The following is a 65,508-nucleotide window of genomic DNA, read 5'->3' on the forward strand; positions in this document are numbered from 1 at the left end:
CACAGCGCCAAGTTTGGATGTTGCGACTATGGTAAATACCATCTCAGGAGAGTTGGTAGCAAAAACTGCGACGACATCTCCATTGGAAACTCCCTGACGATGGAAAATCGCTGCCAATCTGCTTGCCTCTGCAGCGAATCATGTCAGCTATCGCAGACGGCCAATTGATCGCGACCAGACTCACCAGCGAGAACCTCCCCGTACGTCCAGGTGCGGCCCTCAAACCAAAGAGCCTCTGCCCGTGGGTCTGCTAGCTCGAACATGTGGAAAACAGTCATATCATTGCCCAACGCACCGACGCGTTCCTGGAACCGCTTTCGGAACGACTGTTCGGCGAGCAATTGGTTTATGTCGTAGGAAACCCCATATCGCCTATTGGCGTACAGGGCGCCGACCACAGTCGCTGCCGCGGCAGAGGCCGCAATCGCGACTTTCTCCGTGGGAACTCGTAATGAAGGAGGCATTCTGCTGATGTTGATAATTTGATTGAAGGATTAGTGGGTGTGAGATGTTGCGGAGGCCGTGTTCGAGATGCATATTTGTTGGTCCATTGGCCAATTGAAATACAATGTGCTAAGATCCCCAGATCTGACAAGCTCGGCAAATCGAAGATGCCGAAGTTCGGTCTCTTGTGTGGGGCCTACCGAGCCCGGACCGTCGGGATGCTGTATGGCAAAGTCGGCAAATTACGACGGCAGCCACAACCTTATTTATCGGCTTCTTGTCCCTGAGGAATCAGTTGATTCGCAACACTGAGAATCATCGTCATAACCACAATGTCTACAGCAGCTCAACGAATTCAAGGCCTGGCAGCGCAGCTCCCAGGAGGTGCCGACCAGGCGGCACTGGCACGACTGCAGGCCAAAGATCCGAAGGATGTGGTCAGTGTATCCGAGATCTGACGATTACAACTCATTCTCACTACATCAGGTCATCACGCTCGCAGTCCGAACGCCCTTGACAAAAGCTAAGAAAGGGAAGCTCAAGGATACTCCGCTGGAGGGTCTCTTGGTATCCGTCCTGCAGGTATGTATCGGGTTCTGAGTGTTCGGGCGCTACTGACAATTGCAGAGCACGGTTAAAAAATCCGGCATCGACCCGAAACTGGTCGAGGAGATTGTACTGGGTAATGTTCTTCACAAGGACGCGCCATACACGTTGCGCGCATCAGGTTTCGCCGCTGGATTCCCCGCTACGACTGCTGTTTCCCACGTCAGTCGCTGGTGTTCATCCGGCCTCCTTGCGGTTGAGTCCGTCGCTCAAAAGGTTGCGCTGGGCAGCATTGACATTGGAATCGCTGTCGGTGCCGAGAGCATGAGTAACAATCCCGATAATGGCGCTCCCAAGTTTCCTGATGGATTCATGGCCAATCCCCTCGTTGAGGACGCGACCCGCTTGATGCCTTGGACGTCAGAGAACGTTGCACGAGACTTCAACATCAGCAGAGAAAGACAAGATGAGTATGCAGCGGCTTCGTTTCAGAAGGCTGAGGCCGCCCAGAACGCTGGATTTATGGGAGATGAGATTGTGCCCGTCACAACAACCTGGAAGGACCCCAAGACGGGTGAAATCCAGCAAGTGACTGTAGACAAGGATGACGGCATCCGCGCGGGCACCACGAAGGAGGGTCTTTCCAAGATTCGATCGGCCTTCCCTCAGTGGCCTCCCGCGACGACCACGGGCGGCAACGCCTCGCAGATTACCGACGGAGCTGCCGCGGTCTTGATCATGCGCCGCGAAGTTGCTGAGAGACTCCAACAGCCAATTCTCGGCAAGTTCGTTTTGTCCACGGTGGTCGGGGTCGAGCCACGCGTCATGGGTGTGGGGCCCGCGTACGCGATTCCCAAGCTCCTGAGCAAGGTTGGGCTTTCAAAGGAAGCCGTTGATATCTTCGAAATCAACGAGGCATTCGCGTCTATGGTAGGTTCATCGCACATATCATTGTGATTAAATCATTTCTAATGGTGTTGCCATGCACAGTTGGTCTACTGCACCGAGGCACTTCAGCTTGATCCCGCTCGACTCAACCCCCGCGGCGGAGCGATGTAAGTCGTATTTTCCAATCTCAAGGGCGGCTAATTAATATGGCTATAGCGCCTTTGGCCATCCACTTGGCTGCACTGGTGCCCGTCAGATAGTGACAGCACTGTCGGAGCTCAAGCGCACTGGTGGTAAGATCGCCGTGACGTCCATGTGCGTTGGGACTGTGAGTGTTACCCCAGATCTCCTACCAGAAGGGTTTAGACTAATTGAGGTCCCAGGGATTGGGAATGGCCAGCCTGTTAGTGTCAGAGCAATGAAATCAGGGGCGATGAAATGTGGGGAGATGGAATACGTGTGTATCGTAGGTACCTAGGTAGTCAGCACAATCGAGCAGCGAATCAGTACATCAGTGTTGACTTGCGTCATGCGACGGGGAAGCCGTAGCCGCTGCCAATTGCCGATACATGGAATCAGTAATCCCGCTAAGGGTGAGAGGCGTGTTTCCCCGGGTGTTCCAGGCACTGAAATGGCACGCCTGCTCCACGATCCCCAGTATTGCTAGCCCTCCGCACCCTCCTTTGTCTACCCCAGACCTGGTGAGTGGGGTTGCGAAGCCCATCTGAGCATGAATGTACGCTAGCCTAGCTTGCCTAGCCTCTGCCCATGCATTTTAGGCCCACACAGGACTGCCGGCCGGCCGGATAGGTCTGGGGCTTCGCCCCAATAATGCCCGCATGTGGGGAGCGGCCCCCTCTTACCCCCTAGAGTCCCCATGTTGTCCCATTTAATGACCACAGGCGCGCCAGCGTCGCCAGCGTCCCCAGTGGAGGCTCAATCAATCAAACCCTTCTCCCCAGCTTTCCGTTTGTTGACATCAGCAATGTCTTCTGCACAACCCACCGAAGCCGACAATCGTCCCAAGAAAACACGCACCCGGGCTTCCAAGGCCTGCTTGGTCTGTCGTCAGCGCAAAGTCAGGTGCAATGTCGCCCTGACTGGCAGCCCATGCTCTAATTGTCGGCTCGACCACGAGACCTGCGTGGTTCCGGAGCGGTCGAACCGAAGGTGAGCAGACGCCCTGCCATTGAGCACTGCATCAATTAACCAACATGCTTCGCAGATGGTCGCGCGAGTCGAACTACTCGTCATCCACGGCAGCTCTTCTTGAGCAACACCGTTCCAATTTGCGAAAGCCTCGAAGTAGGCGCCCGGACGGGGCTACCAACTTTGACATGCCACGAAGCCCGAGACCCGACATCCACCAGCACACGGGAGCTTCAGAAACACACATCGTCTTGACTCGACCTCCCTCGCCGGCAACAGAAAATGCACCTCGAGATGACGGACCACCTCCAAGAGACCGAGATGAGCCCTCGCCATGGCACGAGTTTCGGCACAGCGAACGGGCATTCACCACGACGGTGCCCATATCCGCATATCCGTTCCTTACAGTGTCCAACCTGCATCGGCTTCCCCCGGAGGATATTAATTTTCTGGAGCTCAAGAAATGTCTTAGAGTGCCATCTCGTGTTTATCTTGATGAAATCCTCCAGCAGTACTTCCGCTATGTGCATCCGTTCTTCCCCTTGGTCAACGAAGCAACCTTTTGGGACATGTATCACGGCGTCGACCCGGGGAAATCCCCAAACCGGTTCTCGTTGCTCGTGCTCCAAGCGATGCTCTTTACTGCCTGCAGCTTCGTTTCCGCCAACACGCTTGAGCAGCTGGGCTATAGTTCTGTTCGTGCTGCCCGCAGGATCATGTATGGACGAGCTAAGATGCTTTACGACTTCGAGACGGAGAAATCTCAACTTCACATGGCCCAGGCTGCACTGCTGTTGTCATACTGGACACCGCCATTCGAAGAAGCGGCAATCAAACCCAATACCGGCTGGCTCCGTGCGGCCATCGAGAACGCAAGATCAGTCAGGGCTCATCAGTGGAACTTCAACCCGGCTAAACCTGGTTCGTCAAGCGAGGTTCAGATGTCTCTGCGGAAGCTTTGGGTCTGTTGTATCATTCGAGGTGGAACCTTGGCAATCTCGTCACGGCGGTCCTGTCAGAGTCTCGGTCTCGACTCCAACACGACCTTTTCGTTGACATTCGATGACTTCAAAGACGAGATTCACGATTCGAGGGTATATGATCCCCGGACGAAGAAGCAACTTATTGTGGCTTTCCTTGGCCTGGCCGAGATGTGCGCCCAGGTTGTGGCTATGTCTGCACTGCTATTCCCTTTCGACAACAGCGACGCCGGTGCTAAAAGACAGATTGGACTGGTTGAAGAGAATAGCAAGATTTTGATGAGCAAGAAAACGCTGGATCGATGGCACGGGAAGACAGTCGAATGTCTCAGTGATCCGTTCAATCAATCCCGCGACCATCCATCCATCGCCTTGTTCACAAACCTGCAGCACATCTATTACTTGTCAGTCCTACCCTCCTACCCCATTGCATCGGTGCGCCAATCTAACATCCTGTAGCTCTGCGAGAATTGCCTTTGCGAATCGATTGATGCTATCGTGCTACGACAATGAAGGCGCAGCCCCGCGCGATGTTGTGCATCTTCGAGAAGAAGTGCAAGAGTCAACTGTCTCCATAGGGAAGTGTTTGGCAACTCTGACCGAGCTCAACCTAGATCGCTACCTCCCTGTCAGCGTGTAAGTGTCATGTACGGACTGCTGCAAATTGCCCGTCACTAACCTTTCAGTGTCCCGTGTATTGCGTTGCCCCTCGCACTGAACAGCAACACGACCCCGACAAGCCCAAAAGCTCGCATCTTCTCCGAAGCCATGAAGACGTATAGCCGCCTCTATGAGGGTGTCGATGGTCTTGCGAGGGCGATTCGTGTCATCGTCAACCAAGAACGAGATTCGCAGTTGGTGGAAACATCCGAGATCTCCACAACTACCACCTTGGTTGACCGTCTGGATGCGTTCCAGTCAGGATGTTACATGAGACTGGCTCTGACGATCGACCTGAGTCTCTCCCGGGGTAACCTTCCCGATGAAGCAGACCTGCCTGTCACGATTCGAAGCTCTTCCAGTCCAGAGAGCCTGGGACATCCTGCTACGGGACGTCCGCTGCCAGACTCGTGCACTGGAGGCTCGCCGAAGTCCGATATGGACTCATCTGTATCTGACGGCAACACGCCCCGGGCTCAACCGACCACGAATGAGTGGCTCGATCCCAACATTTCTCTCCCACCACTCAGCCAAGCGGACGAAGAAGATGGTTTGTGGCATCTTGCCGAACTTTCTCCCGGCAAGACAGACTACGACATGCTAGAGAGCATTATCTGGTCGGGCCTTGATGATTCAATGTTCTCATGATAGTCGCCAGACGGGTGCTAGGATTGGCTCACTGCTGCTCGTCTCGATCCAGTGGGTGCCTAAGGCTGAGTTGAAAAGTACTAGTTCTCGGCCACTGAGATTCGGTCCGGTTCATATGGAATGATTGGTCAATAAATTGCTCATTCCCGTGTACACGATTCAAGGCCCTGCCACGACAATAAGTGGAGCTGTGCTAGGCCTACAGAGTCAAGTGCAAATTCTCGTGACCCAAGTATTGTCCTGTAGGTCGTTTAAGCAGCTTGGACCGCCGAAAGGCCCCTCTCGTGTGGCCATAAAGATCATTTCACACCTCATGAACCTGATATCAAATGCTATTCATGGAGGATACGGGAGTGTGCTAGTCTGCCGTGTACCATTTATGAGCTGTTACCTTCCTCCACAACTGATAGTTACATAATTTACAAGCGGGCCACAGTGGCCCGATCAAGTGTGACAGCACCACCACTGATAGCATTCTTTCCTGTCTCAAGGACAACAACTTGGAAAATCACCTTGCCGTTTTCCAACCACATCTCAGTCTTGAGTGTCTGACCTGGGAGGACAGGGCTGGTGAACTTGCCCTTGAGGTTCTTGAATGATCCGTATTTCTGGAACAAGTGCTTTCCAGCCACGCCAAGCGAGCACAAGCCGTGCAAGATGGGCGTTGGGAAGCCTCCTTTTGCGCTGAAGTCTGGATCAATGTGAAGAGGGTTCAGGTCACCATTGAGTCGGTACAAGGCAGCTTGACCCTCTGACGTCTTTTCTTCCACCACGTAGTCTGGTGCTCTGGGGGGAGGTGCGTTCTTAGCCGTAGCCGGGCCTCGATCACGAAGCTGGGCGTCTCCACCGAAACCACCGCCCTTGCGGACAAGCACTGTCGTTTCGTTGTAGAAAATCTCATTGCCGTTTTCGTCGACAGTTGTGAAGCCCTGAACAACCAGTACATCCTTGCCCTTATCGACTACTTGCACCAGCTTCGGGTACGTTGAGAGGACACCCGAAAGGGGAATCGGGGACCGAATCTCAAGGAATTGATCCACGTGAAGAAGCAATCTCAGGTCGTACTTGGACATGATATCATCCATTTTGTAATGCGCTTCGGCGTTGAAGAACGGGATGAGTCCAAAGACTGGCAAAGGGGTAAAATCCTTGTGTCCTTCAAACACGAGTGGAAGCTCAGTATGCTTAGCACCAACGGAGAGTGCATACAAGACGAGATCGCGTTGTGTGTATGCAAATTTTGAAGCCTTGGAAGCGGTGCTCTGCGCTTTGCGGATATTGGCAAGAACCACGTCGCCAGAGTTCAGCTAATCACATTAGTAAGATTTCACATTGAGGTTGTCACGCAGACTTCGTACCTTTGGTGCTCCATCTTGTTGGTTAAATAAACCAATATTCGCCTCGATGGTTGTGGGGTAGGACTTAGGCGAGTCTGTGAGGCTTGAAATCAGACTCGCTGCCTCATCCAAGCTCTTGACCTCTTTGGATTGCCCCTTGAGGACCTCCCAGCGCGTGTTGCCGAACCATCCGCTTCCCGCTTCAAATACTCCTCCAGAGATGCTCGGCGCAGTGACGTGGCTGGCTAGTGCGGAAACAATTGGTGCCACATGGGCTGGCTGGAAGAGCTTCGATACTTCGTCGCTGAGAATGCTCTTGGTCATGTTAGTGCCTGCATTTGGGGCAATGACATTAACCAGGATGTTGTGCTTTGCACCCTCGAGGGCCAGAGCGCGCGTAAGACCAATGATGGCGGATTTCTGCGGTCTGGGGGTTAAAGAGACTCAATAACAGCTGGAGGGTGTAACTTACTGCAGCAGCATAGTTGGCCTGGCCAAACTGCCCGTAGATACCGGTCACGCTGGTGGTGTTGACGACTCGTCCATAGCCTTGTTTCACGAAGTGAGGCCATGCAGCTCGTATGTTCTTGTAAGTTCCTCCCAGGTGGACCGAGAGTACTGGGTCCCATAACGCTTCTGACATGTTGTGGAAAGCCTTGTCTCTCAGAATGCCAGCGTTGTTTACAACAACGTCTATTCTTCCAAAGGCACGGATGGTGGCGTCCACGTTTTTCTTGCCGTCTTCAGCCGAGCCAATGACTGATGCCGCCTTGCCACCCAAATCTCGAATCTCCTCCAAGACAGCCGATGGATCAGCGATATCGTTGACCATGACAGATGCGCCAAGAGACGCGAAATGGAGGGCATACGCTCGGCCGAGGCTATCGAATGGTTAGGGAAAGGGATGTAGAGGGCACCAGACCACGTACCCAGAACCAGCGCCGGTGATCAAAACGACGCGACCCTTGAAAGAAATTGGATCGGTGCTTTCGTTTGGCGGCAACTGCGCCCCCTTCTTCTGAAGATCCAGAAAGTCCCGTGGGCCAGAAGCATAATCGGGCTTATCAAAGTTGGTCACTTGCTTCCAGTTCTTCAGCAACACTGCAGGCGTCAACGTATCGTCCGCATGGAGCAGCAAGCCACCCGACCGCTGCCAACGAAGTCGAGCCACCTGATTGTCGCTGATCTGGAAGCACGTGCCGCTCTCTTTCTTGTTCTTTTCATGGACCAGGAAAGCTACGATAGATGCTGATTGATCGAAGTTCGGCGCAGCGGAACCGGTTGTGGAAATCGGCATGACCACATTGACGAGAATATTCTTCTTCAAGCCTTCCTTAGCGAGCGTGTAACTGTATCCGACTTGCGAGTGTGCTGCTGCTGTATGACGAATGACTATTAGTGCCAAAGTTTCGTCTGGTCAAGGAAGCATCACAAACCTGCAGTGGCTACCTGGCCTGGTGATCCGTGCAATCCTACTAGGGAGGAGACGTTGATTATCCGACCGAAGCTTTGGTTTCGAAAGTGCTTCCATGCTGCATTCGTGGTCTGATCATGGTCAACCGACGCTCAATGACCTACATTCCGGGGTACTTACCAAGTAGTTCCCTTTGATGTGAAGCTCTGTTTCGGCAGACCACTCGGCGTCGTCCAGATGTTCAAAGCTCTTCGACTGCGCAGCGGAGCCAGCAGCATTTATCAGAATGTGCAGTCCTCCGAAGCTCTGTACAGCGGTCTCAACAATCTTCCCACCGTTAAGGATGCTGTCGGTGTTAACAATGGCTTTGCCGCCGTTTTTCTCTATGGCTTCCGCCACGGCCGCAAGGCTCTGTCAAAAATCAGACATTACCCTGTGCTAATGTGCAATTCCGCATCATCTCACCTTGGCATCGCCAAATTGATCGTTGATCACGACAGAGGCTCCTGTGGAGGGATTGTCAGGAACTGGGTCATCACGTCTTCCAAGGGAAGTTACTCACCTCTGCTGCCCAGCAGCTCTGCACAGGCACGGCCGAGTCTATGAGGCGTCAGTCAATAAGTTCCTGAGGTGCAATGCGTGTGGCAAGCTAACCCTTGACTCGCTCCTGTTACAATGGCGACCCTGCCTTCAAAGTCACGTACTGCCATGATCTTCAGTTCTACCGGTTTTTGCGAGAAAAGGCTGCGTTAGACGAGAAAAGCCGGAGTTCTTCTGTGCTAATTGGCTTCTCTGATTACTACGCGACGTGCCGCCCGACTTTATTGATCTGGAGTTCATCCCACGAGGCCTGGTCAATTGGACCCTAGCCTGGATTCTGACCGAGGTCAATGGCGTGGCAATTGTTTCGGGGACAGATATCGGTATACTTGAGCTTACTGTGACCATGCCACATGGTGAGGTGCAGCGAGTCATGGTAGCCACACCACGCTAAAGCCCCTGTGGTAGGGCAAGGTTGGTGTTTTCGGCAGTTTTGCCGGACGTTCCCTGGCCATCTGCAGTTCGGCAAACATTTTCGGCAGTTCGCGATAACTTTGGCATGCCACATGCGCCTCAATCCGACCCTGAGAAACGGTCGCCCATCGAACTAACTACGTATGCATCGGAATTCATGTTCTATAATCTGCCAGTACTGGAACAGCAATCTCTTGGAAAACGGCATCACTCGCCAATTAATTTGTTGTTTTCATACGTGTTGGCCTGTTTCTCTGTCCCGTAGCGAGGTACCAATGTCACTCAGACATCCCTCTTCAGTCGCCGTACATGTATGCTAACCTCAAGGCTCCACTGAGTCCAGGGCTTGGGCGTCTTCGGACCTCGGGGGTGATTCCCGATGCCGAAGGCAAAGCAACAGTAGCCCCACCTGTCTTGTGAACGTTCGTTCATGACACTTTGACTTACGATGCATTGTGGCAGACCAACCCCGCGTCGCGTGGGGACTACCTCAGGCAATGCTGCCATTGCGGCAGCCGACCCACCTGTCCCACTGGAGTTCTCCGTGATCCCCCAGATAAAGCAATTATATCACTAGGCTGGGGATCTGGTGTTCAAGCAATTGGCCCCAATCGCCAAACAGAACTTTACCTAATCCTTGAAGTCTTTCCGTTCCGTAATCAGAGGATACCATGGCAGACTATCGGAATACACGAGTGTCCATCATCGGGGCCGGTAAGCCAGTCAGCAAATCTAAAGGTTGATGTCTTCTAAATCGAGCAGGAATGGGCGGTCTTACTGCCGCACTCGCTTTTGCCAGAAAGGGATTTAAAAGAATCGATGTTTACGAAAACGCGCCTGCGCTGGGATTCGTTGGAGCTGGTATTCAAATTGCACCAAATTTGATCCGCGTCCTCGATAGGCTCGACATTTGGCAGGATTCCGCCATTGCACGCGAGGCGACAAACGTCAAGGAAGTATTAGTCCTTGACGGTCCAACGAATGACGAGCTAGCTCGGGTACAGATGATAGATGTCAGCCAGAAGTACGGGTACGCACACCATGCCGGCCATCGTGCTTCACTGGCTGGCGGTATCTATGATGCCGCCAAGGCTGAGCCTGCAGTGCACTTTCACTTTGGCCACACGTTCGAAGCCGTTTCGTCATTCGGGCCTGGCCCTGTTCACTTTGTTGTGAAAGACGAAGGCGAGGTTCGCCAGTTTCTCCAGACCGACATTCTGATTGGAGCCGATGGGATTAAATCTGCTGTTCGGGACTCTCTACTCAGCGGGCTTGATCTCTCAGCAGAGTCTGAGGAAACTGGAACCTCAGCCTACCGCATTCTGGTTGATCGCGAACAAATGGTCGCTGACCCAGAACTGCTTTCTCTGATCGATAGCGACGTTGTGCGACGATGGACCGGACCAAGAAGACACCTCATTGCGTATCCCGTTCACAACCACACGATATATAATATCGCCACGACGCAGCCCGATGTGAACTTTGCGGGTCCGACTAATACGGCTTGGTCGACCAAGGGTGACAAGACAGCCATGAAGGCTGTATTTGCAGACTTTTGTCCCCTCGTTCAGAAGCTGCTTGACCTCGCGCCTGAGGGTGACGTTGTCGAATGGCGATTGCGCAGCCATAAGCCATTGGGTACCTGGACCCGTGGAGCGGTTGCGTTGTTAGGAGATGCTTGCCATCCAACGCTACCACATGTAGCTCAAGGGGCTGCCATGGCCATCGAGGATGCGGCCTGCTTGGCAGAGATTGTATCTCTGGGACTGGGTACCGGTTTTGACTCGGAGACAATCCCTCGCTCCTTGAAGGCCTACGAACGCCTCAGGAAGCCTCGAACTTCAAACATTGTGGACCTAGCCGCTGCTTCAGCTCGGTCACTCCATCTGCAAGATGGGGAAGCAAAGAAGGAGAGAGATCGACAATTTGCGGCTGCCAAGACCAAGGGAGCTCCCGTGCCAGATAAGTGGGTAAGCCCAGAAGTTCAACAGATGGTCTACGGCCATGATTGCGTGCAGGATGCTCGAGAGAGGTTTGCTGGACTTTTTCGCGGCCATGACAGCCGTCTGTGAGAGCTGAGTGTTGATTCTACCAAATGTATTGTCAAGGAGCCTGAATTTGTCAATAAAAAGTATTATGAGAAGGCAGCTGCAGAGGAAACTGAAACGAGAGGCTGAGCGAACGCGCCGGGCTAAGGATGCTACAGTGACATGTGCATCACGGCTGTGGTCGATCCTTACAGCTTCTGAGGTTGGGCTTCCACATTTCTTCTTAAACCGTCCCTACATATTGACTGCGGTACCGACGATATGAGAGGCCTTCACTTTCTCCATAAGCATGTTCTGACATCGGGCTGTGTGGACCCCTTCAAGCAATCTGGTCCATCGACATCGCTCAGATTCAATGGGTTGCTTTCATGTTTCCTTTTAGGAAAAGCATGTATTCCTTAAATCCAGGCCAGTGATTTGAACGTAATGGATTGTGCAAACAGGGTGCATGTATGAGACATGGGTATCCTAGTCACGACGAAGACGCCGCTCAAAGTTGCTCAAGATTCCTAATGATGGTTGAATAGGTCCTGAAAATTTACAAGTACTGCGAGATTCTTCTTACAGAAAGCTGGAGTATGAACCCTAACGACAGACCGTTACAGTTTGGCCCCCACGGGTGCCTTGTAAAGATGGATCATCTTTGGGTTGAGGAACGCATGGAGACCTTGTCTTCCACCCTCTCCACCAATGCCCGACTCCTTCTGACCGGCAATATAGGCTTGTGGAAGGGGCTTCTCGAAACTGTTAATCCAGACAGTACCGGCCTCAATGCGAGATGCGAGATGATGAGCGCGCACAAGGTCCTTCGACCATACGGCACCTCCAAGTCCAGTGGTGGTGTCATTGACTCTCGAAATGAGGTCGTCTTCGTCTGACCACTTCATCACTGGAACTATGGGTCCTAAAAGAATGTCAGACATGGCTCTAATAAATGGCTGCCGTAGCTTACCAAACGCCTCCACTTGGACAACGACTGAAGAGTCAGGAGGGCACTCGACGATGGCAGGAGGGATGATCAAGCTGGAGCTGTCCAGCTTCTTCTGCCCTCCCAAGGCAAATTTATAGCCATTGCGGGTAGTGTCGTCTAAAATCGAGTTGACTATTTTGTATTGCATATCGTTTTGTACGGGGCCAAGCATTACCCCTTCGGTGGAAGGAGGTCCAACCTTCCAAGATGCCACTGTTTCGACAAGCTTTTTGAGGAACGAGTCATAGACATCTTCGTGCACGTAGATGCGCTTGCTAGCCACACAGAGCTGGCCCGAGTTGAAAAACGAACCAAGGGCAACCTCTGGTGCTGTAGTATCAACATCGACGTCCGGGCAAATGATGCTTGCACTGTTGCCGCCAAGTTCGAGGGTAATATTCTTCAAAGTCTTGCTAGCCGATTGCATAATCTTTTTACCTGTTGCTGTGGACCCGGTAAAACTGATCTTTTGGATGCCTGGATGGTCGCAGATCATAGGCCCGAGTTCTGGTCCTCCATTCAATGCCTGCAACACTCCAGGTGGAAAGATGTGGGACACGATCTCTGTAAACTTAACAATGCTGTAGGGCGTATACGGCGAGGGTTTAGTGATCACACAATTCCCTGTGACCAGAGCCGGGGTAATTTTCGAGAGGCCCAAGATGAGGGGGAAGTTCCATGGGCATATGGCGCCGACCACGCCGACTGGGGCATAATGCAGTGTTAGACGTAGTTCGGCGTCATCCTGTACTATCTCAGGCATTGGTTCTTCCATATCGGCTACTTTGTTTCAGTCCAGTACAAAAGGTCGGTGAACAGTGCACTTTACCGTAATAATCGATATACCGCAGACCGTGAGCCACCTCTAAATCAGCAAATTGCGGTGGCTTTCCTCCTTCGGATGAAATCAGTTTGGCCATGGATTCCCTGTTCTCCTGCAGCAACGCTCTGGCCTGCCGAAGGCAAGCCTGTCGTTGTTTCCAGGAAGTCTGCGACCATTTGGGGAACGCTGCCTGAGCTGAAGTAACGGCATCATCAAGGTCTTGAGCAGATGCGACGGGAATGTCCCACAGGGGCTTGCGAGTCGAAGGATCAATTCCGTGGCTCACGGTTTTGCCTGTGCGTGGCGCGCCAGCAATAATATTGCGATATGTAGAAAAGTCGACGCTCATCTTGAATGGTGTCGAATACGCGAATCCAGAGCCGTGGACCGCAGATGGAATTCTGTATAAGGTCTTCATTTTCAGCAGTGAAATGCTCATGAGCTATCCCACATGGAATGACCCGGCCTCCGTGGGGAACCCCACATGCACTGCCTCCACGATCCCACCTCACAATCAGTCGCCTGCAGGTCAGCAGTGCTGGTCATTTCGGTTATAGTTTTGACACAGTCGACCCCACATGAACGAACATCTGCCATGATAATGAAGCCATCCACCTCCTCCTCTGCGCTCCCCTGCCGAGGAAGGCAGGCATGACGTTGCTGGAACCTACCGCCAACTACTACAGTAGCTCACTGCCAGCTGCGGGGAATAAATTGTAAAATCGTCGGTGGTCCGCCACGGTACCACGGTGCCACCGCAGTATCTGGGGATTAGTCACGCCACCTTCTCCATGTTCATGTGGGAAGAGCTGGAGTCAGATTTCCCCACAGATCTATACTCTGATTAGTCTTCATGCATTCTGTCGCGGAGAGGCCTCGGGGAGAGATGCAGGGAAAGAATCATCACCTTAACTACCAATGCCACACGAACAAAACACCACTCAACATTTTGTTGAAGTTATGCATGAATGCATGATACTGGTGTTCGAGGGGAAAGTGGAGGCTTTGCGTTATAGAATTGGGGATACATGGACAGGATGCTGTCAACATCATTGCCTGGTCAAATAATTACAATCCGTCATGAGTTCTGCCCGATATCGAGCTTGAAACCACCCAAGCATCCTGTCTGAAAGAGCCCCTCTGGATCATATTTCTTGCTGACATCTTGCAAAACCCGCAAGTTGTTTTTCCCATATCCTTGCAATGGCTTCTGCCACTCGGCCGCATAATTCGAAAATCGATACGGGTGAGCTGTGCCGTTGGCAGCCGCAAATTCCTCGATGCGCGAAATAGTCCGGCGTACGGCACCTGTGACGGCCTCGTCGTCCTCGGCTGTTCCCCAATTGACGGCGAAGCTGATGATGACAAGAGGCTCCTGGCATTCCTCAAGGCCCAGCACATTGGGATCGCCCTTGTTTATCCACCGAGGAAGCACCATCTGCGTGATGTAGATGAACATGCAGTTCTTGACATGCTTGATAGAAGGAGTGGCGTCACTGAAGATCTGTCGCACAGCTAACAGTGTCGCAAGGTCGCTCTTGATTGTTGTGGTTCCAAAAACATTGCGGTCGTCAGTAACAGAGAAGGAGCCCAGCGTCGTGACGGAATCATGGAGTGATTCATTTTTGGACGTATTTTGGAAACGCCACAACGAGCGAAAAGGAGACCTTTTCCAGTACTCAGGCCAATCGTTGCCGTTGTCTGACGGTTTAGTATAGGCCATGTGGCAGAAATGCATCTTAATGCCCAGGTTTGTGATGTAGGATAGCGACAGGATAGGCGTCGAAGCGTGCTCATCGAACAAGCCAGGTTTGCCTGACATGGCGCGCTCCCCATGGTCGTAGAAAGCTCTTATTGTGCGAGTACTAAGAAATCCAGGAGTCGCAAAAGTTCCAGTCCAGATGTTTTTGGGTGCGGGGAAGCTACGCAACGTGAATTGAGAGACGACACCAAAGTTGTTGCCACCGCCCTTGAGTGATCGCCATAGATCGTCATTCTCGTCCGCCGACGCGGTGACGATGCTACCATCGGCGAGCACGACCTGATAGCTAATCACGTTGTTGCATATCATCCCGAATTTGGGTGACCAGAATGATAGACCACCTTTTATACTTATAAGCCACAAGATGCTCGGGACAACGAATATATGGGAAGAACAATCCGCCACTCACCTTGCAATGTTGACCCTCCAACCCCGACGGGTGAAGACCTGCCACCAACGACTCCTAGTCCCCTAGCCTCCAAAACTCGGTACACGTCTCGCCAGTAAGCACCTGCGCCGACGACGACACTGGACCCATCGGCGGAAGGCTTTATATCGCAAAGCAGCGACAGATCAAGAATGACACCATCTTTCACGCCCGAAATGCCTGTAGCAGGGTTGGCTCCGCCCGCTCGTACTGCGAAAAGGCCTTGGCCGACAGTTGTTCCGTCCTTGGCTCTGATGCTATGCTCTCGACGGAGATGGGTCAATGCCAGGCTGATTTCTTGCTCATTCTTTGGCTTGACGATGCATGCTGGGATGATGTCTCGGTTCTGTGAGGAAAACCAAACTTTCAGAGAAGCGTTGAATACAAGCACATCTGTCGGGAGGATGAGGCTATCGGGAAGTGCGATGGCCAGGTCTCGGATATACTTGGCAGGCTCTGGATGAATAATTATCGCTTTCGGCTCATTGATCTCCCCTTTTTTGGCTGATTCTGCAGTTGAAGAGAACCACAGGCGGTACAGAAATGCAACGGGAATCAACACGGCTAGCGTGGTGCTCGCAAAAATGATGAATGTCTTTGAGTCCATGGCGCTGCGGTCGGTCAATTGAAAGTCGCGGAATCGCATGCCGATGATATTCAGCGTGATGAGGTACTTATCCCTGTGGCGGGAGCCCCTTTCGATAGATTTACGTTCGTAGCATCATTTTACTGGATCTGCAGACTGAGATTTGGATCCGACCGAAATGAGTTAGTGCTGACATCTTGATTATCAGGGGCTACGCGGGCCTAGAAATAGCAAGGATCTGGAATCCTTCACGATAAAAATGGCACACAGCCAGCGACCGACACGACAATCAAAAGAATCTGGGCTGCCGGTAAAAAGACTCCGCGCCGGAAACACTTGAGCTTAACACACTCGTATTATCTTCGGCTTCCTGTGTATTCCTCCCCCTGGCGGCGTTTCTTCCCAGTCACTTACTTAGACACCAATTTGAGCCCCTCTGCCGAAAGAGTTCGGATTGGACAAGTTCTTTGTCTTATTCATGGGATGATGACCTTTCTGAGCATAGTATCACTCTCCCCATCCTTTCTCATCCTCGATTTATTCCCGTGCTATTCATCCACAGGGCTAGAGGATGCCGTATGGGACAGCTTTCGAAAACGATATATCCCAGTGGCCTGGCTGACCTATGCAGCATTCCAGGATCCTGCTCATCTTTGCACCTAGCTTGTAAGTCTAAATCTTCTTCTATCCTATCGCGACCTGGGTTGAGATCCACACATCGTTGAACTTTAGCCCTGAGTTCCAGATTCGAGAGGCCTCATTTCTTGAGGAGGTAAGTCACTTACACCAAGTTCCTCATGAATTTATGGAAGGAATTGCGGCCTTCCAGCTCGAATTATGCTCGACATCATGGATGCCATGCTCTTGTGAGGGCTTGTATACATTCCGGCTTACCCGAGGTAAACCTACCAGTCACGATAATTTCGAGCGCCACCTTTACTGCAGTCGATCAAGTGAGCTTGTGGGCATTTTGAAACACCCTATTCATATATTGGTGTCAGATCCCAGACGTAGATTCGACTTCACTAAGCCTCTTGCCAAGTTATCCTGAGCGACTCACTCTCAGCCACAAACGTGACGTACCATCCGCCATTTTCGAGAAGCCTCACCGCTCTGTAGACATTAGGCCTCAGACGAGATATGTATACATCATGAAATAAAAGGTGTCGGCGTCATGATGGAGAGCTATCAACTCACGACGATTCGTTGTGAATCGTGACACAGGCCTTCGTGACATCCCGATTGGCTAGGTGTTACGAACAACGTAAGTATATACTAAAGAGGAATGGTCGCGTGAGTTTGGCAAACCATATGAAGGCATTCCAAATGCGCCTGCTAGGGAAGTTCTCCGATTATAGTGTAAGGAAGGAGTCCATCAAACACCACCCAACGTTCATTGCAATCGAAATCTGCCTTCACCTGCTGGGCCACCAATATGCATGGTCATGTGACTATTCCATGTTGGGGGCCAAGAACTATTTTGATCACCATGCAGTCCAACGAAATGGGTCCCTTGACAAGCCCCGCGCTGAACCACTTTATCACCACACTCCTAGGTACTCAACTCCATACCGATCGCAATCACTGTTCTCTTGTCGTTGTAAAGAAAAAAATGCCTAACTACGTCTACGAACCTTTGGCTGATGGCCACATCAGGCTGATCGAACTGCACTCAGGTCTTCCCACTGATGACATTCAGCTGAGCATCCACCATGTTGCCCTGACGCCGTCCGACCTACCACCGAGACTCAGTTTGCGACACCTCGCGGAAAGGCTACCTGAAGGCTGGGAGGCTCATGAGGATATGTCAGGTAGACTTTTCTTTCTCCATGACGATGGCAGAGGCAAGCCCATACGGCAGTGGGCGCACCCAGATCCCGACTTTGATCTGAGCCCGTACCAAAAAATCCCTCAGTCCCAGCACGATCCAGGCTTTGAAGCACTGTCCTACACATGGGGCTCTGCTGATGATTTGGAATGCGTCAAAGTGATCCCACGAGACCACTGCCCAAGTCAGAGCAGCTTCCGCGCGCTCCATATCCGTCGAAATTTGGCCTCTGCACTGCGCCATTTGCGATATGAGAATAGACCCCGCATGCTCTGGGTCGATGCCATTTGCATCAATCAGCAAGACATCGATGAGGTCAATATACAAGTCAAAGGAGCGGCGTCTGTGTACAAGGAAGCGGTGCGAGTCATGATTTGGCTTGGGCTTTCTTCGCATGACAGTGCACTAGCAATACACGCCCTCAGCAATCTCGGGGCTCAAGTGATAGTGAGGGCTGATTCATGGATTTGCAGCGCACCTGATGCAACAGAAGCAGATTGGCACGACAGAAACGTCCTGCTACCGTACGATAAGGCAACCTGGTTGGCTATTGATTCGTTACTGAAGCGTGCCTGGTTCAGTCGTATTTGGATTGTGCAGGAACTGCACCTCGCAAAAAATGCAGTGTTTCTGTGCGGCAGGGATGAAATGACCCGCGAGGCATTCGGACATTCTGTCATCACTCTGAAGATGAAACATGAACTTGACCCAGCATTGTCACGAGACACGTTGGATCCTGTCTGCGGCCTGGCCATACCCATTCGCTCAAATACCCCCTCGTACCACATCTTGAGACGTACTTCACGCGGCAATTGTACGAACGACAAAGATGTCATATATGGCGCCCTGGGATTATTTCCAGCCCGTCTAAGACAGCAAATCTCTGTCGAATACAAGCCTTCTACGTCAGAGGTGTTTGCTGCCTTTGTCAAGTCTTATATTGAGGTTTATGAGCGGCTCGAACTCTTACGAATGTGCAACTTTCGAGCACGACGGCTCGGTATGCCAAGCTGGGTACCTAACTTTCCTTCCTTAGACTCAACCAGCTCAACTCTAGGAAGCTGGCACTTCTGCTCGGGGTACTCAAGATGCCAAGTTGAAGTTCGGGGTGTTAACCTCCACGTCACGGGGGTACGCGCTGCAGCTATCCAGACTGTCGGTAGGGTTGTCCCCGATTCCGGCGAAGGTAGTTCCGACTCCATTTACGATACTTTAAGTACTGTGAGAGAACTGCAGAAAGATTTTGAAGGCATGAAATCACTTAGTCTCTTGGACTTCTTTTGGATTGTCTTTGGCGATTTTTTGTGTAAAAGGCTTCCCGAAAACATGATTGGCAACCGAGATCAGTTCAAGGATAGCCTTGCCAGGTCGTTTATCTTTTCGGACGCAGAGGTTGATTCGTCGTCTTCGGAAAAAGCGCTCTCTCAGTGGGAGAACTATTTTCTGAAGATGCTGTTGGGAAGAAGGGTGTTGATGACTAGTGACGGGACTTTCGGGATTGGGCCTGCAGAGACAGAGGAAGGTGAGCGTTCGCTCCTAGGTGATATTGTTGAACTCCCAAGCTCACCGGGACTCTCTAGGCGACATTGTAGCATGTTTCCTTGGCTGCGATAGCCCGGTCTTGCTGCGTAGGGTCCCCGACCACAAGTTCGAGGTCATCGGCGAATGCTTAATGCCAGATCTTGCGGACGCTAAATGCTTCCTCGGTTCTGTTCCAACTCCTTGGGTCGTTCGCTTCTCTACAGATAGTACAGAGGGAGCTGGATTTTACCAGTACTTCAATATCTCTACTTGCGAAACAACTGACCAAGATCCACGTCTTCCTCTTTCGCCAGAATTTGAGGTGGTACCAAGGGACCAGTATCTAAGGACGGGCGACGATCCTCTCGTTTTCCAACGCTACAAAAGCCGTTCAACTGGAAACGAGACACAATCGGATCCAAAAATGACTCCTGAATATCTTAAGGCGACTGGTGTGCCACTTGTGCAGTTTTGCTTGGTATGACCCCTGGCAAAGCATAGTGGAGCGAAGGCTTCCAGCTTAGGGAAAGAGTAATTCAACGCTGATAGATATTCTCATCACAACTCTCGACCCCCCTTGCGAATCTTAGATTCCTCTTCTAATGTGACTTGACGTTAAGTAGATATAAAATAGTACCGGATTTATTTCCCAAATGTCAGTGCGTGGAATAGAGCCGAATGAAGAGGTCTTCTATACGTGGTCCGCAGGTAGTAGAATATAGGAAGGTAGAGGGTCGCAATACATCTTAATTCTGACCCTCCACAGTCCTTATGTGCAAGTTGCTCGTAACCCTTAGCCCATGGCCTAACTCCTGCTTGGTAGCTCCGCAGGGTCACCTGACCCTAACAGAGCTAACGGAAGCTGTAGTGGTATCATATCGTAAGGTAGCTATATATAGTCCCAAAGAAAGCTACTCAACTTACTAGCAAGAAGTACCTACAATCAATGCGTCGTTCAGGGTACTATAGGTACCATAGGCGCTGTGTACGCTAAAGGTAACAAGTTCTGTAGGCCAGGGGGCTCCAAGGGGCTCTCCCTCAAGGTCAAGGGGTATAGATAGATATATGGAGGTAGTATACATTAGTCAAGCAATTGAGTACGTAGTTGACTTGCAGCATCGCCGCTCATGTTCCTTTGCTTGACCCCGCATGAGTGGAGGGTACTATCAGCATTGAATCTGGCAACAGGTCTCTCTGGGTCCAATCCCTGAAATCCCATAGGACAATATCTCTTTTCATGGGATTCACCCTAAGTAGTGACTTCAACTTTTACGTCCAGTTGATCTTTTTTTCCAAAGCTGTTCTACATATTGCCCAGCTGATAGCCCTCTTGTGTAGACATATTCTTTTCCTTGGGCGTTTTCATACCGAGATATGGAAAGAACTTGTAGGGGTGGAACGCGGTGACGGAGCCGATGGCGACAAGAATCATAGCTCCATCTAGAAGCAGGAATACTGCTTCATTTCTCATGACGTCCTTTGCAATGGCCGGGATACTCTCTGCGATTCTATAGAGGTCAGAACCAGTACATGGACTGTCGCATGGAGTACATACCTGTAACAGCATCTGATAATTATGGCAGCATATGCAACAGCAATGGCGTAGACGAAGAGGGTAACCCGACGAGCTTCTCGATCCGTAGCCTCGCTACGAGATAATGGAATCACGCCGCGGTTGGTCGGGTTGAGGTGTTGCTGGTCCGAACCTATCTCCGCGGGCCCTTCGATCAATGCCTTCTTGCGACGCCTAACGTAGACAAGCATCAACGTGCTACAACAGAGCATGTTGACAACCTGAAAGACGACACCGCTGATGATCATTGCTTCGCCAAGCTTTCGAACGGCTTCATTGCCGGATCCTGTGGCCACAGTTGCTGTAGCGCCGCCTCCAATGACTTGAATGAAGATAGACACAAAATCGGTGCCTACGAAGACCCAGGGGTATAGGGAAGGGCGTAGAAGTGACCACTGGGGGCCGTACCAGAGCACGAGGCGCTTGAAAGTTATAGATATCGCGGCAGCAACGAGTGTCGGCGCGAGCAGCAGGGTAATTAGGTGAATGATGAAATAGTTCGTTTCGAAGGGGTCGCCAGCTATGAGCATACGCGCAGCGTAGCCAACAACCTCAAAACCGGTACCGATAGCGAGCCATATCATGAAGGACCACGTTCTGGCTTTGTAGCCAAAGTAAAATTGGGTGAGAAGTAGAAGAAGAAATGACACACCAAAGAATATGGCAGCGCCTTTAGATAGGAACGCTCCGTAAAAGCTAAGCTCGACCGGACAATCAGGTGACACTTCAGTGCAGTCCATCTCGAAACTACGAGTGTGGCGGCTGTTGAACTGAAGGCTATCGTGAGTGATAGCGATTACAATGGACACAAAAGAATGATTGGAAGAATTAATGCAACATACCCAAAACAGCTGGAAAGTGTCACAATATACCTAATTCTGACGAAGGGAGTGCGCATCCAGAAACAAGAACAGTTCTTCTATTTTACGGTCGTATCACTGGATAACGAAATTTACGACTTGGCATTCGGCAAGCCCAAAAGCGCGAACGCCATCCGCAGTGGGCCTCGCCACGGCGAATGCTTCGGACACATTAAGTACGCTCGCATATTCGAAGCTGTTAACCTGCTCATTTAGCATGTTCTTGTCACACCCAGTAGTCGGAGGAGACAAGAAAGCTTGTCACAGCGTAACCTGACTGCCTGCACCCTTCGTGGGCTGCATCCAAAGGCAACCCACCAAGTGGATCAGGTCCCTGTTTTTGCGGCTTAGTTGTCGCGCCCCTCGGCCTCGGTACATATGGCTCTCCGAGCTTGCCTTGGAACCTCAAATGAGTCGCCCAAGGGTCTCGTTCCGTGGCCGGTGAATGGTCGATCACCGTCAGTTGGTAGCAAGCCTAACATCTAATGCGTGCACTGAACGAGGAGATACTTGCAGCTTACAGGTTGGGCAAGGCCCCGAGCCTTCGTCGTGCGAACACTGCACTAGCACCCGACCCGGTTCCGTATCTTGAGCACAGCCTCCACAGTGTCACAGGCAAAACATGTGTGGCATGCCAGGGGTAGCTTATTGTGTCTTCGGTTCGGCTGTCGGGACTGCCAAGAAGCCGACGAAATGCATCTTTACAACCAAATATCATGACGATTGCATTCGACTTGCAATCCAGAACGAAAGGAGGGAACCCCAACGAAATCGCAGCGCGCATCTCAACGATCTAGTGGCTCTTCGAACCAGCGGGTGCCTCGCTTTAACCCTTGCAACTCGACGCTGGTGGCGCTGCCAAGGTCTGGCAGCAAGACGGAACATCCCATTAATATGAACAATTTCACCGGTGGCTTACGATGGTTCTTCCCTCACCGATCGAGAAGCGAAAGAAACAACAAGAGAACCAATCCCAGCAGGAAAGCTGACCACCACCAACTGGTGTCGGTGAATCTCACGGCCAACCCGGTTTATCAAGCTGGACAAAATGAATCCGCATGGTCTCCTGATGAAAGACATATGTTGAGCATTGGCTACAGACTGAGAAGCAGGCGCTATCGGCGTGCGTGAATCTACAGCTTGCCGCACCTGGAAAGACGCCGGCTTCTGAATCGTATGTTCCTCATCGGATACAGAGGGCTATATTGGCCGTGTCAACACAACCGAGAAGGGTAAAGCGGTAGTGATGATCAACTCGGTAGAACAGTGTCAGTCTATTGCCCTGTCAGAGCTCCAGGAACGGTGAATACATTTGAGAACCAATGATGCAACGTTCCGTGTTCATACTGTTCGATAAAGCGGTTGACGAGATATAAGATGGTCACTTCGTGGGACGTTTAGTAATTTAAAACTTCAAAGCTTGTGTACTCATATGGCTTCTCTGGAATATTGGCTAACCTAAGTATCATGAGCTGACCGGTTCATAAAAAAGTATCTTGTCACAACGTTAAGCCAGTGACCATCGAAAGCAAGCTGTCGTTGCAAATCACAATACTCCAGATTGTCAGAGACCAGTCCTGTCTCAGTTCTATTAGAGCTTGTTACATCTTTCGAGCCTTGTACTCATGTCAATATTGTCAGATGCGATAATTTCCATGTTAAATTAGGCTTCGTAGCCCCGACGAGAGACAAAAAGGGTCATTTTTGATACAAGTTATCTGATTTGTGCGTCGAGTTCACTACAGAGCGTGGGGACCGAATCCTCGAGCAAGCAATGAGCCGGTGTTAATGTAGTGACGGGGGCTGACTATAAAGGACTATGTGTCGTGAGATTTGATACTGCTAGATGTGAAGGCTGAAGGTAAGAGGGAACTACGGACGAGTGGCTGGCTAAGTTCAGTCATCGCACTACATACAGAGATGGCGATCAGAAGCTGAAGAGGCCGCTGCGTCGCTTGCCGACGGGGTAAATGATCAAGGCGCTGATGAACAGTCCCACGGCAATTCCAATGGCAATCTGGATCATGGATGCCGCAACGTTGAAGACCACGGTATTGATGGGCTCGCCCTGGCTGTACTGTACAGAGCCAGTACCATTGACCTCATGGGACGAGTTAGTGATCAAGTTGGCGGTGCTGAGGCCGCTGAGAAGGCCGCCAGTCGATGCGAGGCCTCCAGGCACCTGCGTAAAGATGGCTGGAATGAGCGTGGCGGCGGCGACGCCATGGCGAATACGTGAGTACAGATTGGCGAGAACGCCAACAGCAAGCGCACCTAGAGTATTGGCAATCTGTGGTGCAGCAACGAAGCGCCTGCCAGAAAAGAAATTGACAATATAACCAGCAGAAGCAACCACCACCATGACAGGCATCTGCTTCCACTTGGCTTGATACAGCATGCTGATGCAGACGACAAACAACGGCACGAAGATGAAGCTGTAGTAGCTGTCAATGGGATTGCGACAGGTGGTCTCGGAGGTGGCGTTGTCATCGAGAATACCGTACAGTGCAGCACCCACAGTGATCCCAAAGCCGAGGAATAACGAGTAGATGACAGCGTAGACGATTCGAATAGACCCAGGTACGATGGCCCGGGACTGCAGCTCAAGAGCTGAGCACAGGACCGCATAACCCGGCAGCAGCATGACAATGCCGCTCTGGGCGAGCGCAGAAAAGCAGAACAAGTCGCCGCCCCTGATGCTTCCAAAAGCACGCGCCAAAAAGCTGACGAGTACCGTCGCGCTAACCTCGAGCACATTGCTGTACAGCATTGACATAGGGGCAACAATGAGCTGCAGTGTTCCAACGAGACAGCCAAAGCAAAACGCTAGGGGCAGGTCAATGAGGCGTGCACTGAACGAAAATGGGGCTGCGGTTGCACTCGTGAGACCGAATACTACGACGCGTAGCCAGGCGTGGAATTTGTCTTTGGCCTTCATAAGGTCGTCAAGCTTGATAGAGCCTGCCTCGGCGCCGATGACGTCGTGAATGACTTCTTTGTAGATGTGGTGCGTATCCTTGAGACGGCCTAGGTCGATACCCTGGGTCGAACGAACGATTCTCACCTCGGTTGTATGCGTTGAACGGTCGTCAAACGAGATGATCATGCAACCAGGCAGGTATAGGAACTGACCGTCTATCTCAAGGATATTGGCAGTTGTGCTGAGATACTCCTCAAGGCGGTGAGTTGGGGCGCCAAAGAGCATCAAGGCGCGGCACAGCTTGATGATGTAGTCCTGGCGCGAGATGATCTCGGCAATGTGGACCGTGATACGCATCTGCTCCTCTTCTCTCTGCTGCAGGAAGGCGCTGAGACGTGAGCCGCTTCCGGTGCGTTTATGCATCGGCGGCCGCTTCTTACCGCCTTGGGTTCTGGCGTCTGGAGCATGCTTGGGCTCGTTAGGGTTGGCAAGGCGAGCGGAGGCACCGATGAGGTTGACGAGGGTGTCTTGAGACCGATTCTGGTTGTACCACTTTTGGCGACTCGGGGTCGTATTCCCAGTGGTGCCAGATGAGCCTGGAGTGCTGGGACCTGGCTCGCTAAACGAGATCACTGAGCTCGAGTTCGCGTGGTCGCGACTATAGCCGATGCCGAGGCTCGGCGACGTAGAGGACTCGCCCGTCGTCGCCTTCTGGAGCTGAAGCAGCTGAGATAACACATTCCCGCGGTAGTGATCAGGCTTAGCCACGCTATAGAGGCCGTCGTAGCTGCCATCGTTGAGCTCAGCTGGCGCCTCGCGCTTGTTGTCGGAGGCTTCAGTAGTGTGCCGATCATCATCCTCTGCTGAGATCTGTTGCCATCCCTGGCGAGGACTGAGATCTTGAAGTGGAATATTGTTGCTGCCATCCGCTGTGGAATCACCCTCACTGTACGTTGTGCCGGCTGCATCGGAGTCAATCGAGTATCGATTGTGTGGCGAGGGCGAATCCCGCTTGACCTTGGCAGCTACCTGTCGGGCTCGCTCCTGGGCTCGCTGCTGGGCCGCAGCCGCCGCCGCGGTTTCGCTCTCCACGACATCGTGGCGTTCGGGCTCTGTACCGGAGCGCTCGGATCAGATTGCAAGACCTTGCAGGGTGTGAGAAAGGGATCAGACGCACCGCGGAGAATGGATGGCTTCGGCTTTTGGACAATGGTTGGTTCACCACCCGCCGAAGAGCTTAATCCAGGGACAGCAACTGAGTCGAGGAAGGGATTGGTGGCTGCCGCGCTGCTGTTGAAACGCACACGACCCTTCTCCTTCTTCAGGGCTTGGGCGTGGGCTTGAGCTTGCTCCTCGTACTCTTGTGTAGGGGATGCAGCGCCGGTATCGGCCGGGTTGGCAGGCGGGGGGTCGTCATCGTCCTGAGACTGGAGAGATCCGTCCATGGCATCGCTTTTCCAAAGAATATACTGAAGATGACGGGGAGAATTATCGAGACTGGTACGAATGAATCTGGTTTGGGAGGCAATTGAAAAGTATCAAGGGAACGTTAGGAGGTGGGAGGGGGCGATGCGTGTCTGAGTAATAAGTCGATTTCTGTCCAAAAAACTTAACTTTGGAACGCGAGTCACGATACGTCATCCCCTTGGACATTTCTTACGTTATGGGAACCCGCAAAAGTTCCACCCTAGACGCTTGTCTAGTTCACTATCCAGTTTCCCCAGAATGTGATTCTGGGCCCTTAATGTTGTGGAGGTCTAGGGAGGAAAAGGAGTTGTATTGGGAAGCTATTCTCTAGGGCAGGAGGGTGCCTGGAACTAAGCTATAGGAGGGAGGTGCCAGGGCACAGGCCACCTGGCATCAGGTGACCGCTGGAAGCCCCAGGCGAATACCACCAACACTTAAAAGTTCAATAATTTTCTAATCATGGTTTCGCCACTTGGCGACAGTGCTCTCGTAGGGTTGACGCATTCTGGGATGACTTGGTCATGACATTCGCAGAGCCCTTCTTCCAACAGGCCTCTCTTATCATGGTACTCGCCACGTCCGATCATGCAGGCAGGGATCAAATGAACTTAACTTCGTATTAAAGCATTAGAGATGTTGTACCACTTACCAATCATCTGTACTTGCTTTTTTTTTTTTTTGCTAGCCGTTGAGGGAACGAGGTATACTCGAACCAACGGCTGGATGGTCAAGAGTGGCCAGGACGGCAATTCGACCAACTAATGGCAACTTGACTGTCTCGTTGTGGTCTCGAATCAAGATAGCAAGTCGGCGCCGAGCTTCCAACTGAGGATAAGGTAGCTGGATGACAGCTATGTTATTGTTCAATACAGTTCGAACTTAGCCCGCTGCTTCTGGGCTTTGGGTTTTGGAGTTCGGCCATTATCAGACAGTGTAGGGGAGGCAACACAAGCCACATATGTCTATAAATTGATCGGGGAGTTTGGATCAAGGTCTCAGTTGAATGGAGGTTTCGAGAATTCCGTGAAGTTCAAATTTGACTAGACGTTATGGCCCTCAGGCTGTACGAAGCGCCAGCTCCCAACCCCTTTGTGGTTCGACTTTCCGCCTTAGAGCGGGGGGGCCTTGACATCGACGTTGAACAAATCGATATTATGACATCACAAAATCGCAGACTCTCTCATCAAGCCACAGTCAACTCTCGAGGTGAACTGCCTGCACTTCGCGTAGGGAACGAGGTCATCACCGAAATCACAGCAATCTGTGAACTACTTGACGAAGTCGCAACTGAAGGTGAATCTCTTTCTGTGAATGGGCCCGTCGAGAGACCCAAACCCGAATATGGCTGCGTCGATCAGATCTCGTGATTGCACAACCAATCACTACCTGGTTCCGAAACGACCCAGACACTATCTATTTCTACAAAGGAACCCGTTTGCTGACTCCCCAGGCTCGAGTGAACAAGAAAGTATCTATCAATCAGGCCCTGAATCGCCTGGACGACGAGCTTGAAGGAAAGGAGTGCCTAGCTGGCGACAGATTCTCCCCCGCCGATATTCATCTCTATAGTCTCACAAAGATGATGATACCCGGTCCCTGGGGCACTGGCTGGGTGGGTGTTGGAACCTAGAAGGATGAATGCCCTGGAGTACTTTGCTCGTATGGAATAACGCGCTGCTTCTCAGAAGGCGCTGACTACCTTTGGAACTCTTTATCAAACTGTGAGGACTGCAGCTTAGAGATTGAAGCTCATAGATGCACGATGCCAATCAGGGATCTCAAGACACTTCATTACACATCATGTATCCCGTAGTTCTTCATCAAAGCTAGAGGCAAAGCAACTACTTGTGCAGCAGAGCATGTTTGCCAACCACGCCATCAAAACTCGAGAGTGTACCATGTGATGTTATTCCTTACATTGGAAAACATTTACACTAAAATCTGACTCTAAGTGATGTAAGAGAAGCATGGAACACCCCTTGATCTCAGTATTGAACTATGATCTCCGGTATTAACTGTCAACTCGTCACAGCGCAACGGCCAGAGCCTTAGGTCTCAACTGGTTATCACGAGCCTCTTAAAGGCTCAAAGCTACGGACCGCTGATAGAGAACCATGTTCCTCGGCTTTTGCAATAATTTTATGCTTTCGCTAGATACTTGTGATTTTCAGTTGCGGTAGACTCACTACGCATCTACCACCAAGTTGGTGTGATCGCCTAATTGTAATCGTTGCAATTTCATAACAACCGTTGGCTCTGTGGTGTTTGCTACTAGTGCAGAGGCGGAGCACGATGACACAAGATGAAGAGGGACTCTGGGACCAGAATGAGTGGTTCCTGAATGGTAGAGAACAAGGGTGAGATGGCAGCATTGGCTTCTCTCCCGGTACTTTATGAACATGGTGCACCGCACGGATAGTTCTGAGCTTTCAAGGCATTCCGTGGCCACAACAGCGGAGATGTCATTGCCACCAAAGCTTGGACAGCACTCGTATGGCACTATCGCTTGAGCAGCCACCCCGAATAGGACCCTTAGGCCCCGCACGAGACCCGCAGCTCGGGACCACTTCAGGCACCAAGCTTCATGATCACGAATCCCTAGCTATGAGGGACCGGCTGTGCCTGATTAATGCAATGCGACAAGGGTGAGCAGCAGCAGAAAGCAGGAACCTATTCCAAAGCAAATACAGAGTCAGTCCTCAGTAGGGATATATGTAGGAGGTCGATAGCCCACGTGATCTCGTGTTGCAATGGCGGAAAGAGTGGGGCTCGCGTGACGAGGTCACGACAGTAACCTGGCTGTTGTCCGTCCCGCCCTCCGCAGTTTGCCTTCAAGTTACACACCACCTTCCAAACCGTAACCATGAGCGAGAAGCTATCATACACACCCCTCCGGCCCGCCGCAACGAGGTCAGGCCCCTTGCGCCTGCAGGCAACCTCAATGGCTGTCACGGCTGGCGCCCTCACCTTCTGGGTGCTCTACATGATCGGCCTCGATGGCCTTCCCGAGTCACTCCGACCACCCAGTGCCCCGAACGACTCGATGGCGAAGGACGACCTTTGTCTCACGCCGGCGTGCGTTCATGCTGCTTCCGAAATCCTTTATAATTTGTCGCCTGATTACAAGAATCTCGATCCTTGCTCTGACTTCGAGGAGCTTGTCTGCGGTGGCTGGCGTGATCGGCACGACCTGCGGTCTGACCAGGGCGATGCCTTTACAGGCACCATCATGGCGGAGAACTCGCAGCTGCTTCTTCGTCACATCCTCGAGGCGCCTTATCCCAAGTCTGCTGCAGTACGTTGACTCTCCTACGCAGCATAGCCACTTACTGACCCTCGTAGTCTGACTCGGCCGACGAAGGGAACTTCAAAAAGATGAAATCCGCCTACGACGCCTGTCTAGATGAAGACGCCATCAAGGCTTCAGGTATCGAGCCACTGAAACATACTATCGACGAGCTTGGCAAGATGTTTCCGCACGATTCTGGCAAACCGCTCAAGAACGCCATTTCTTTCCTCCACAAGTATGGCATCACACCGCTCGTCTCGGCAGGCACAGGCGCCGATGACCGCGACCCCGACACTGTGGTCATCTCGATATCTCCGCCCTGGACCTTTGGCCTCCCATCAAAGGAGCGGTACGAAGATGAGAAGCTGGTCGAGAAGTATCGCAACGTAACCGTGGAGGTCCTTGAGCTCCTTTATCCGCATGCCGACAAAACATGGTTCCCGAAAGTTACCGACCTGGAAAAGAAACTTGCTGCTGCCTCTCCCAGTACCGAAGAACGAGAGGATGTTACAGTCAGTTCTTGTTCGTCCTAGGTACATCCGGTGGCTAACTTATGGTAGAAAACCTACAATCCACTGAAACTCGAAGATGCCGCGGCTCTCGCGCCCTTGGCCGACCTCGTCGGTCTCGTCCATGACCTTGCTCCGGCGGACTTTGCTGCTGATCGCGTTATTGTCACATCGCCAGAGTATTTGAAGTCGTTGTCGGCCATCTTGTCCGAGACGCCTGCCATTGTTCTATTCAACTACTTCGTTTGGAAAACGGTACAATCGCTTGCCTTTTCTGTTGAGGCTGACGAAGTGAAACCCTACAAGCGATTTGTGAATGAACTGTCCGGAAAAGTAAGTGCTTAATGCATATTTCTTTACCTAATGCTGATCACCTCTAGGAACCCGACTCAGCCCCTGAGCGTTGGCGACGATGCGTCGGACATGTCGATGACGGTCTCGGTTGGCTTCTCAGCAGGTTCTTCGTTGAGAAGGCATTTTCGGCCGATGCAAAAGACTTTGGTGACACGATTATCAAGGATATTAAGAGCGAGTTCACCAACAAACTCAAGGCTACCGAGTGGATGGACGACGAGACGACGGAGAAGGCGATCAACAAGGTGCACAATATTATCCAGAAAATTGGTTACCCGACGAGCAGTCCGGACATTACCAACGCTACCGAGCTTCACGCCTATTACAATAGCGTCAACGTGTCGGCGTCCGACTTTTTCGGCAACGGACTTTCCGTCCGCGCATTTGATACAGCACGAGAGTGGGCCGCCCTCGGCAAGCCTGTTGATCGCAACGAGTGGGGCATGTCGGTGCCAACGGTCAACGCCTACTACAATCCGCCTGGCAATGAAATCGTATTCCCCGCTGGTATCATGCAGTTTCCTGTTTTCGACGTTGAGGCGCCGGCATACATATCGTACGGCGCTTTCGGCTCTGTGGCCGGCCACGAATTGAGCCACGCGTTCGACTCGACAGGCCGCCACTACGACGAGAACGGCAATTTCACTGACTGGTGGACGGAGGACACGGTCAAGGCATTCAAGAAGCGCACCGAATGCTTCGTGAGTCAGTATGCCAACTACACGATCGAAGGCCCCGACGGGAAACCGCTTCATGTTAATGGGCGGCTGACGCTGGGCGAGAATATTGCGGATGCTGGCGGTCTGTCGGCAAGCTTCCAGGCTTGGCAGCGACGAGCCAAGGAGACGCCTAACAAGAATCTACCGGGCCTCGAACACTTCACGCATGAACAGCTTTTCTTCGTCACTTACTCCAACTGGTGGTGCGGCAAATCGAGGAAAGACACTGCTGTCAACCGCATCTACACGGATCCGCACGCTCCTAAATGGGCGCGAATTCTAGGAACCATGGCCAACAGCAGAGAGTTCCGCGAGAGTTTTCAATGCAAAGTCAAGGAACCGACGTGCGAGTTGTGGTAGAGCGCCAGGAAAATGATATAGCAGAACCTTGGATTGCATTACTTAATACACTAGTTGATCCGCTTTGCGGCATCCTTGCGGACCTCCGCCTCGAGTTTGTGCAGGTGAAAGCGCCTATAAGTGATTTCATCCAGCAGAGTCTCACCGAACAGCCACCTGGCTAGCCAGACTTGAGTAGACAAGCCACCAGCCCAGAACCACTTGCGCGTACCGCCGAGCAGTCCGCCGAACCACCCCTCGCCTCGGAGGGCTTCAGAAACCAGCTGCTTAGCAAAGGTCGCATTGTTCATGGTGGCGTTATGCTGCGACCACTGCAGGCGAGCAGCAAAGAAATTCTTCATACGCATGTACAGCGAGCCGGCAGGCAACTCGCGATGAGCCTTGGGATTGGATGTGCTGACGGTGCCCGTGATGGACACAAGTACACGAACACCGAAGGGTCGCAGCTCCTGGCGTAGAGTGCGGCTGTAAGAATTGATGGCTCCCTTTGTGGAGCTGTAGACGGATGCGAAGACGTAGGGCGAGACAGACGACAGCGAGCTTATGTTGACAATGAGGCCGCGCGTGGCGATGAGAAGTGGCACGAAGGCCTGAACCATTGCCATCACACTGAAGACGTTGGTCTCGAAGGTGGCACGAACCTCGTCCAGGTCGATATCCGTCGCTGGTATCGTGTGGCTCACGCCGCTGCGGTACTCAGTAAGTGCTTTGCATTATGGATGGGCAGCCCTACGCGTTATTCACAAGGATATCCAGGCGACCGCCAGTCAGTTCAGTGACTTGGCGCTTACACTCCGCGATGCTCTCTGCATTGGTCACATCAAGAGCAACGGCAGAGACTCCGATATCAGAGAGCTCCTTCAAAACCTCAGGCCGGCGCCCAGTGGCGATAACATGGAGCCCGCGGGCATGGAACTCTTTGACCAAGGCATGGCCAATTCCACCTGGTGTACAGCTACTGTCGTTAGTCAAATCCGGAGAGGGACCAAGAAAGAACAGCGCATTCACCCAGTGATCAGAACCGTGCGACGACCCTGTGAGACGTTGGCGGCCATTGTGAAATACTAGCAACAAATGCGATATTGAGGTGTAAGATAGACAGTGATGCGGTTCGCTGTTCTTCTCAACGTCGTACCAACACACAGTGAGATGCTTGGCAAAGATCCCGAGGCACAGGCAGGCGGCACAGACGAGTTTTCACGTGATGCCCTTGTCAAGCTCCAGGCCGCAAGGCCGGGGCTACAACTTCATCTTCAACACCAGAATAACGTCTGGAGCAGACGCAATGCTGCAAGTGCCATAAGCTAGTGTGAAGCTACCTAGTGCAAGGTTCCATTCGCGCAGTCCGCGGACTTGAAATTAGATCGTAACGATTTGAGCAAGTCCAGACAGTGACATCAGAGTGGTAGGACCACCACCTGTCAACGGCCCACTTGGGCTTCCATGGTCACGTGACACATTGACTCACCGCCAAGGCAGAAAAAGTTTCTAGCTGACTGCTGCTATCGCAATATCGTCAGGCACTATCACAGCTTCATTTGCGCCAATTCGTCAACGCTCGACTCTCAAAAGACCGTCAAAATGCATCTCATGGTTTGTAGTACACATTGATTCGAATGTCTTCAAAGTTACTGACAGTCTACCCCCAAGTATACTCTCGACGAGGCGGGCAACCGCCTGTACACTCTCAAGAAAGTCACCGACGATGCCAAGGTCACCAAGAGCGCTCACCCTGCCCGTTTCTCTCCCGACGGTATGTGCAGCCTCTTATGGGTCAATTGATGATTTATCTGACGATATGTAGACAAGTGGAGTCGTCAGCGCGTGACGCTCAAGCGCCGTTTCGGTCTCCTGTTGACACAGCAGAGTAAGTTGATTGTGGACTGGATTTTACAAGGCTTTCCGCATGCTAACGCTCCACGCAGAGGACAAGGAGCACGCTGCCTGATCAGTCCATGGGTACCGATTGATTTCCTTCCTCGAGACTGACTCGCGGTTGGATTGAGAGAGAAGTACATGGGCGACAGCTCGGGGGACCTCCATTGTCTCGTTGAGGCACGGCGTTGCAGGTTGTGTTACAAAATGGGGTGGCGTTCAGTGTCTTTCAAATACAAATGCATGGTCCACGCGACGACGCAAGAACATCGCTTTTTATTTTCGTCGATCTGGTATCATCCCTCTGGCCGTTGTGCGCTCCAAGATCTAGCTCCTGGCGCGCTTCGCGTTGACGCTACGACCAGGACCCAACCTCAACTTGCCATTGCTGCCAGTTCTCTCACCGGTGATGATGTTGGGCATATAGTCTTCGTCCATCAAATCCTTCTTTCGCTCGCGACGCTTCTCCTCCACAGCCCTCTCGTACTCTTTCTGGTCCTCCGCAAACAGAAGCTTCGTACCCCAGTTGTTCTTGCCACCGGCGCTCTTGGACGGCAGCTTACCGCTGGCCGTGCCTGCGACAGCCTTGGGTATGCTGAAGACATTGCCACGATTATTCCACTGGAAGTTGCGTTTCAGGTGGATCTGGAACGAGCCATCATCGGCCGTGGTACACGACGTCCGCGTCAGCGTTGCCTGTCCGCACTTGGGGCAGAACTGGCGATCCATCTTCTTGCAAACCTGGAAGCAGCCGTGGCAGCGAAGCACCCAATTTTTTACCTGTGTGATGCGTGACATTGCTGGGGAGAGGAGGTTGAGGCCGATTCGCAGAGCAACATTTTGCATGGCGTAGTCGGATGTCAGCATGGCCACTTTAAGAGAGACGGCGGCAGTCGTCGGCAGAACTTCCTTGGTGTCCTTTGCCTGGTGCTTCTTCAGATTTGAAGGTGTGATCCATCCGTCGTCCGAGTCAGCTCCATCGTCCTCTGCTGGTGCGCTCTCTGGCGTGAGCTCAGCCTGGAAGTTGTCTTGCACTTCCAGTTTCTCCATTTTTCTGTTGACTCCCGCTGTGGGGTCGGCCTTTGCTGGTACCTCGACCCAAGTGCCAGCCTTCTCGCTATCATCTTCCGTGTGCGCTGCAAGAGTTTGCTCCATCGCAGTAGGCACGGGCTCGGGTACCGTCTCCGCAGGCGAGACGTTTGTCGTTTCAAGCTGGCCCTGTGCTGCTGCCGCCACTGCCGTCTCACCGTCGCTGTCCTCCGCTACATTGACGCTATCTTTTTCTAGGCCGCCGACGTTTCCAGGCGGCTTACCGCTGATACCCTTCTGGTTCGGGTCCTTCCGCAGCCTCCAGTCGCCGTTATTCTGCTCCAGTTCAAGTTCATAGGTGAGCGCCAGTAGTTGAATGTCGGGCCTGCTCATGACTTCAAGGTCGCCAGTCCGACGCGCGAAATCGGTAATGAATTTGACGCTCGCGGGGCGGGGATTCCGTAACTTCACAAAGGGGAGTAGCGTTGTCTCAACTCGGGTGCGCGTAGCGGCATCGCGAATTTCGTCAATAATCGACGGCAGTGTGTAGAGTTCGTCCGCCTGGGCGATCAGCGTGCTGACAGGGGGGTCGTTCTTGATCAACGGGCCTGTGTCGAGGCAGATGCTGTGTATAGGTTTCCTCTGTTCGGTCGTAGGTTTCTCGGAGGGGACAGTGGACTGCGCGTCAGCCGCCGAAAGTTGGGCGTCGACCGACATGACGACGGACGGGAGACTAAATAGGCCGGGGAATGATGCGGCCGAGGCGTTCTCAAGTGCGATCCAGACCAGTAAGCTTACGGAGCGATTTGCGGTGTACGGTGAAGGCAAACTCAGCGTTGTGTTGAAGTTGTTTTCGGGGTAACTGGAAATTTCTTTATCGCGGGGTGTGGTGGTGGGTGGCGGGGTATGAACCAGAATGCGATAAGAACAGAAAAGTGGACACAGCACCGTGATGGATGACAACATTTAGTGGCAACATAAGCAAGGTCTAGTATGTGAGTAGTGAAATGAACTCGTGTGAGTAGTGAAATGAACTCGTATAATTCGTTTATCATAAAGTGTTGTACAATTCGGTATATACATTTTGCCGTATCCAGGCGACGTTATATCTCCAATGGATGTCCCATGCGCCCTGGGAGGTTATACATAATCGTGCTAGGTGATAAACCTATCATTTGTCGGTTGGCGATTATCGTAACATGTAAGACAAATCTGGCAAATTTCGGACGAATTGGTCGACAGTCAGCTCGTTACTGAGGTAGTCGCTCTTTGATGAAGATCCAGGAGCTGCAACTTCTTCGACTGTCTGAGGAATCTGCTGCATTATGGCTGGCAGAATGGGTGTCTGGGGGGTAACTGCTTGTGCATTTGTCGCTTCGTTGTCCACCCATTTGCCAAAGCCCCAGTCGTCTGGCTTCGAGACAGTTGCGGCCTGAGCATGTATCTCCGAGCCAGCAATTTTGGGAAAGTTGTCGACTGATGGTGTCACCATCTCACCCCACTCGTCGTCCTCGTCTTCCTGTGTATCTGCTAGCGGTAGGTTCGTTCGTATGGCGAGGCCGTCCGGAATAGGCGATGATGTATGCTCGCTCGACTTTTGATTAGGAGAAGACTCGTGGTCTCTGCAACCACGGTCATCTGATGTTGCACGATTCATCGGTGGGGTTTCGCGTGTGCCATCTTGTAACTTATCGCGGCCAGTGGTCCAGCCAAGGGCAGCCTGATCATGCCAGGTGTTCAAATTGACAGCCAGCGGTGGCAGACTCAGAGGTCGTGACTCGTTGACAAGAATGGCTGGACCAGGAGACTGTCCAATCATGGATGAGCGTTGAGGGGTGGCCAGGGTGTCATTTTTCTTGAGATGCCTTCGGCTGAAGAAGTTCTCGAGATCAACCTGTGTGCTGGCCTTGTCCCATCCAAAGCCATGACCACCTACGCCTTTCGCCACGCCCGTTCGAAAAGGCCTTTGCCCTATCGAGTCTTCCTCCATCCAGCGGCGGACCGTCTTCAAGGCGTCTGACCTTACGGTCGATGAGACCCACGTGATACGAACGTAATTGTCATCATTTCCCGTATCATATCTTCTGAGTGACTCATAACGCGAGAGACGATACCACATTCTCCGCTCAGAGACACTCTCAAAGCTATCAACGATGACTTGATCAGGTACTTCAACATCCGCGCCTGTTACATTGCTTGCAGAGAATGCAAATAGGGATTCAACCTGCTCGAGGTCGACCTTGAAGGGTTCGTGGTTTGCGACTTTGGTCGAAAGAATTTCCGAATGGTCGTTTCCAGGTAAGTGATCATCCGCGTAGTTCCTGGGTATTTGGTGCTCCGCCTGGAGTCCCTTCGGCATAACATGAGCTTCAATATATTCGCCGTTCAATATGGCTTTATCCTGCCCCGTGGCATTCCTTGCATCGATTCGGTCCGGTGACGATGACGTGAAATTCCTTTCGCCAACAGCTTCTTTGCTGCTTTTGAGGTCGGTAGCTTTTATGTCAGCCGATTGCGAGAACTCTATGGCTATCGGCGATTGGCTTGTGCTTCGCTTTGGTGGAGGCACCAGCTCGGGGGGGTTGTTGCTCTTCCTTGCGATGCCGTCGTACATCTCCACCAGTTGGTGCACCTTAGAGCTTCCACGCTCACCAGTAGAACCTGGCTCGCCTTCTTCGACGGGCGTGATGGGAGAGCCCTCGCGTGTCGAGTCGTGCGGTCCGTCGCCGTCGGATGTTGATGCCGTGGCCGAGCCAGCTGGCTCGACGTGTGAGTATGGTGGTGTAGGACGATCATCGGCATGGTCTCCCGAGGAAGAATCATGGCGTATGGAAATAGCAATAGCCGGACGTGGCGAATGTATTGTAGTCGAAACCTCTGAAGCGGGCGGCAGCCTCTTGTGTGGACTCAGCTCAAGACCTGTCGGCAGTGCTGGGAGGCGTTGGATCTCAGTGAGTGGTCCGGCAACCTCATGGCGTACGTCGTTTAATGAATTCTCGGAGGACCATGGATCGTGGGTCAGGTGATCGGAGGACAGCTTCTTAGACAAGGCTCTACTCCGCTGTCCTGGTGATGTGGATCGACTACTAGGCCACCTGGGTATGCTCTGTTTTCGCTTCGCCTCGTATTTAGGTGTCAACTGGCCTGCGTCGCTAAGGGTCGCGTTGCCTAAAGCCAATGTTCCCCATGTTGCGGATACAGACTGTGCAGATTCAGGGGAGGCCCAATCGCCAAAGGAGTCGTCTTCCAGCCAAGCAGACTGGCTGGATGGTAAATTTAGGTTGTTTGGTGTTGTCGTGAAGAACGCGGGTGGTGGTGGCTCAGGATTTGCCTCGGTTGGTGCGTATTGGCTGTTTGATTCGGTATCGGGAGTTGCCCACGGTGAGCCCCATGGATCTTCCATCGTGACGTCTGAGTAGGCATGTTTGTGGTCGTGACAGCCAACGGTGGGGGTTGCGCTGTCAAAGGCAGGACGTCGTTACGCGCACATGGCCGCGAGCTCCGGCAACCAGTGAACCAGTGATGCTAGTTCCGAATTGAGAGTGGTAGAGTCAAGTCTTGCTCAAATGATGAGTGTATGGGTGTTTCTCCAAGCTCAATTATAAGGAGATTTTAGACGGCACAGGTATTTTGATGCTTCTGAGTTACTGCCGCCTGGTCGAAAGGCACCATGCACATCAAGGGCGAGGCTTTGGAAACCTGTCTCAACTCCTGCGATGGTCCAGATCTCGCTTACCTAATGAAGCTGACCAAAGACGCCAGCTCTTATCGATTGTCAGTGCTACAGAGCAGCGAGTGGCAACTCACAATGACCCCTTGTCGTTGTTTTCGACCAGAATGTTTAAATTGCTGGTACTTCTGCGATCGGGGAAGATGGTAATTGCTCACGTACTTACTCTGTAGTGACTGAATGATAGATTCGCCTAGAGAGGCAACTTGCTGACCAAGCACCTGAGCCGACCATCGGCCCCCCACCTCATCAAGCCCGGTCCTCAGCAAGATCAGAGCACAAAAGGATCATACAATTGCGTACCAAACTCCTTGTCGCCATATCATCAAGATGTCACTTTCAAAGGTCAAACACATCGTTCTGGTATGTTTTTAGAACGTCACCACATCGTGCCTCTGTTGACCCCGATAGGTTTTGTCCGGCAAGGGTGGCGTGGGCAAGTCGTCCGTGACTACTCAGCTGGCTCTGTCTCTGACTCTTGCGGGGCATTCTGTTGGTGTTCTTGACGTTGACTTGACGGGGCCATCGATTCCACGAATGCTCTCCATCGAGGATGCCAAAGTGACACAGGCCCCAGGCGGCTGGGTGCCTGTGTCTGTTCATGAGTCGAGCCATGAGCAGGGTATTGGGTCTTTTCGAGCAATGAGCCTGGGATTTCTTCTTCCGCGACGTGGAGATGCCGTTGTGTGGCGAGGCCCCAAAAAGACCGCCATGGTCCGGCAGTTCCTTTCCGATGTTCTCTGGGATGAGACTGATTACTTGCTCATCGACACCCCGCCCGGAACAAGCGATGAACACATTTCGCTGGCAGAGACCCTCCTGCGGGACACTTTTCCTGGACAAGTTGCTGGCGCGGTTGTTGTGACGACCCCGCAAGCTGTGGCAACGGCAGACGTTCGTAAAGAACTCAATTTTTGCGCAAAAACCAACCTCAAGGTCCTCGGCGTCATCGAGAACCTGAGCGGCTTTGTGTGCCCGCACTGCGCCGAGTGCACCGACATTTTCAGCTCTGGCGGCGGCGTCATCATGGCCGACGAGTTTTCCGTGCCGTTCCTCGGCACGGTACCCATTGATCCTCAGTTTGGCGAACTTGTAGAGACGGGCAAGAGACCACTGTACCCCCAGGGCACTAAAATCGATGGTCGTGATATCAGTGCGACAGCGGAAGTACAGATTCCAGACGGCGACACGTTGGTGGAGAAGTATCGAGCCTGCTCACTGGCACACATATTCGCAGGCATTACCGAGAAGCTTACCACTACTATTGCCACAGCAGGACAGCCCTGAGTGATTATCTTATGCGATGATTAGACCCCATGGCAAGAATGCACATCAAGAACATCAAGCTCAGCTTCACAGCGCATCGGAGGAGAAGGCTGCGAATGCCGAAGACAAGCCGCCGCACAGGACAGGCTTGGCACGCTGGAGAATGCCCCAGCGCATCATTGATAGCGATGCGAGGCCTGATCATAGGTATCACCAGAAGCGCTTCGACCTAACTGGACAAGTCGAAGGAAATGAGGATGCATACTAGGACAGTGGTTGATATAGGGACCAGAAGGCCCAAAAGCGCTCAAAGCGCATGCATTGGCCATGCAAACCTGTCACAATGAAGACCATCACTTTCTCGTTGCCTCAAATCGGTGGTCGACACTCCCAATTGGACTGGCTGATGACGTCTGAACCCCACCTTGCTGTCACCCCACCATTTAAAAATCGGTTGGTGGCATTGACGAAAACAATGCCGAGAGGGCCAGCCGCCAGGGCGAGGGAGCCAGCACGCTTAGGGGACCTGTTTTGGTGGACAATCCCACTAAGATGCTACCAGGGGAATCCTCGGCGGCTTCAGCAGTCGCTGCGGGCTGTCACGGAGCACACATTCAGGCACTTGTTCCTGCTGGCCGTTAGACCCCGCCGCCCGCCCTGGAGATGCCTAACATCCAACCACAATTTTTCCAACCCAACCTTCAATCGATCGAACGAAAATCTCTCACCGACACTCTTGCATGCAAGCGTTACCTTTTACATGAGGAGTTTCTTGATCTCCCATTTCAATTCACGTGTCGACTCTCTGTGGAGAGCTCGATAACCAAGGGACTTTGCATCCTGCCGTTTGCAAAACCCCGCCTCGACGTCGCCTGGAGCCGCAACACCACAAAACTTTGCGCGTGCTCGACGATCGCAAAACATCACGAGATCAGTTGCAGCGTCAATATTCCATGAACTCCAGCAAGATCCTACGCTTCCTCTCTAAGCCTTCCAAGTATGCCCGCCTCTCGCTTGCTGCACCATGCTGCCGCTGACTTGAACATAGGCCTCGATAACAGCACCCAGGCCAATACCGACCATATTCTCGTCGACTTCCCCACGGGCTTCCATCCTCAACCTTACACTCCAGACCCCTCGTCTGCTGGGTCCGATACTCCACCAGTATCGGTGTCTGTCAGATCGAGGCCTGCTCCAGGCGTCAACATTCCGCTGCCCAGGATTCTCCTGCTCCCGCCCCAGACTCGACCCCCCTAACGTCCCTTGAGAGACGTTGACACTTTTACACTACTTATTGTAGCTGGCGCTGCCAGCCTCACCGACCAATTGCCTTCCTGTGGGCCTACTCTCTCAAACGGACTTGTTTGAGCGGCAGCTAGTGCTCCACGGACTTTACGACAATTGAAAAAGCAGATTCAGCCTGTGAAGATGACGTCGGTTCCAACCAACTATACCTTCTCGCCATCCGAGGGCACACCTCACCTGACTATCAATCATGATGTTGCGGCCGAGCTAGACTCTAGCAATGCTTTTGAGGGTAGGTCATTGTTTTCTTTACCTGTCACAAATTGATGGTTCCTGACTGTTTCACGCGCAGGCCCTGAGAAACTACTTGAGGTGTGGTTTGCGCCCAGTCCGACCTCGCTACCCCCGAGCGCCCAGCCTAATGGTCTCAAGGCCGTCTCAGCCGACGAATGGGTAGGCATGCTTGATATGGTCAACTGCAAAATTCTATCTGTCCTCGAGTCCGAGACGGTCGACGCCTACTTGTTATCCGAGTCTAGCTTGTTTGTCTTCCCTCACAAGCTGATTCTCAAGACGTGCGGGACCACGACTTTGCTCCTCGGGCTTCAGCGCCTCCTGCATATTGCCGCGCAACATGCTGGATTCCCTTTTGCCAACGCCTCACGTGCGACCGACATCAAGGCCGCGGCCACGCCCTACCGCGTCTTCTACAGCCGCAAGAACTTTCTCTTCCCCGACAAGCAGCAAGGTCCGCACCGCAGCTGGAAGCAAGAGGTGAAGTATCTTGATGACATGTTCGAGGGGGGCAGTGCCTATATGGTAGGCAAGATGAACGGCGATCATTGGTACCTTTACATCACTTCGCCGAATGAATCGATCACACCTCCCCGCACCCCTGAGGAAAACGATGGTCGTGGGCACATTGCCAGGATTCCTGCTAGCATCCTACGAGGCGCCGACGAGCCCAGCGATGAGACGCTCGAGATCCTCATGACCGACCTCGATGAAGAAAACGCGAAGCAATTTTACCTTGACAACGCAAGCGCTCTGGCAAGCGAGCAGCTTGCAGCTCGGGCGCAAAAGGCCCGTGATGAGGCGCGCCAAAGTCTTGGGGACCTCACTAATGGCCAGCAGATTGATGAAGATGTCGACGTTTTTAGCAACGGTAGTGACGCTGAGGCGCCCGAGCAGGTGCTTACTGAGGCCTTGACCACTGAGGGTCATGCTCTCGGCACCGTCGTCTCCGAAGCCTGCGGCCTCTCTAACGTCTATCCGACCAGCAGGTATCCTGACGCACGCGTCGATGCGTACCTGTTCAGTCCGTGTGGCTTCTCGGCCAACGGCGTTGTGCCGGCGGCTCCTCAGGGCAATGCCGAGGACGGGAAGAGCAGCTCGATTCATTACTTCACCGTGCACGTCACGCCGGAGCCCAACTGCTCCTTCGCGTCCTTCGAGACGAATGTTCCTGGTGGCCAGTCAGGTCGCACGACGTCAGAAATTATCGAACATGTCGTCGACATCTTTAAGCCTGGTCGCTTCAGTGTGACGCTGTTCGAGGCTAAGGGCCGTGCTGCCGACCCAAACGTTGCGAACGAAGGCAAACTTCCTTCAACGTCATCCCAGCGCCTACTAGCCCCTGTCCCAGGCTATCGACGGCTTGACCGCATTGTTCATGACTTTGAGGACTACGATCTTGTGTTCCGCTTTTATGAAAAGGAAGGCTGGGCTGGGGGTCGCGGCGCGCGTGTGGGTGAAGCTATGTAAAGACCTGGATCGGTGTGTGCCTTACGTGCCTGAGGTTAGGTAGTACACATTTGCGAGCGGGGCAGGCATATGATCAGTGTGAGCCACTAGAATTTACTTCGGCTAGGAGTTTTTGATGCCACTCTCCTCTCCGCATCGCACAGCGGGCGAACAACCGTGCTTGATATGCTTTGTATGTTCGATCGCATGCGTGTCAGGGAGGAGAGGAGGACGCCGAGGCGGATTCGAGACAGGCTCTTCTCAAACCACGCGCCCTGCCTAGCTCTATGACGTTGTGTCTCACTTTATTGATAGCTCCGGCACCCCCCAGATAGAATATCTTAATGTATGCATATTGTCCATCGTGTCATGGATCACGCGGGTAAACAAGGTTGCATATGTCGTACCGTCCCGTCCTATGGGGCTTAGCTTGAGTATGATCCCTACAAGATACCTACTTGAAGATCGCCGTCCAGACGGAGAGGAGAGCATCTCCTGCATCCTGTCTCGGAAAGGTGTTGAGGGGTGCATATTCAGTTGACTAATATGGATTTCGCTTCCGAAACCCCGGAACGGTCATTCATTGATCGTGGTTTCCAAAGTTCACCCACTATTGGTCGTCCTGGGGAAACCTTGCACCCCCCTGCCTCCGAATTTCGTCCATCAACTGCAATACGCGCAACGTCTCTGACCACGGCATGATGGCGCTCTCTGTCCTGCCAGCCGCGATATCGAGCGCGACGGCGTCAGCCTCCCAGTAGAATCCCATGCCAGGCCTCTCAAAGTCGTACCTTTTCTGCTCGCCATTCAATTTCTTGACGGTGAAAGAACTTGGCACCGATGCGGCTACACCCTCGACAACGACGGTGCCTTCGCTACCCTCCACCCTGCAGAATTCTGGGGCACTCTTGACCGAGGTGTTCGAAGTAACGATACTCTGGCGGCCATCTGCGTAGAGCAAAATGGCCGAGGTGCCAATGTCGATGCCATCAGAGAGTGTTTGGGCGGCCAGAACCCTGGGCGTCTCCGGCGCTTTCTTTAGGCTTTCGGCAACACCCAGCGGTGGCTCAGAGCCCACTATGCCCCACGTTAGGCTGTAGATGCCGATGTCCAACAGGCTGCCAGCCCCAAGGGCGGGGTTCTTGAGGCGCGATTCAGGCCCGAGCGAGGCAATCTTTTGGTCCATGGAAAAGTCGCGAAACGTCCGATGGATTTTGCCGATGGCTTTCTCCTCATGGAGCACGTTCTGCAGCGATCGGACAAGCGGGTAAAAGCGCGTCCACATGGCTTCCATGACGAAGACGCCCTTGGCCTTGGCGGCAGCGAAGACTTCCAGCGCCTCAGCGGTCGTCAACGTGAAGGCCTTCTCACAGAGAACATGCTTGCCATGGCGAATGGCATCGAGGGCATTCTGCTTGTGAAAGGCATGGGGTGTGCCAATGTAAATGATGTCTACATTGGGGTCGGCATAGACCTGCTCGTAGCTGCCGTAAACGGTGGGCGAGTGGCCAGGGAGGTGCTCGGCGACGAAATTCTTTCCCTTAACCTCAGAGGACGACCCGATGGCCTGAACAATGTGATTGGCACGGGTGTCTGAGCGCTCGAGAACTAGGTCCTTGACGAACCATGACGAGATGAGGCCCGTTGCGATGATACCCCAGCGAAGATTCGGCTTCTGATCGGCCATGTTGTAGGTGTTGTATTGGATTGTGGGGAGCGATGTCTGGGAGGAAACAAAGAGTGCGAGCTTTACACGTTTCTCGCATCAGGTCTCGCGGCACTTATATATTTCCTCAGGCCATCAATCAGCCGGATGCCGCTCCGTCATTTCGTTCGTGAGGCAATGCGATGTGTATTCGGTCTGGAGAAATTGAGGGGCCGACCGAGAGCTAGAGGAGGGGAAATATCAGTCTGCCCCGGCACTCCCCGGTGTTTTAGTGGTGGTCAGGACGGGCGCTAGTGCACACTGCACGCACCCCACTCACTTTCTCCGAAGCATGGCCACGAGGGACTTGAGGGATAGGGCAAGCCAGAAAATGTGCATGAGGAACGTGGCATGAGTAGCCACAGATCAGATAGACCATACATGAGTGTCATGCACCCCTTGTCGCATGATGCGTGCCAAGTGCCCAAACAACCAGGGCTGCCGAAAAGGTTCTGCAGGTTGTGTCTACCCCACAGGGCTATAACCCAGCGGAGCGGTTGAGAACATCGCGAATCTGTAAACCTCCCCCAAGAAACGTGCTTCATGTGAGTTGTCGCGGCAAGGGTGCTCTGGTTTGCCGCGTTCCCGCAGCCTCACGTGTTGAACTGGGTTTGCTTGACTTGGTTCCGAATCAGACCGAACTGGTGGTTTCCTTCATATGTTCTTCTCGATATGAAGGCGGAATGCGCTTTGATCCTACCGACGAGGTATGTTCTGGAGTGAGTGTCCTGCCATTAAAAACTCGTCGCCCTGCGATTTCAAGCCAGGAATGAGACCAGAAGATGAGATGGTATTTCGCACACCTGGAGCGAATGATGGGAAGAAATTTTGCAAAACATAGTACAGTCTTGTTGTACAATTATATCAACACTCCAAGATAACCCAATTCCCAGTTTAACGGCCCTGCCTTGCCATCTCGACCTGCATGATGTGGTCATCGCTATTTGATTTTTCATCCATGCGTCCATGCTCCGCATCATTTAGCTTGTCTTGGCTGGACGACCTGCCTTCAAAAAGCTCGCGGATCTCCTCCAGCGTGTGCCCCTTGGTTTCGGGGAATAGTAACCAGATGACTGCGAGCAGAATTGCCAGAATGCAGCAAAAGACAATATAGTATCGCCAGCCGATCGCTTTCATGGCAATGGGATTGACCTGGTTGCCGACGATAAGACCGGTAAAGGTTGACACATACATGACCGACAGGCCACGCGAGCGCAGCGTGTAGGGAAAGATTTCGACAGTATAAGCAGCCAGAAGTGGTGACCAGGCCATGGCGTAGAAGAAAAACGTGATGAAGATAAAGGCAACAGCAGCCCTTCCCGCCTCAGCGCTTTGTGAGCTGATAAAGTATGACGATAGTCCGGTCCAGATGATGTATGAAACAAGCATGCCACCAGTAGACACAAGGAACAATGTACGACGACCGATGCGGTCCACCATCATGGCGCCCACGAAGACGGCTGACAGCCAGTTGGAAATATTGAGGAGACCGTTGATGAGCGTCTGGGTCTTGCTGTCTGTGATTCCAATAGTGTTCAGAACGAGAGCGAGGTAGTACGAGAGAATGTTGACACCGTTCCACTGGGCAAACCAGCCGACAATCGCAGCGATGAGGGTCCTCTTGCGGTTTGCGGGCGTACGGATGAGCTCCATCCAAGAATTTTGAGACATGACGTCTGCTTCTTGCGTTACGACAGCCTCGATCTCCTGCATCTCAAAGTTGACCAGCCGTGAATTCAAATCGCCGCCGGCGTGGAAGTCGGCAAGTATCTTGCGAGCCTCTTGAGATCGACCGCGGGCGATGAGCCACCGGGGTGACTCGGGGAGAAACCAGATGCCGAGCAATTGAATGGCGGGGAGAGCGCCTTGTAGCAGAGATGGCAGTCGCCAGCTCCATGTCGAGTCGATTCGCAGTGTGCCATAGGTGCACCATGCCGCGATGATGCCGCCCAGGTACTGTTTTTGGTCAGCCGCATGATCATTGCCTGTGGGTGTAGAAGGGAAGCTCACGAAGGATGTTTGATACAGTGCCGTTAACTTTCCCCGGTGGGTCGGATAGGCGAGCTCGGCAATGAGGATTGGGCTAGGTTGGGCAAGGAAGCTGGTGAAGAAGCCGAGCACAGCACGAGCAACGATAAAGGTGTGCATATTCTGTGACACGGCCTGCATGACTGCAAATGCGATGCACGTCAAGAGCCCAATGACGATTGGGGGCTTCCTACCAAATCGATCGCATATCCATGTAACGAGAAACAGAGCGACGACCTTGCCAGCAGGATAAACCGAGTTCATGGCTCCGAGAGTGGCACCTTCGGGGTTGCCAAAGTATTTGCGCCATTGCGGCAATGATTGGAGGCCGTTCATCATAGATCCGTCGTATCCGATCGAGGCAGACGAGATGAGTGGGATCATGATCAGAAGATTGAGTTTGATAAGGTGCGGCGTGCGGTACCATGGTTTCGCGTCGACGGGAAGGACCTATGACGTGTGAGCCTGGTCTTCACAGCATTCAAAAGACAGATTCCATACGGACGCGAGGCCACTTCCTGCGACCTCTGTAGCCTCTGGTGTTTCCTTCTGGGCAAGACCCATGACGATTGACGCGCAGTGGAAGGCGGGAAAGAACGATGAGGGATGATCGTCAACCTGTCGAAGGTGATGCTCCGGCAAGAGATTGGAACCATGCGACAGGGAGCGAAGTCTCGACTCTTATGAAGACATCGAAGACGATTGCTAGTTGCATGACCCAATGATATGGTGCGTTGCCGAACTCCAGCTTCGAGTTACATGGAACCCCATGGGGCAAAGGTCAGTAATGGTCTCGGATGAAAGTATGGAGAAAACGCTGGCAAAGTGGGAAGCTAGTGGTGTTTTGGGGCCCGAGTCATGCACTCAGGAGGTCTGAGGGAGCATCCACATTGACCTGGGGATAACCGGAAGGCCCTCTGACTGGCCGTTCGCCGTCGTCGTCTCCGAATTGATGTTCCGGGGCTCGGAACAACGCTAACGAGAACCAATAACATAATGGACCGACCGGGACCACCTCTTCAGCTGCTTCTCATCGCGTCCTTCACCTAAATATGAACCTTGTGAATTAACAAACCATTACATCTAATGAAAACATCATGATTTGAACGCGGCGAGGATCCCATGGATGGTGTGTGAGAGCGTTCTGGCGTCCCCACCAGCTTGTCGTATCAGCCTGGCTGCGATACCCTCACTACCTTATGCAAGCAAAGATGAAACATGCATGGCTTTACATCAAGGTTTCTAGCAGCTGAGTAACTAGCAGCTGCCTCAGAGGCAAATTTGATACGTAGTGTGGAGAGCACCTTAACATTGGCGAAAGGAAGGCGCCCATAAAGCGAGGCATAAATGTCCTCAAGACCAGCTAGAGTTGGTACCTTTGATGCTCCAACAGGGCGGTTCGAGGACATCGAAACCACGGCCATGTTTCTGGCGGTTCCTCCACCTTGGAGAATTTCAGTACGGAGATGTGATCGCGATGGATGTTGTCATCTGTCAGAAATGGGATTCGAGGAGCAGTTAAAGCTTGGCGTAACTGTCAGGAGGCCACTGCGGAGCCACGGAGCAGGGGGCTGCTTCGGGCTGAGGACTACGAGAACGCGTATATGAGGGTTGCCGCGGCCCTCCTAGCTTCGGAGGGCCAAAATTCGGATGTATTCCACCCCATACCTATCATTTATTGCCTGCGGACCACGTGCGGAAGACCTCTTCACTCCGCTCAACCCCACGCTCCGACGGCACCGTGGGCGACTTCAAGGGGTATATCTATCTTAATTGAATCTGAAGCTTTCTATATTGTGAAACAAGACACAAGCTATGGAGTGTGCATCAAGTACAATATGTTAGTGGTATTCGCCTAGGGCTTCTAGTAGTCACCTGATGCCAGGTGGCCTATGCCCTAGCACCTCCCTCCTATAGCTTAGTTCTAGGTACCCTCTTGCCCTAGAGAATAGCTTTATAATATATACTCCTTTTCCTCCCTAGACCTCTATAATAGGTTATATACCCTTTTACGTACTATATAGTATCGTTAATATTACGATTTTTATATTATTATTAATAGCTTTATTTCCTTTATTTAATAATATTATTATTATCTATTTTAAATAAGATTTACTCTTTTACGATAAACGTTATCCTTATAGGATTACTCGATAATATTAAGCTACGATAGCTCGTCCTTAGCTCTTTATTTATATCGATTACTTAATTAGCGAATCGAACCTCTACTCTTAGTAATTTAACGTTATTAATCTACTTAAACGAGATTACTATCTTTAATTTCTTTACTCGATAATCCTACCTCTTATTAACCTTAATACTTTAGAGGTATAATATAAGAAGAGGGTAATAATAATAAGTATTCTTTCCGCTATTATTAATCTTACCCTCCTCGATCGCTTTAAGGGCGAAGGTTAAGATATAAGAGATCGAGACCCTTATAAGCTATAGGATATAATCTATTAAATAATTCCTAGGGTCTTATTAGATATTATTATAGATCTTATTTATAAATTCTATAGGATTAAAGCTAATAATTTTCTAACCTTTTATATTTATTTAGCTTATATTTAAACTTTTTAATATTATTTTATAGAGATCTATAATATCGATTTATTTATATTTATTTATATATTCCTTAATAATATTTATAATTAATATTTTATATTATTTAAGAAATATACTATAATAAAGGTCTATAATTAATATAATATTATAGCTAATATTACTTATAAAGCTAATAATTAAGAATCTACCCTTAACTCTATAATTATTATATAAAATATTAATAATCGAAGCTAGAAAAAGGGTAATTCTATATTTACTATTACTTTAAATATTAATAAGAAATATCCTATTTATTTTTATTATTTTAAGGAAAATAAGGAATTATTTAATTATATCCTTTCTATTTATTTCTTTTTTAAGAATAATATATTATCGAAGTAATTTAATAAGTTCTATAATAAAGCTATTAAGGCTATTAAGGCTTACTATTACGATATTTCTTATCGAGGCTCTTTTAATAATATTAATAAGTAAATCGTTATTACCTCCTTTAATATTATTTATTAAGATTCTATTACTTATTTAATAATATCTTATTATACTTCTTTAATAATTAAGATTTATAGCTAAGACGTAATTATTCTCGATTTAAGTAATAACGTTAATATATTTAATAATTTCGCTTAGTTCTTAATATATATTAAGAATACTTTATTTTCTAAGATTAATATAATTAATAATTAAGCTATTAAGCCCCTTAATATTAAGAGTATATTCTTCTAAGTCTAGGACTTTATAGATCCTATTAAAGCTATCGATTAGATTATTTATAATACTAGATATCTCCCTAGAAGCCCTATAAACTTACTATTATTAAGCTTTCTTAATCGTTTAAGGATTAAATATAATTTCTATATTAAATCTATAATATATATTATTAATACTATTTAATTAACGAGAACTATTTAGGAATAGGGTATTATAATAATATTAATTCTTACTGTTATTAATTTTCCTATTAAGATTATTTATAGTATAACTATTATTACGATAAAATCTAAGAAAGTAATTCCTTTCTATATTATATATAAATACCTTTTTTATATTAGAAAATAGTATATTATCGATATTTATATAAAAGTTAATATCCTCTTTAATTATTAGGAAATATATAACTTTAATTACGAGGCTTATTGCTTAGCTAAGAGTATTAAGGTCGTAAATCGCTCTATTACCTATTTATCTTTAGCCCTTAGCTATAAGGTCTTTATAGATCTTATTAACTATAAGCCCTTAAATCTTAAGGATAGCTTTTATTATATTTTCTATATTATTAATTATTATAATAGCTTTTATTAAATCTATTTTATAAAGATTAAGATTAAATAGGAGACCTATTTCTATATTAAAAGGTTTATTTATTATTTTAAGGCTTTTATTAGCTTATTTATCGTCTCTATTATTTATAATAGAGGTAGCGAATTCGATAACCTTAATATTAAGTCGATACTAGCTAAGGAGGGCGCTTTATTCTATCTATCTATATTTAATACCCTAGCTTAGAATAGCTTTATAGAACGCGCTAATCGTAGTATTTTAGAAGCTATTTATATTATTATTATTATAATAGGATTACCTATTAATCTATAGCCCTACGCTATTAAGATTATAATAGAAATTATTAACTTATTACTTATATCGTCGAACCCTTATAATAAAGCTCCTTAAGAATATCTTACTAGCTTCCTCGGCCTTCTTAAGGAATAGTAGACGCCCTTTATTTAATATTTATATATATATAGCTATATTGCTTATATATATAAGAAGGGCATTCTCCGCCCCTTATACGCTAATAAGATAGAAGCGTAAGCCTAGAAGGGCTTCTTTATAGGATTCGATAGTCCCTATAATTATATCTTTAACGTCTATATTCTTAAGCGCGATAGCGTTATCCGCTACTAAGATATATATTTCTTCGAGGGCTAATATAAAGCTACCCTTAATCTCCTTAAGAGTATCGATAGATATAAGTATAATATTATCTTTATAGATTACGATATCTCTAAATTCGTTAATATCCCCCTTTATAAAGCTACTAAATAGCTTACTATTAAGTACCCTAAGGCTAAGGAAACTACTAACTCGGAGCCCCCTAAGTTATATATTTAATAGGAATATACTCCTCCTCCTAACCACGAGTTAGTCCCTCTATCGATTTAGCCTCGTCCCCTAGAGACTTAGATTCACAACTCTACTATTAACTTAGAGACGAGCTCCTCTTCTACTAACTCTATTGAGGCTAACGAAGTGCTTCCCGCGGAGGTAGCCTTACTATGCGGGGAGAGAAGGGCTTCACCTTACTATACTAACGCGAATATACTTAAAAGATACTATAATGCTTTAGCTTTAATAAAGCTAATCTAATAAAGACCCCTTAGGCCTTAGGCTCTTTACTTCCTCGTCTAGATATTATTTTATACGACCCTTAAATATTAAAGAAATACTAGGAAATAACGGGTACTCTTAACTATCTTAGCTATAATACCTGCCCTAATATTAGCTTTAATATCTTAAAGCTTTATAAAGGGAATAATAGATTGATTAATAAATACCTTATAGCTATTAAGCGTATATTTTACTACCTTAAAGGTACCCTCTCGCTTAGAATTAAGTATTATAAGTACGCTAATATTAAGCTCTTTATTATGAGCGATACTTTATATAGCGATTATTATAGTTATACTTCTATAGGAGGATATATAATCTTCTTTATTAATAGCCCTATAGCCTAGAAATCGCATAAATAATAGTTTATTACTCTTAATACCTTAAAAGCTAAATTTATTAATCTTATTCTTATAAATATTACTCTAAACTAGATTAAGGATACTATAACGGCCTTTAAGGTATAGATTCCGAGACCTCTCGTTTTATTAATAGATAGCTAGAATACTCTAATAATTACCTTTAACCCTCTTAATATTACCCGTATTTATTATATCGATATTTAATATAAATAAGTTTAGGAATACGTTACTATAAGCGATTTTAAGCTTCGCTATATACTTTCCGCTAAAATGCCTATTAACGGACTTATAAAGGGCCTTAGCCTCGAGAAGTATATAGAATTTATTCGCTAATTACGCCTTATTAACGTAAACTAAGTTAGCTATTATTATTATATTAATCCTAGGCTTCTAATTAGCTAGGAGATTATATTTTTAGAGTACTAGGATTAGGAAAGAGGCCTATTACGAGGTGCTTATAGGGACTCTTATAGACTTAATAGCTAATATGCCTTAGATAGTGCCTATAGGGGGGTGTTGGTGGTATTCGCCTAGGGCTTCCAGCAGTCACCTGATGCCAGGTGGCCTGTGCCCTGGCACCTCCCTCCTATAGCTTAGTTCCAGGCACCCTCCTGCCCTAGAGAATAGCTTCGCAATACACACTCCTTTTCCTCCCTAGACCTCCACAACACAACAGAGTTCCACAGCTCGGAGCACATGCTGCGTCCTCGTATGATCAAGTCTGAGAGGACGGGTTGCGACCTTCTCTTCCACAACGATCTGCCTGGGGTGATGGCGAGAACAGAATCACTTTCAATGAAGACGAATGTACGAAGTGGGCGGTCTGGAAGTTCAACTGGGAAAACCACATGCCAAAGCTGCTACAACTGCACGCGACTGAGTACCCGAAGCCGTTCGTTGACGATGCAAGTCGAGGTGTTGCGACTGTTTCCACTCCCCATGGAGTTAGAGCGGTCAGACCTAGGCGTTATTCAAGGCAGCGGCTGTTAAGCCTATTTTAGCCAGCAGATTTCGGGGCTTCGTCTGACTATGCGGCGTTGGAATGTTGTCATCGTCTGCACCACGGTCTGTGGTCTTGCCCCAGCAATGCATTCCAAACGCGCTGCCCAGTGCCCAAATTTGGCCCCGAGTCCACAGGTGGCGCTATCATGCCCTGGAATGTTTGTTTGCTCGCCCGCCACATCCTTGATCGTGTCAGCCATTCTTTCGAGAAGTGCCCCAGCCTCGTTACTTCGTCGGTATAACATGCGAGCTGTGAAGCGCCGACCCAGGCGACGAACTCTGAAATAGAAGACGTAGACATTTCGCAGTCTTACGATCACCATCAGCAACCATGACGCGAACGAGGAAACAAGTGGACTCCATGTCGGACAGCCTTGAATCGCTCGACCACAAAGTCCTCCATGTCAGGACATGCCAGTTCGCTAATCAGCCGTCCGAAACCTTTCTCCATTATCCTACTCCTTACCCTTTTGTTCCTCCTCATGGCCTCGATTGGTGGCCTGAGCACGTCGGCGGTTGACTTCCAAACACAAGGCCCGCCACGACGGAGCTGTATCACTCAGAGCTTCGTCATGTTTTCGGTTTGTCCTCCCACTTCTCAATCTATTTCGAAGCGATCTAGCTCATTTTTCACAGTCGCTTCTGTCGCCAATATATGTTTTTCTTCACCTTTTTGTCTCGTTCCGTAACTACGAAGTCTCCCGGCGACAGCCGCTCCAATCACCTTTCGTTTCTTGGACAATTATTGTCGCCAGACTGAGTCTCCTCTTATGGGTTGTATCGGTCATTCTTACGGCAGTTACCGTGGCCCGGTTGGACTCCAATTCAGTCATCACCCGATCCAATCTTGCGATTTCCATATTTGGAGTGTAAGTTGATCTTGTATTCCGAGCTATTCAAAGACTAAATCAAGACAGGATCTCGGTGACTGTCTTGATCTTGACCATTGAGATCGCCACCCATCCATTTGAGCTCCCGTTCACATCACGAGCTACAACTGTCTCTTGCCTAGTCAGCTCTTTTGAAGACGATCTTAAGAGAGGTGCCGGCCTCCATTACCGAACCATGACCATGGACTCAGCCTCGTCCATGGCTTCCAGTAGATCCAGTGGTTCGAGGAAGCAGTACATGATGCCACCGCCAGGCTGCAACCGCTGTACGACTATTCTTGAAGAGGAAGAAGCCCCCATGGATCAAGAACCACTTCTCCAGCGGAGCGACTCGCCACCGGTTCTACCTGAACCCTGCCATACGCCACCCGGTACTGCATGGGCTTCAGATTGGGAAAAACTAGCAGTTGATGCTGGTGTGAGTCGGAATAACTCGGTCAGTGACTACAGCACGTCAGCTGCTAGTGATGACATGGAGGTTCCCTCTTCGCTAGCGATCCGACGACCGCCGCCCGCGATTATTGTTACGCAAGGGTAGGACCTTTCCTGAAGAGTAAAGGCGGCGCATGACTTATGATAGTATATGGTGGCATGACGATATGATGTTATGATGAACGATTTAATTTCTTGTTGACACGCTCCCCACCTATTCGGACGAAAGCCAGAATGGTTCGCAATGTCGGCAAATCTAATGGATAAGAGGGGAAATAGACTTTGACGAGCTTTCGATTGAGGATCAAGTGTGATAGTGTAGTGTTCGACAAAATGCACAACATTGTAATTGCCACGGATACTGCAGGTCTGTTCCAGTCTTAAGACCATAAGGCTTGCTGGTCCTGAATTAAATGGTTTTGAAATCACAAAGTAAGCGAGCTAGGTTTTGAAGTACTACAGCAAACGTGAGCTGACTCTTGGACAACCCCCAAATTGCCAAGCGTGCTACGAAGCCATCCTCAGTTTACACGAAGCTTCTTGTAGGCTATTACTTGACCTTGGTGGTATCAACCTTGATAACTCGCTGAAAGCTCCAGTCTGGACCGTTACGATTCTCATGGGCGGAGACTAATCGATTTCTGTACTTTTTGGACGCTGGTTTATGAATTGCTTGCAAGGAGTCCTGTGCCGCTCTGCTTTGTCGCCCTGACACAGCCAAGAATATCATCACACCGCTACATTGTCACAGAACGCCGATGAGGAAAGACGTCTATCTCCCGATACGTCCGATCAACTATGTAGTTGGCTTCCGGTTTGCCCCTAGGTACATGGACGCTTGTGCCTCCAAGCGGTGGGATATCTTGCTTGCGCGTCTTTCTTTCTATCGTTTCCCCCCAGAGATTAGACATCTACCTTGACGTTGAGCTACAAGGTTGCTTGGATAAGACTCTAAACATGAGTTGCAAGCACGTTCGAAGCTGTCTATCAGAAGCTTCAGACCGAGCGAGTCTTGTCTTTACGGGCCTGTTGGTTCCAGATGGGCTCGGATGTGGCTTATGGATCAAGGTGGGCGGCTTCCAGCCAAGTTCGAGCCAAATTGAGTATTTATAGACAGCAAGATGCAATGCGTGGAGAGCTTTGTGTGAAAGAAATTCTGGTATAAGAGAGAATACTGCACGTCCACGTATGTAAGATACTGCCATGAGATCTCGGTTTTCTCTCGTATTTGTCTCCCCACCGCGACGAGGTGTATCTTGAGACTACCCACAGATCCTTCGGATCAGAACATTTCTTCAGTGTACTGCATCAGTTGTCTGAAATCAATGAAGCAGGTTGACATGAAGGTTATGAGCGGCTAGGTCTGGATTCGATAGAGCAGCGTCGCCTAGCTTATTTTAGGTAACGTACTCCACAAGCGAGTGGAACACACAAGCGAGTGAAACACTCCGTCGCGATTCCCCAACCACCTATCTTTCATCACCTTTCTACCCACAATTAAACATGGAGACTCCTTGCAAAGAAGCTCAATTGATTCTTGCTACCGAAGCTATCAAAAAAGATCCCAAGCTAAGCATTCGGAGCGCTGCGAAGATCTACAGCGTGAGCCATGTGACGCTAGGCCGACGACTGAAGGGAACTATCTCTCGACGCGACAGCCCTCCGAATTCGAGGACATTGACTTCCTTAGAGGAGCAGACAATTATTGAGAGTATTCTGGACCTGGATTCGCGATCATTTCCTCCCCGGCTTCGTGACGTGGAAGATATGGCCAATAGGCTGCTCGCCGACCGAGGCGCGCCACACGTCGGAGTCAACTGGGCTTCAAACTTCGTCAAGCGACAACCACAGCTAAAGACGCGTTTCTTTCGCAGATACGACTATAAGAGGGCCCAATGTGAAGATCCAGACGCGATAAACGCGTGGTTTCGCCTTGTACGGAATGTGGTTGCGAAGTACGGCATTGCGGCCGCAGATATTTACAACTTCGATGAGACCGGCTTTATGATGGGCGTTATCTCAACAGGAATGGTCGTCACAAGCTCGGAAAGGCGCTCAAATACGAAGCTCATACAACCTGGAAATCGACAATGGGTCACAGTGATCCAGGGGGTTAATTCCCAAGGCTGGTGCGTCCCGCCGTTTATCGTGGTCGCAGGCAAATATCACCTCTCGAGCTGGTACGAAGAAACATCCCTACCAAAGGATTGGGTTATCGCCACGACTGAAAACGGATGGACTACCAATAGAACAGGACTGGAATGGATTCGGCACTTCGATAAGTACACCAGGCCTCGCACAACAGGCACACATCGACTCCTCATTCTAGATGGACATGAAAGTCACCACTCGATCGAATTCGACGCCTACTGCAAGGAAAACAACATTATCGCGCTCTGTATGCCGCCTCATTCATCTCATTTACTCCAGCCTCTCGATATTGGCTGCTTTGGCCCGCTTAAGCAGGCGTACGGTCGGCAAATCGAGAAGAAGATGCGGGCGGGTATAAGCCATATCACCAAGGAAGACTTCTTCCCTGCGTTTCTTACAGCATCCCAAGAGGTAATGACGGAGAAGAACATCCAAGGGGCCTTTAGGGGAGCTGGACTCGTTCCTCATAACCCGGAAGCAGTCCTTTCGAAGCTGGATGTGAAGTTACATACCCCAACGCCTCCAGGGAGCAGTGGAGGGATACCCGAACCTTGGGTCTCGAGGACGCCCAACAATCCGATTGAGACGACTTCGCAGTCTGAGTACATCAAAAATCGGATTGCCCGTCATCAAGATAGCTCACCAACGTCTATTCTCGGCGCCGTTGACCACTTAGCAAAGGGAACGCGGAGTATCATGCATAAACTCACCCTCGTACAGTCCGAGGTCCAGCTCATACGAGGGGAGCTAGAGACCCTAAGCAAGCGTCGCAGAGCGAAGAAAAAGCGTCTCAGGCAAGGGGGAAGCATGTCTATAGCCGAAGCAGAGGACATTCAAGCCCAGAATGAGGTAGACGTCCAGATGAAGCAGGAAACGCAGCTGAGTAGGGGTCGTAAGCAGGGTATAGAATTGGCCCCTCGACGCTGTGGAACATGCGGCAAGGCAGGACATAACTCAAGGACCTGTCAGATCATTGTAGCTATATCAGATGATGATAACACCGATTGATTTAGTTAATTCAAGTCGTCGTGGTTGAGATATCTGGGGTTTTATTTGTGCGGTCGTGGTTGAGTGTTTCACTCGCTTGTGTGTTCCACTCGCTTGTGGAGTACGTTATCCTAGATTGCCATGAGGATATGAACTTTAGGGGCGAGTTGTGTAGACTTAGAAAGATTCTCTCTTCAGGTCACAGAGATGCGCCTGAGGTCCGGTTAATTGTTCACACCGACCATTCAGAGCACAATTAGGTACCATCGATCAATGGGACTGCCTATGAAGCACACCAAAAATATTCATGGTGTATAGACCCGCGAGGCACCTCCATCGATTGTCTCAGGCATTTACAGAGGAGTTTTGACGGCTGGTATGTATCGCTTCTCAGGACCAGTGCTTTCCAAGGCAAGTGGTTAATGAAGTACCTTACTTGGTGGACATGACATTCATTGATGAAAGCTGACGTCAAGCCTAGGGTATCAGGCCTGATTGGGCGTGCCATATACGATGGTGGGCTTCCTATTGGCTGGACACAGCCGGCTTTATCGACGATCGGGGTGCCGGATATAGAATGTGAAGGAAGTGGATTATGAAGATTTGCAATTAGTCGCGAACATGGGCTCATGCTGCAACTTGTTGTGTGCCAGCCAGGCTGTCGTCACTTGCAACGGTGGCTTAACATGCTCCGGTGACGAACTTGGCATCTCCATCTTTAGGGATCCGGAGATAAACGAAACACACAGGCTTGGCAGATCTCTGGGTCGACATCCCAGATTCGGTGCTTCTTGCTAATAGTCGAAGCAAGACTAACCGGCAAAAGATGCATGGAGATAAGGCGTCGGATTTGGCTTATGCCCAATCCGTCCACGCTTTCCTCACATGCGAGGGCTACTCTGGTCGCCACTACACGTCCGTTGAGGAGCTGAAAAGGATGGAGGTCGGCACCAAGTATGTTGCATGCAGAGCCACCATGGTATCTAAATTTCACTCGACACACCATTTTATCTCTTGAGCCGCCTTCAAACATGTCGAAACCGATCTTTGACCAGGATACCAAAGCCAGCGATTTAGTGCGCCACTATGCTGCCAGCATCGTCAATAAGACAATCCTTGTTACTGGCGTCTCCCCTTCTGGTCTTGGGGACAGCTTTATCCGACAAATCGCGCCTTCAAAGCCCGCCAAGCTTATCCTCGCCGGTCGTCTACCTACCAAGTTCCAAAAGCTTATTGATGAGATCGCCTCAACACACCCTGAGATTGAGATCAAATCCCTCGAGCTGGATCTTGCGTCTTTCTCCAATGTACGCAAGGCTGCCGAAATGGTAATCACTTCGCCAGATATCTCGCACATAGATGTTCTGGTAAACAACGCTGGTGTCATGGTCGTCCCGTTCAGCCTGACCGAAGACGGCTTTGAAACCCAGTTTCAACCGTGCCATCTCGGTCATTTCCTCTTCACAAACCCCATCATGAATAAGATCCTAGCTTCCAAGGAACCTCGGATTGTCAACATCAGCAGCAATGGGCACCGCCTCGGCACTATGCGGTGGACCGACTACAACTTCAGTGACGGAAAGTATTATGAGAAGTGGGCGGCCTCTGGGCAGGCAAAGACTGCAAATATCCTCATGGGGATGTCGTTGGCGGAGAAACTCGGCGACTGAGGTCTTCTCGCCTTCAGTCTTCATCCTGGCGGCATAATGACGAACTTGGTGAGCCACCATACAGGTCCATTTGATGACTTTGTCGAGGATCTACGACAAGCCGATGCTAGGATTGGCACACGATTCATGTGGGGCTTCGAGAAGACGGGGAGCAAGTTCAAAATCTCGACGAGGGCGTGGCAACACATGTCTTTGCAGCCTTTGACCCAACAATCGCAAAAAACAATGGTGGCTACTTTGACGACTGTCAGCTCGCAGATCCCTTTAAGGAACAGGTCTACTCCTGGGCAACAAGCAAGCCTGACGCAGAGATGCTCTGGACGTCAGCGAGAAACTGGTGGGGCAGGAGTTCCGATACTGAGAGGCTGCGAAGCACATCTGATGGTGCTGGCAACGATGGGGAGGATGTCCGGTGATGAAAAACGTGGAACAAGTCAAGATCGTCTTTTTAACAAGAAAAAGAATGAAAAAAATGGAAAGCATTATGACCTTACACTATCTGTCCAGCCTGGAACCAACACTGGAAACTCGTCCCCCCCTCTTGCCTGTTCGGAACATCGGTCCTCGACACAGGCAAGTGCCGCAGGCAGGGGTTCCTGCCTACCATCATCCAGGACCACGCACGGAGCACAAGGGCTCGACGTCATGAGGAATCATTCACCTTGATCTCATTGATCCCCAAATATGTTTAGGCTTTCTAACTTCGCATTCACTTTAGCAGAATTGGGTATCAAGTCGCGTGAAACACCCTCTTGCTCTTTGCAATACAATCTTCCCCTCAGAAAAGAGAACCCTGAGCAAATTCGCATCTCATTGGCGACGACTATCCCCTAACTTGACTTGGTGACTCACTTGCGGTCCCAACCTACTTTCAATATGGACACGCCGGACAGACACTCCAGCAAATCAACGGTCGCTGCTAAGGCAAAGTCCGACGACAAGTCATCACAGGAGAACCAATCTCAAGCACTCGCAAGCGTCTCGTGTGAAGACACAAGAGAATTTTGTGCCTTTCAACGCACCCTTACCGATGCTGAGAAGGCTCCACGCATTGCGGGTGCCATCGAAATTGCAACCAGGAGGCTCACTATGAGACCAAAGCCCGGTATGTCAAGCATTTACTCGGACTCGTGTAGAGAAAGCTGACATGCCTGAAAGCAGATCGAGACCCTTTGGTCACACAAGTTCCAGCCGTTTGTACCTACAGATCCGCAAGTGACCCCGAAAAGAGCAAGGCGGGCACAAAACCCGAAACTTGTGAAGAAAACTGGGATTTCATCAAACACTTTGTCGATCATCGTTAAGAAGAAAGTAGGCCCGTGAGAAGACTGAAGAAGCGACAGGGGTCTATATGGCTTGCGGAAGTGAACGAAGGCAAAACACAGAAGCTCGTTTGCAATTGATAGTTGTATGCAACTGAGCTATTCCCCACCTTTGGGGTTCCATGGGTGATCCAAGGACGCAAACATCTCTATCACCTGATACTTCCAATGGCCTTTTTTATGGCTCCATGCACACCATCCCATTCAGTGTTCACTTGCGCGTCAGGGAATCCCATCTGTTGTTACCTCACCACCGGCAATCTCCTTATTGTGAAGCTCGGTAGGGACTTGATTCCGCCTTGCTAGGGCTCGAGTTCTCAGCGAAACCATGGAAGCGCCCCATGGAGATCGTTGGAGGAAACAGACCCAGAGCAATATGGCCACGCTAATGGCTAAAAGTCCCCCCATTGCGACTCCCACGACCATCCCGATTGTTTTGGGATTCTCCTGCGATGGTTGTTCGGCTTGAATGGCAGGCATTCTTCGTAGGTTGACGTGAACTGCTATTGGATCGATCTTTCGTTTTCGAAGGCAAGACTTGAGCAGCAAGATTGCAATATGATTACTGGGCTCTCATTATCGAACCTGATTGAATAAGAGATGTGATATTTGTTAGTCGTTTCAGCCCTGCACCACACTCAAAAACACATAGCTGCTCATACATACCCGTGGAGGCAGAAAGACAGTGGTCAGCAGCGGGCGTTTCTTCACGGCTCATCAATCTACATGCACCCTTCTCGCGTTTTGAAAGTCAGTGTTCGCCTCTTGTCAAATTTATGTTCCATGGTGGTAGAACGTCGGTCATCTCACGCCGCCCCTCTGTGGACTCTTGCATATTTCGTAACTGCCGTGCACGCAGCACAGACCCATACAGCTCTGTTTGCACCAGTCAACCGTGGGACACTGCATAGTAATCCCGCCGATTGTCCGACCATCGAGCAAAACCTGTTGGTCACAATCACATGGGCACGGGACACGAAGAAAGGACTCTCACTTTAAGAAACCCGCTGGCAGCCCAGGCCACGGTATATTCTGGACAATATTCAAGCGAAGAAAAAATCACTAAGAGCTAGCTTGTCGTGGTCATAAACGCTAAAGAGGAATCCCTTCAAGAGCACGCGGCAGGGCTGGGGACGTTCTGGCAGCTCTTGGGCTTGCCACCGCCAGTAACGTTGACGCCACTCCACTTCCAGTTGGAGCACGCACCCTTAGCGCAGAGAATGTAGACGTTGGTGCCCTTGGAGGCAACGGTACCAACAACCTTGTTGATGGTGAGGCCGGTGATGGGGACACCAGCGGTAGGGGTACCGGTAGGGGAGCCGTTCTCGTAGTCCTGCTCGATGACGATGCCGTTCTTGGCAATGTTGGACAGGGTGATGGTGTCGTAGATGACGTCCGAGACGGAGCCGGTGGCGCCGGAGATGGTCTTGATACGGACACCGTTGTCAGAGTTGGAAATTTTGCTGTTGTTGATGCGGATTGTCTTGACTACGTTGTTAGAACGGTTGCCAACAGAGCCGATGGAGAGGCCGTGACCGCCGCTGCAGTTGCCTCCAGTGAAGGTGATGTTGGTGCCAGAGTTGATAGCAAGACAGTCGTCTTGGTTCTTCACAATGGCGCCGGAGATGAGAATGTTCTGGGCGTTACCGACATCGAAGCCGTCAGTGTTGTGGCCACCCTTGGAGTCGCCGGCCGAGGCGTCGAGGGTCACGTCGATGAGCTGAAGGTTGTTCACCGTGTTGACACTGATTCCATGCACGGGCTGGTCCTTGAAGTTGAGGCCCTTCACGATCGAGTTGTTGAGGCCCTTAACGGCAAGCAGCTTGGGCTTGGTCTTGCCGCCGTTGCCACCCTGGCCATCCCACCAGCGGGCGCCATCGGCGTCAATGATGTGGCCGGAGGCACCTTCGACGGTGATCTTCTCGCCAGAGATCTGGATAAGAGGTCCTTCCCACTCCTTGTAGCCGAAGGTAGTCTTGCCCTGGAAAACGACGTGGGCGCCGCTCTTGAGGCTGGAAAGGTCTAGAGTGGTGCCCGCGGGGACAGCAATGTTGTTGAGGGTAATTGAGTCACACGTCTTCTTGCTCTTGGCAAGATCAGCGGTGTTAGTGAAAGTGCAAGCGGTGGCACGAGCCTCGATGACCTCAAACTTGGCGGGAAGAGGGTTGGCAGTGGCGGTGGAAGCCAGGGCTCCAAGAGCGAGGATGACGTTGGTAAGCATTTTGGTTAAAGAGAAAGAGTGGATGTGGGTATCGTATCAAACGGGAAGACGAGTATGTACGAGTTGTTGCGTATGTAAATATGGTGCAGCGAAGATGAAAATGAATATGTCAAACAGAAAAGTATGTAAAGAATGAAGTAGCTGGATAGACTGATGAGGAGTCGATGCCAAGAAAGAAGACAGAAGGTAGTCCATGGCCGCCTGGCCGCCCTTTTGTAGATTCTTCGAGTATTGCAGTTCACTCATCGTCGACTAAGTCGGGTTGGCGATATGAGATTGCCGTCAAGCTCAGGGTGAGGTGTGGAGGTGAGCCGGGCAACTGTCTGAATCAGGATAGGGCTGATGTCGACGGGCCTGAAAGCCCAGAACATTGGAGGACTAGGTACCCCCGTAGCCCCCGGTCTTGGGCCGCGCGTTTGCCTAACCTCCTCGAGCGACACAACCCTTTGGCACTGCAGTTTTGAGCCGCATCACATAGGAGACGGCGTGCCGGTAGCCGAACAGCTGGGTCCGACGGGGATTGCATAGGGTCATGCGTTGAGTAGACAACGAAGACTGGGGCTATAATGGCGCGAAAACCTGGGGCGCATTTCAGCTGTGGATGCAGAGCCACGAGCTCTGGCCTGTCACATCGCCTCCTGATAATGACGGACATCCTCAAGTCGTCGCCCAGTGCTTGATAGATGCTTGTTGACGATGCCGGCGCGCCGAAACCCCTGGCGTTTGCCCCTCCCGTCTGCCGGCGCCGTCCCCCCAGACTCCGTGCCTGAATTGTGCGTAGAACTGAATCGTTGGCACCGTCTGGTGCCGACTAACCGAATCTTAATTATTCTGAAGCAACGAAACCGATTCTCCCGTGGAACTATTTGTTTCCGTCCACCCAGGCCTACGCTAGTAGGTCGTATTGCAGTGCTCATCAATGGACGCCAGTCAACAACCTTCAGTTGTTTGATTTTGCGCCAGTAGTGGTGATTTCCCTAAAACCGCCGATAAAAATCAGGGCAATCATTACGATTAGCGTGCGATCTCGTGCTATGAAGCTCCTTTTTGGGGTTGCACCACGACTGTGTTGGGATCCTCTCGTGAGATGCCCTTCCGGTCTCAGCAGTGCCACGTCTTTCTCATCGTAAGTCGATCCTTCCCAAACTAGCTAGACCACGATGTCGCGCGGAAAGCCAGACTTGAGTTTGCACCTATCACACGCAAATTCGCTGATAGGACGAAAATATGTTTACCTTTAGAGTTGTTGGGTTCGTGGACATGGCAGCTATCTGCCGTCCGGGGAAGCTTTCGCGTGCGATGCACGATTCATAGGTCTGCTTGAAGCCGATTCGCCACGGGAGCACATGCTTTCAGCTAGCAACATGGGGTTGTTCTGAGTGCAAATCTGTATTCGATGATACAGCGCGATGGTTTTCCCGCCGGGCGCAAAGCCCGAAGTCCAAAAACAACAGCAAGCAGAAGGGTCACGGACCGTTCAAGACAGGTCCCTTGCTTTCGGTCTGAAAATCTTTCCGTGGCTGACATAGGCACATGTGCCAAAATATGAAACAAGGATACCTGGGGGACGGAAAAATCTCAAAAGAGAGGTCATATCCCGCGCTACCCAGACAGGCATGGTTCGTCTGTTCTGACGAACGGTAACTGCCCGAGTCGCGTTGCTCAGGGGCAATATCAGAATCAGGCGTGCACTATCGTTCATGGCCATATCGGAGGGGCGGACAAATGCCAAGCCCACTCCCGTCGGTCCAGCCGGCCGGATCCACAGGCATTGTACGCACGAAAAGGAGCGCACTCGGCCGGAACGTAGATCCTGGGTCCCAATGTGTATGGGACAGAACAGAACAAACCCCGTGACGCTCTTACGTTATCGAACAGGTTTTTGTCAAGTGATCAAGTAGGCGACTCAAGAATCTGACGCCCAGCAGCAGTGTCAGGCCACAGATGGATGGCCAAGCTTCTACAGGCGGCTATCGTCCTTGCGAGAGGCCAATCGTGTGATCAGCCATACCAGCGCTGGCCGATGGGCAAACTTGTTGGCTCAAGGCGCTGGAGGCGACATGGATGAGGTGGCTGGCCAAGGGCGAAGGGGGCAGTACTCGAGTCGCGTAGATCGGTCAGGAGAGCGCCTGTGGGAGGTGAGGGTGCGGGAAAAGGGATGACGTCTCATACCAGGCGGATGAAATCATCACCTCTGCTCATCTGTCTAGGCCTCGACAAGGCCGGCCAGGAGGCCAGCGGGCTGGCCCCGGGCCAGTTGACCACCCGCGAAGCCAGTCAATGGGAACACGTCGTGGTCTGCGGCAAGGCATATCTGTGGAGAGTTCACTTGGAGGGTCCGTTCTGCTGGCACCTTCTGCTACTTTTCCCAGGCTGAGTCGGGGTGGCCGGTGATGGGAGGAATGTGATGTGGTCAGTCAGAACCGTGAGACATGCCGCTGGGGCACAAGTCGTCAGCTGTGATGACGCAGGCCGACGACGCAATAGAGGTAGTCAAAGGCATTCTGGGCAACGGAAGAGTCGGTGAGTAGACAGATACCAGAGAGACAGGCGTCAGGTAAAGTGCTCAGCGTAGCAGGTAGGAGATGGCTTCTTCCTTATGTGAGACTGCGAGGTTCGGTGAGAGATTGTGAGGGCCGGGATGTGCCGGGACGTCAGTAGCGACTGGGTGGTTCTGTGAGGCAGGTAGGGCCCTCTCATGGCGGGGGGGGGGGGGGGGGTCGCGACTTCCACACCACTACCTTCATGCGCAAGCACGCCTGGGCATCACGACCGCGACGCCAACACGAACACGCACGGGGAAGCCGCTGGCGGGAATCAAGGGCAGGCTCCCCCCTTTATCGTCGCGCGTGGGTAGTAGGGAAAAAGTGGGGTGAACGCCATTTCAACGCGCAAAGTGGTACGCTCCTGCGCCAGGAACACGACGCGGAAGTCTGGCTGTCATTGGCTCCCCGTTGGCGCTCGTCCCCTCCAACTCAACGCGACGATTGGTCCTTGGCAGTAATCATCAGCAACAACCTGCCAGGCCGCAGATGCATGTCCGCTCCCCAAGTCTCACCAGTCGCCACAGCACAGCAAATCACCACCCACAACTGCACTTTCATCGAGGCACTTCTCAATTCAGCTCGACCAACTCGCCCAGCGCACATTATTTCCCTTCCTCGCTCATCGATCCACCCGATCAATCGTCCATCTCCTGCGTCTGCCCTGCGTCTTCAACCGTCTCAGCATCGGTTGTGTATCTACTGTTCCTGCTTGCCCCTCTTCCTGAGAACCTAGGTGAAGCGCAAGCTTCAAACACACCAGACGACCGCAGCACCAGCAGCAGCAATCGAAACTCACGACTCCTCTCCAACAGGTCCAAATCCATCTTCTGAGGCCTGCGCCATCGACCCGACCCGTCTCAGTGACCACGCGCGCTGAACTGGTTCCAAGACAGCCCACCCAAGCCCGCTGATCCCCTTTCTGGTCCGGCCTTGTCTCGCTCCCTCTCCCTGCGCACACCACTTCTACTCCCTTTTGTCCCTCGCTGTCCCCTCCTCAATCATTCATTGTTCCTGCAAGCTTCGTTCTCTTGCACCTTGCCCTGAGCATCAACCCTCGAGGCAATAACAAACAAACCATTGCCGACTCTATCGTGTCACTGTCTCCCCTTGGACATCAGCACACCTCCTTTTATCGGTGAAGGGAGCCGGTATCCTCATCGCTTCTTGGTGGCAACGCCCTCAACAGCAATCGATTGCCCCTCAAAAGCGAGTCCATTCGACCTGGTGTCATCGTCTCTTCATCCGCTACAACTTG

The 65,508-nt window shown here is 50.9% G+C and overlaps 22 protein-coding genes across 22 annotated transcripts in view; 11 read left to right on the forward strand and 11 right to left on the reverse strand.

Annotated features, from left to right (window-relative positions):
- Window positions 1-776: 776 nt before the first annotated feature.
- VDAG_04957 (3-ketoacyl-CoA thiolase) lies at window positions 777-2,300 on the forward strand (the record flags this gene model as incomplete). Its single annotated transcript, XM_009654693.1, has 6 exons — window positions 777-881; window positions 931-1,026; window positions 1,072-1,920; window positions 1,981-2,045; window positions 2,095-2,206; window positions 2,262-2,300. 6 exons carry the CDS (start codon window positions 777-779, stop codon window positions 2,298-2,300), a joined length of 1,266 nt encoding a protein of 421 aa, XP_009652988.1.
- A 563-nt stretch (window positions 2,301-2,863) lies between these two features.
- On the forward strand, window positions 2,864-5,315 carry VDAG_04958 (uncharacterized protein; the record flags this gene model as incomplete). Its single annotated transcript, XM_009654694.1, has 4 exons — window positions 2,864-3,048; window positions 3,104-4,332; window positions 4,523-4,643; window positions 4,694-5,315. 4 exons carry the CDS (start codon window positions 2,864-2,866, stop codon window positions 5,313-5,315), a joined length of 2,157 nt encoding a protein of 718 aa, XP_009652989.1.
- Window positions 5,316-5,734: 419 nt separating this feature from the next.
- Window positions 5,735-8,776, reverse strand: VDAG_04959 (peroxisomal hydratase-dehydrogenase-epimerase; the record flags this gene model as incomplete). The annotated part of the gene is made up of 9 exons (XM_009654695.1): window positions 5,735-6,622; window positions 6,674-7,072; window positions 7,125-7,533; window positions 7,582-8,029; window positions 8,089-8,197; window positions 8,247-8,477; window positions 8,532-8,572; window positions 8,629-8,666; window positions 8,721-8,776. The coding sequence occupies 9 exons, from the start codon at window positions 8,774-8,776 to the stop codon at window positions 5,735-5,737; spliced, it is 2,619 nt and encodes an 872-aa protein (XP_009652990.1).
- A 1,068-nt stretch (window positions 8,777-9,844) lies between these two features.
- On the forward strand, window positions 9,845-11,152 carry VDAG_04960 (salicylate hydroxylase; the record flags this gene model as incomplete). Its single annotated transcript, XM_009654696.1, has 1 exon — window positions 9,845-11,152. One exon carries the CDS (start codon window positions 9,845-9,847, stop codon window positions 11,150-11,152), a length of 1,308 nt encoding a protein of 435 aa, XP_009652991.1.
- A 485-nt stretch (window positions 11,153-11,637) lies between these two features.
- VDAG_04961 (aldehyde dehydrogenase) lies at window positions 11,638-13,337 on the reverse strand. The gene is made up of 3 exons (XM_009654697.1): window positions 12,928-13,337; window positions 12,081-12,878; window positions 11,638-12,032 (listed from the first exon to the last, which is right to left on the reverse strand). Exons 1-3 carry the CDS (start codon window positions 13,268-13,270, stop codon window positions 11,728-11,730), a joined length of 1,446 nt encoding a protein of 481 aa, XP_009652992.1. The 5' UTR covers window positions 13,271-13,337; the 3' UTR covers window positions 11,638-11,727.
- Window positions 13,338-13,999: 662 nt separating this feature from the next.
- Window positions 14,000-15,717, reverse strand: VDAG_04962 (FAD binding domain-containing protein; the record flags this gene model as incomplete). The annotated part of the gene is made up of 2 exons (XM_009654698.1): window positions 14,000-15,024; window positions 15,093-15,717. 2 exons carry the CDS (start codon window positions 15,715-15,717, stop codon window positions 14,000-14,002), a joined length of 1,650 nt encoding a protein of 549 aa, XP_009652993.1.
- A 1,494-nt stretch (window positions 15,718-17,211) lies between these two features.
- Window positions 17,212-19,138, forward strand: VDAG_04963 (uncharacterized protein; the record flags this gene model as incomplete). Its single annotated transcript, XM_009654699.1, has 1 exon — window positions 17,212-19,138. Exon 1 carries the CDS (start codon window positions 17,309-17,311, stop codon window positions 19,136-19,138), a length of 1,830 nt encoding a protein of 609 aa, XP_009652994.1. The 5' UTR covers window positions 17,212-17,308.
- Window positions 19,139-20,348: 1,210 nt separating this feature from the next.
- On the reverse strand, window positions 20,349-21,358 carry VDAG_04964 (uncharacterized protein; the record flags this gene model as incomplete). Its single annotated transcript, XM_009654700.1, has 2 exons — window positions 20,349-20,553; window positions 20,601-21,358. The coding sequence occupies 2 exons, from the start codon at window positions 21,356-21,358 to the stop codon at window positions 20,349-20,351; spliced, it is 963 nt and encodes a 320-aa protein (XP_009652995.1).
- A 2,047-nt stretch (window positions 21,359-23,405) lies between these two features.
- On the reverse strand, window positions 23,406-25,843 carry VDAG_04965 (pheromone-regulated membrane protein; the record flags this gene model as incomplete). The annotated part of the gene is made up of 2 exons (XM_009654701.1): window positions 23,406-25,510; window positions 25,576-25,843. 2 exons carry the CDS (start codon window positions 25,841-25,843, stop codon window positions 23,406-23,408), a joined length of 2,373 nt encoding a protein of 790 aa, XP_009652996.1.
- Window positions 25,844-28,728: 2,885 nt separating this feature from the next.
- Window positions 28,729-31,096, forward strand: VDAG_04966 (endothelin-converting enzyme; the record flags this gene model as incomplete). Its single annotated transcript, XM_009654702.1, has 4 exons — window positions 28,729-29,160; window positions 29,208-29,666; window positions 29,715-29,996; window positions 30,044-31,096. The coding sequence occupies 4 exons, from the start codon at window positions 28,729-28,731 to the stop codon at window positions 31,094-31,096; spliced, it is 2,226 nt and encodes a 741-aa protein (XP_009652997.1).
- Window positions 31,097-31,146: 50 nt separating this feature from the next.
- On the reverse strand, window positions 31,147-32,214 carry VDAG_04967 (NADPH-dependent 1-acyldihydroxyacetone phosphate reductase; the record flags this gene model as incomplete). Its single annotated transcript, XM_009654703.1, has 3 exons — window positions 32,105-32,214; window positions 31,830-32,051; window positions 31,147-31,783 (listed from the first exon to the last, which is right to left on the reverse strand). The coding sequence occupies exons 1-3, from the start codon at window positions 32,149-32,151 to the stop codon at window positions 31,147-31,149; spliced, it is 906 nt and encodes a 301-aa protein (XP_009652998.1). The 5' UTR covers window positions 32,152-32,214.
- Window positions 32,215-32,636: 422 nt separating this feature from the next.
- Window positions 32,637-33,259, forward strand: VDAG_04968 (H/ACA ribonucleoprotein complex subunit 3). The gene is made up of 4 exons (XM_009654704.1): window positions 32,637-32,689; window positions 32,747-32,849; window positions 32,901-32,963; window positions 33,022-33,259. Exons 1-4 carry the CDS (start codon window positions 32,678-32,680, stop codon window positions 33,042-33,044), a joined length of 201 nt encoding a protein of 66 aa, XP_009652999.1. The 5' UTR covers window positions 32,637-32,677; the 3' UTR covers window positions 33,045-33,259.
- A 39-nt stretch (window positions 33,260-33,298) lies between these two features.
- VDAG_04969 (20S-pre-rRNA D-site endonuclease NOB1) lies at window positions 33,299-34,828 on the reverse strand (the record flags this gene model as incomplete). Its single annotated transcript, XM_009654705.1, has 1 exon — window positions 33,299-34,828. Exon 1 carries the CDS (start codon window positions 34,715-34,717, stop codon window positions 33,299-33,301), a length of 1,419 nt encoding a protein of 472 aa, XP_009653000.1. The 5' UTR covers window positions 34,718-34,828.
- A 232-nt stretch (window positions 34,829-35,060) lies between these two features.
- VDAG_04970 (uncharacterized protein) lies at window positions 35,061-36,706 on the reverse strand. Its single transcript, XM_009654706.1, has one exon. It carries the CDS (start codon window positions 36,612-36,614, stop codon window positions 35,190-35,192), a length of 1,425 nt encoding a protein of 474 aa, XP_009653001.1. The 5' UTR covers window positions 36,615-36,706; the 3' UTR covers window positions 35,061-35,189.
- A 1,354-nt stretch (window positions 36,707-38,060) lies between these two features.
- VDAG_04971 (cytosolic Fe-S cluster assembling factor cfd-1) lies at window positions 38,061-39,017 on the forward strand (the record flags this gene model as incomplete). The annotated part of the gene is made up of 2 exons (XM_009654707.1): window positions 38,061-38,093; window positions 38,142-39,017. The coding sequence occupies 2 exons, from the start codon at window positions 38,061-38,063 to the stop codon at window positions 39,015-39,017; spliced, it is 909 nt and encodes a 302-aa protein (XP_009653002.1).
- Window positions 39,018-40,424: 1,407 nt separating this feature from the next.
- On the forward strand, window positions 40,425-42,005 carry VDAG_04972 (S-adenosylmethionine decarboxylase proenzyme; the record flags this gene model as incomplete). The annotated part of the gene is made up of 2 exons (XM_009654708.1): window positions 40,425-40,533; window positions 40,594-42,005. The coding sequence occupies 2 exons, from the start codon at window positions 40,425-40,427 to the stop codon at window positions 42,003-42,005; spliced, it is 1,521 nt and encodes a 506-aa protein (XP_009653003.1).
- A 354-nt stretch (window positions 42,006-42,359) lies between these two features.
- VDAG_04973 (uncharacterized protein) lies at window positions 42,360-43,671 on the reverse strand (the record flags this gene model as incomplete). Its single annotated transcript, XM_009654709.1, has 1 exon — window positions 42,360-43,671. The coding sequence occupies one exon, from the start codon at window positions 43,669-43,671 to the stop codon at window positions 42,595-42,597; it is 1,077 nt and encodes a 358-aa protein (XP_009653004.1). The 3' UTR covers window positions 42,360-42,594.
- A 912-nt stretch (window positions 43,672-44,583) lies between these two features.
- Window positions 44,584-46,281, reverse strand: VDAG_04974 (glucose transporter; the record flags this gene model as incomplete). The annotated part of the gene is made up of 3 exons (XM_009654710.1): window positions 44,584-45,645; window positions 45,700-46,167; window positions 46,219-46,281. The coding sequence occupies 3 exons, from the start codon at window positions 46,279-46,281 to the stop codon at window positions 44,584-44,586; spliced, it is 1,593 nt and encodes a 530-aa protein (XP_009653005.1).
- A 6,042-nt stretch (window positions 46,282-52,323) lies between these two features.
- On the forward strand, window positions 52,324-53,651 carry VDAG_04975 (uncharacterized protein). The gene is made up of 3 exons (XM_009654711.1): window positions 52,324-52,615; window positions 52,671-52,903; window positions 52,952-53,651. Exons 1-3 carry the CDS (start codon window positions 52,436-52,438, stop codon window positions 53,460-53,462), a joined length of 924 nt encoding a protein of 307 aa, XP_009653006.1. The 5' UTR covers window positions 52,324-52,435; the 3' UTR covers window positions 53,463-53,651.
- Window positions 53,652-57,464: 3,813 nt separating this feature from the next.
- VDAG_04976 (retinol dehydrogenase) lies at window positions 57,465-58,657 on the forward strand. Its single transcript, XM_009654712.1, has one exon. The coding sequence runs from the start codon at window positions 57,526-57,528 to the stop codon at window positions 58,162-58,164; it is 639 nt and encodes a 212-aa protein (XP_009653007.1). The 5' UTR covers window positions 57,465-57,525; the 3' UTR covers window positions 58,165-58,657.
- A 1,937-nt stretch (window positions 58,658-60,594) lies between these two features.
- VDAG_04977 (endopolygalacturonase) lies at window positions 60,595-61,707 on the reverse strand (the record flags this gene model as incomplete). Its single annotated transcript, XM_009654713.1, has 1 exon — window positions 60,595-61,707. One exon carries the CDS (start codon window positions 61,705-61,707, stop codon window positions 60,595-60,597), a length of 1,113 nt encoding a protein of 370 aa, XP_009653008.1.
- Window positions 61,708-64,791: 3,084 nt separating this feature from the next.
- Window positions 64,792-65,508, forward strand: part of VDAG_04978 (uncharacterized protein) — a gene marked incomplete at its 3' end in the record, with an annotated part of 2,038 nt that continues 1,321 nt past the window's right edge. Inside the window, exon 1 of the mRNA XM_009654714.1 lies at window positions 64,792-65,508. This exon is cut by the window's right edge and continues 135 nt beyond it.

This window comes from Verticillium dahliae, genomic scaffold (assembly GCF_000150675.1).
Source record: "Verticillium dahliae VdLs.17 supercont1.9 genomic scaffold, whole genome shotgun sequence".
Lineage (NCBI taxonomy): Eukaryota > Fungi > Ascomycota > Sordariomycetes > Glomerellales > Plectosphaerellaceae > Verticillium > Verticillium dahliae.

Bases quoted from the DNA above. Each gene is read 5' to 3' on its own strand.
- VDAG_04961 (XM_009654697.1), bottom strand. From the start codon at position 13,270: ATGAGCGTCGACTTTTCTACATATCGCAATATTATTGCTGGCGCGCCA. The intron at 12,879-12,927 runs GTAAAGTGCACT...GAAACAAAGTAG, and splicing joins GCGGTATATCGATTATTACG to CCGATATGGAAGAACCAATG. The intron at 12,033-12,080 runs GTAAGCTACGGC...ACATTCTTTTAG, and splicing joins TGTCCAAGTGGAGGCGTTTG to GACCCATAGTTCCAGTGATG.
- VDAG_04968 (XM_009654704.1), top strand. The intron at 32,850-32,900 runs GTATGTGCAGCC...GACGATATGTAG, and splicing joins TGCCCGTTTCTCTCCCGACG to ACAAGTGGAGTCGTCAGCGC. The intron at 32,964-33,021 runs GTAAGTTGATTG...CGCTCCACGCAG, and splicing joins TCTCCTGTTGACACAGCAGA to AGGACAAGGAGCACGCTGCC.
- VDAG_04970 (XM_009654706.1), bottom strand. From the start codon at position 36,614: ATGTACGACGGCATCGCAAGGAAGAGCAACAACCCCCCCGAGCTGGTG.
- VDAG_04975 (XM_009654711.1), top strand. From the start codon at position 52,436: ATGTCAGGACATGCCAGTTCGCTAATCAGCCGTCCGAAACCTTTCTCC. The intron at 52,616-52,670 runs GTTTGTCCTCCC...CATTTTTCACAG, and splicing joins AGAGCTTCGTCATGTTTTCG to TCGCTTCTGTCGCCAATATA. The intron at 52,904-52,951 runs GTAAGTTGATCT...AAATCAAGACAG, and splicing joins GCGATTTCCATATTTGGAGT to GATCTCGGTGACTGTCTTGA.
- VDAG_04976 (XM_009654712.1), top strand. From the start codon at position 57,526: ATGTCGAAACCGATCTTTGACCAGGATACCAAAGCCAGCGATTTAGTG.